Raw genomic sequence first — 72,089 nt, 5'->3', positions numbered from 1 at the left:
GGGTATGAGTATGAGGAGAGTATTGAACCAGGGAGTTTGTGTTGAAGGGTATTAAAGCAGTTGGATTGCCACGTGGTTTTGGCAGTTGCTAAGACTTTTCTGGGAGTAGAAGATGTGACTGTGGAATATTTGAAAACTTTGACTAAAACTCAGCTGAGAGAGTTAGCAGATGAAATGCAGGAAGAAATAAAAGAATTTCTTAAGGCTGATACGGTTAAAGTACTTACTCAGCATTTAAAGTTAGAGTAGGAGACACCTGAAACTAGTGTGTCACAGCTGGAGGGAGTAAGACTTCAATTGGAGATGGATATAGAAAGAGATAGGGAAAGGCAGAAACTTGAATTGGAAGAAGGAGAAAGGGAAATGAAAGAACTTGAGAAAGGAAAGGACAGATTAAAGGAAATAGAAATAAAAAAGCTTCAATACAAAAAATTGGAGCAATAAAAGGAAAAGAGAAGATTGCAGGAAATAGAAATGCGGAAGCTTGAACTTCAGCTTCAGAGAGATAGGTTAGCAAGCAAGGAAAGAGAGAACGAAAGAGATAGAGAGCCTCAGAGAGAGAAAGAAGCCAGACAGTATGAATTGTCTAAAGTGAAGCTTTGAATAAAGGAGGAAAGGAGAGATACTGATTCAGATGATGGCTTTGATTCCTTTGAGGAATTTGATTTAACTAAAAATCTTTGGTTAGCGCCTAAACATATGGAAGATGGAGTTGAAAGATATTTCATCTCATTTGAAAAGATAGCTATGAATTTGAATTGGCCAAGAGATGCTTGGACTACAATGTTACAGAGTGTTTTGTCAGGTACAACAATGAACGTGTATGCTAGCTTTTCAGAGGAGCATTCTGCAGACTACGAGGTCGTTAAAAGAGCAATATTAAATGTTTATGAGCTTGTCCCTGAAGCTTATCAGTTGAAGTTTAGGATTGTAAGAAAGAGGCCTAATCAGACATTTGTAGAGTTTGCAAGAGAAAAAGAAACTCTCTGGAATTAATGGTTTTGGCATTAAAGTTAGACAAGACATTTGAAAATGTAAGAGAAGTTATGATTATGGAAGAATTTAGAAATAGTATTCCAGTAACTATCAAGGCATATTTAGATGAAAGACAAAGTAAAAAGATCAGGCGAGCTGCTGTTTTAGCTGATACTTATGATATTTCACACTGGTAAAGGGTCATGCGGGAGTCAAGGGTATTAGAGGTATAGAAAACTTAGTGATGGTAAAAGTGATAGTAACAAGGAGCCAGTTGAAGGACACCAGTCTATTAAACATTGAAAAGTAAAAGGCAAAGATGAAGGAAGAAAAGTAGCATGTTACCATTGTAACAAGGCTGGACAAACAAAATCAAATTGTTGGAGGCTAAACAGAAGACCAATTGCAGTGATAGGAATTCAGAAGAATTCTGTAAGTTGAAGTGTGTGAACTAGAATTCTGTAATAGAAGTGAAGCTGTGCGTTCTGAGACCCAAGTGCAAAACAGACCAGTAGCCTTTGTACAGGTGAAAAAGGAAGAGTCAGTATTAGTCAGAGAGGTGAGAATGTGTTCATAACCTATCCAAGGAAGTTCTGAAGGGCAAGTTACAGAGATGTTTAAAGATTTTACATGCGAAGGGAAAGTATATCCATGTGTTCCAGGAACAGCAAGAAAGACTGTTAAGGTCTTAAGACATACACAGGAAAGCCAGCCATTAATGTTATGGGATAGTGCCATCTGCTGTCCAGAAGGGTTATTGCAGGAGGAAGTGTTAGTTAGTGGAATTCATGGAGGGTTCAAACCTATTTCCTTATGTAAAGTAAATTTAAAGAATAATTTGAAAACAGGACAAGTGATTGTTGGAGTGGTGGAGAAATTGCCTATTGCAGGGGTTCTATTTATTTTAGGGAATGATATAGCTGGATCTCAAATATTGCCTGTGCGTACCGTAGTAGAGGAACCTGTTGAGATGCATCAGAATCACTATCTCTCCTTTCCTCCTTTCACTTTAGACAATTCATACTGTCTGGCTTATTTCTCCCTCTGAAGCTCTCTCTTTCCTTCTCTTTCCTCACTTGCTACCTTCTCTCTCTGAAGTTGAAGTTCAAGCTTTCACATTTCTATTTCTTGCAATCTTTTCTTTTCCTTTTCTTGTCCACCTTTTCCTATTGAAGCTTTTTAAAATTTCTATTTCCTTTAATCTGTCCTTTTCTTTTTCAAGTTATTTCATTTCTCTTTCTCTTTCTTCCAATTCAAGTTTCTGCCTTTCTCAACTCTTTCTATATCAAATTGCTTCATCTGCAACTGAAGTCTTACTCCCTCCAGCTGTGACACACTAGTTTCAGAGGTTTTACAGAAAGAGCATGCTGGATTATTTCCTGATTGTGTGGTGAAGAAGTCACAGACACACAAACTTAAACAGGAAGGGAAATAACCTAAATAGAAGGGGGAGGATACCAAACCTCTGTTGGCTAGATAAATCTTTGAAAAGATTACTCAGGAAGAGAAGAACAGAGAGGATGAGGTTGAGGTGTTTAGTTCATTGAAGTAAGTGGAGTTTTTAAAATTCATTCAAGGGATGTGGGCTTCACTGGCTAGGCCAGCATTTATTTCCATCCCTAATTGCCCTTGAGAGGGTGATGGTGAACTGCGATGGCAGCTCACTACCAAGTTAGGAGCATTATGGAATATTCTCCACTTGCCTAGATGAGTGCAGCCCCAACAACCCTCAAGAAGCTTAACACTATCCAGGACAAAGCTGCCCGCTTGATTGGCACCCCATCCACAAACATTCACTCCCTCCACCACCGAGGCACAGTAGCAGCAGTGTGTACCATCTACATGACACACTGCAGAAACTCACCAAGGCTCCTTAGGCAGCACATTCCAAACCCACGACCACTACCATTTAAAAGGATAAGGGTAGCAGATAGATGGGAACACCACCACCTGGAAGTTCCCCTCCAAGTCACTCACCATCCTGACTTGGAAATATATCACCATTCCTTCACTGTCGCTGGCTCAAAATCCGGGAACTCTCTCCCTAACAGCACTGTGGGTGTAGCTACACCACATGGACTGCAGCAGCTCAAGAAGGGGTTAAAGCAAACTTAAAGAAGTTATGCCAGACAGTTTATTCAGAACAGAGGCAGAATACATTCCAGAGCGTTATTACCTTAAAGACAATGTGTTAATGAGGAAGTGGTGGCCACCTCATTTTCCAGAAGATGAATAGACCATAAGGCCATAAGATATAGGAGCAGAAATTAGGCCATTCGGCCCATCGAGTCTGCTCCGCCATTCAATCATGGCTGATAAGTTTCTCAACCCCATTCTCCCGCCTTCTCCCCGTAACCTTTGATCCCCTTACCAATCAAGAACCTATCTATCTCGGTCTTAAATACACTCAATGACCTGGTCTCCACAGCCTTCAGTGGCAATGAATTTCATAGATTCACCACTCTTTGGCTAAAGAAGTTTCTCCTCATCTCTGTTCTAAAAGGTCTTCCCTTTACTCTGAGGCTGTGCCCTCGGGTCCTAGTCTCTCCTACTAATGGAAATATCTTCCCCAAGTCCACTCTATCCAGGCCTTTCAGTATTCTGTAAGTTTCAATCAGATCCCCCCTCATCCTTCTAAACTCCATCGAGTATAGACCCAGAGTCCTCAAACGTTCCTCATATGTTAAGCCTTTCATTCCTGGGATTGTTCTCGTGAACCTCCTCCGGACCATCTCCAGGGCCAGAACTTCCTCCTGAGATACGGGGCCCAAAATTGCTCACAATATTCTAAATGTGGTCTGACCAGAGCCTTATAAAGCCTCAGCAGCACATCCCTGCTTTTATATTCTAGTCCTCTCAAAATAAATGCCAACATTGCATTTGCCTTCCTAACGACCGACTCAACCTGCAAGTTAACCTTAAGAGAATCCTGGACTAGGACTCCCAAGTCCCTTTGCACTCCAGATTTCTGAATTCTCTCCCCATTTAGAAAATAGTCTATGCCTCTATTCTTCCTACCAAAGTGCATGACCTCACACTTCTCCACGTTGTATTCCATCTGCCACTTCTTTGCCCATTCTCCTAATCTGTCCAAATCCTTTTGCAGCCTCCCCACCTCCTCAATACTACCTGTCCCTCCACCTATCTTTATATCATCTGCAAACTTAGCCAGGATGACCTCAGTTCCTTCATCTAGATCATTAATGTATAAAGTGAAAAGTTGTGATCCCAACACTGACCCCTGCAGAACTCCACTAGTCACCGGCCGCCGTCCTGAGAAGGACCCCCTTATCCCCACTCTCTGCCTCCTGCCAGACAGCTAATCTTCTATCCATGCTAGTACCTTGCCTCCAACACCATGGGCTCTTATCTTACTGAGCAGCCTCCTGTGCGGCACCTTGTCAAAGGCCTTCTGGAAGTCCAAGTAGATAACATCCATTGGCTCTCCTTTGTCTAACCTACTCGTTACCTTCTCAAAGAATTCTAACAGATTTGTCAGGCATGACCTCCCCTTGATGAAACCATGCTGACTTTGCCCGATTTTACCATGCACTTCCAAGTATTCTGAAATCTCATCCTTAATAATGGACTCTAAAATCTTACCAACGACTGAGGTCAGGCTAATCGGCCTGTAATTTCCCGTCTTTTTCCTCACACCCTTCTTAAACAGGGGGGTTACATTAGCAATTTTCCAGTCCTCTGGGACCCTCCCTGACTCCAGTGATTCCTGAAAGATCACCACTAACGCCTCCACTATCTCTTCAGCTATCTCCTTCAGAACTCTGGGGTGTAATCCTGAAAGTGCTCCAAATAGTGATGCCATCTGGGTACTGGAAAGAAATTTTAAGAGTGGCTCATGAAATCCCAATTGCTGGACATTTAAGAATGAGGAAAACTTAAGCTAAGATACAACAACGTTTCAATTGGCCTGGACTACATAAAGATGTAGTTAAATTCTGTCAAATATGTCAAGTGATAGGAAAACCTCAAGCAGTATTTAAACCTGCATCTTTAATTCCAATTCCAGCAATTGAAGGACCTTTTAGAAGAGTCCTGATTGATTGTTTAGGATCCCTCCCCTCCCTAGGACTAAAAGTGTGAATCATTATTTACCGACAATCATGATTTCCAGAAACAAAACCTTTAAGGAAAATCACAGCAAAAGTGATTGTAGATGAGTTGACCAAATTATTTACAAGATATGGGACACCAAAAGAAATAGTCAGATCAGGGTTCAAATCTCATGTCACAGCTTTTTAACAGCCTAGGAATAAAGAAACTTAGGTCTTCAGCTTATCACCCTGAATCACAAGGTGCTTTAGAAAGGTGGCATCAAACTTTAAAGAGTTTGAATAGAGCATATAGTCAAGATTACCCACATGGGTGGGTTCAAGGGATTCCATTCTTCTTGTTTGCTAATATGGACACCCCTAATGAGTCGACAGGGTTCCGTCCTTTCGAGTTAATTTATGGTCATGAAATAAGGGGACCACTCAAACTGATTCAAGAGAAACTAGTTCAGTCAAAGTTATGAAACAACTCCTGGATTATGTGATGAAAGTCTGTGATGAAATTATGTGATGAAAGATTAAGTAGATATGAGCTAGCTAGGGAACATTTAAATATATCTCAGCAAATAATGAAGACAAATGCAGATGAAAGAGCAAAGGCTCGTAGTCTTGTGGCTGGGGATAAAGTGTTAGTATTATTGCCAATGTCAGGTGAACTGTTAAAGGCAAGGTTTTGAGACTGAGGTAAACTATGTAGTGAATTCCCCAGAGAGAAGAAAGAGTCAGTGAGTGTGCCATGTAAACATGCTAAAACTGTGCTGACGGAGGATACACAGAAGGAGATACTGGTAGTGGTAGGTAAGTAGGGGGAAACAGAAATTAAAGATCCTGAAATTGACCTTCCTCTGATTAAATTGGACAACGAGGAAGTACTTAAGAATCTAAATATGATATTAAGTTACCTTCCAGAAAACCATCAAAGTGATTTACCAAGAGCTGTTGCAGTCACACAAAGCAATTTGTGAAAATAAACCAGGGAAGACAAATTTGGCTTTGCATGATGTTGATGTGGGGGATTCAGTTCCAATAAGGCAACATCCATCCCAGTAACAGTAATTGGAGTTCACCCATTGTAATGGTGCCAGACCTGGATGGATCACAAAGAGTATGTTTTGATTATCACGAAGTAAATGCAGTAATAAAGGTGGATTCATATCTTATTCCACGATTGGAGAATTGTATCGAGAGAGTGGGACAGTCAGCATTTATCACAAAAATTGACTTATTGTGAGGATACTAGCAAGTACCCTTATTGGAAAGGGTAAAAGAGATATCAGCTTTTGTGACACTGGATGGTTTATGCCCTTTGTACGAAAAATACACTCGTAACATTTCAGAGGCTAACAAACAAAATGATTGAAGGATTAAGCAATTGTGTTGTCTATATTGAGGACTTAGTGGTACTCAGCTAAACCTGGGAGGAACATCTATGACATTTAAAGGAACTGCTTGACCAACTATGGGAAGCCAATTGGTTGTAAGTTTGGCTAAAAGTGAATTTGTGAAAGCAAAAGTTACATATCACACTGTTGGACATGGTCATGTGGCCCCACAAGATGTGAAAGTAACAAGTATTATAGAGTTCTCAGTGCCTACAATGAAATGGAAAGTTTAGAGATTTCTGGGCACGTGAATTTTATCGGAAACTCATGCCAAATTTCAGCAGTGTAGTTGCTCCACTGACAGGACTATTGAAAAAGAACAGGAGATTCCAATGGACACAGGAGTGTCAGACTGCATTTGACAGCTTGAAAGCTGTACTAACCTCTACACCTGTTCTAGCAGCACCTGATTATACAAAGCAGTTTAAAATGGCTATTGATGCCAGTGATGTGGGTGTTGGTGCTGTGTTGCTGCAGGAAGATGAACAGGGACTTGAGAAACCAGTAGGATATTTCTCACATAAGTTGCACATGCATCAAAAAAAATATTTATCTATAGAGAAAGAGATTTTAAGTTTAATTTTAGCTTTGCAGCATTTTGAAGCGTATGTTGCAAACAACTCTTCAGTGACAGTTATATATATGGACCACAATCCTTTGAAGGTTCTGGAAAACTTTTGAAATAAAAATGCCAGACTGTTCCGGTGGAGTTTGTTATTGCAACCACTCAATTTAAAACTTATACATGTGGCTGGATGAGAGGATTTAATTGCAGAAGTGTTATCAAGAGCTTAAATTCAAAACGACTTGGATGTTGGGAAATTGACAATGGACTGTAATGATCTTTATTCTTACAAAAGAATTGTATATATTTTCATAGTTCCATAGTGTATTCCATAGTATACTACATTTTTGTGAATAGCTAATATAGTAAGTAATACAAAGTGGGTTGAGAAAATGAAAACGTCTTTTTAAAATATGATGTTTCACTTTTTTTCTGTTGAGGGAGGTGTGAAGATGGATTTTTTGGAGGAATATGGTGGTATTCTGTAAAGAACACTGTGCATATGTGTGTGTCCATGGGTAATTAAATGGGGGAAGGTTCATAGAGACAGCTTGTCTGTGGGAACTGAGAGATGAAAGGTAAAGGAGCTAGGTGCATGAATTTGTAATGAGAGGCTATGGTGAAGCTGAATGTTTGAGTAAATAGGTTGGGTTTTAAAATTTGCATTAGGTGATAAGTAGGGATTTAACTTTTCAGCTGTTAAATTTCAAATTTACAACGGTTTCATAAGTAAACCAGGGAGGGTTATTAAATTTTATTTGACCCGAAAGTGGAGGCAATAGGAAAACATGAAAGATTTTTATATTTTGGAAATGTAGGGTTCAAAGAGGTGCTGAGGACAATGGAATCTAGATAAAAGGAAAAAATATATTTAAGGAAAAATGTTTAGCTGAGTTATGGTGGCTGCATGAGGGAGATGTCCTGAAACCAACTCTGTGCTGAGAAAAGTTGTGATAGCGCAGAGGAATTATACTCTGTTAAAGAACCAACTTTCACTTGCAAAAGGTGAGTTTGATAATTATAAATGAGAACTGATGAAAATACTGGAATGTCACTCACAGGAAGTAGAACACCTGAAAGAGGACTTGAAACACCTCAATGATTTCCAGCATCCGCAGTAGTTTTTTGTTTTTATCAATGGTCAACTGGTTGAACCAAATTCAACAGCCTTCTTGATGAACTAAAACTTAATGAACTTCAAGCATTAAATGTCTCTGCTAAGCATTGTGTAACGTACCTGGAACAAGACAAAAAATTGCTGATGGATCAGAACAGTTGTTTGAAAGCAGAGTTAATAATCAAAACTGATGAAATTCTTGAATCTTGATCCAATCTGAACAACATGAAGGTTGAAATGTACAGTATGGAAGAGCAAATCCAGACTTTAAAGACATAAGGAAAGTTCTAAGAACAGATTGAAGATTGACTTAATGAATTGAAAGAATTTAAGAAGCAGCCAGTGACCATGGAAGAAAGATTCTGAAAGGAACTGAATGCCCAGGTGAAGTTATTAAACTTGTATAAGAAATCATAGATAACTCTGAAACAAAGACAACTGAACTTACCAGAATAGTTGTGGAGCTGAATGAAAAAGTTCGTAAACTCGAAAAACAACTGGAAAATAAGAGACTCAACCAACATTTAGGTAAAGTTGTGAAACAAGAAGGAACAAGTGGAAATCTTTGAAATTTAAACTTCCACATGCATCTCGGTGAGCCACACGTAGGAAGAAAAAGAAAACACACTGTATAGATGAGTTGAGAGTTCATTCTCCCTGTAAAGAACAGGATAAACCAACCAACCTTCATTAAAAAAATGGAGAATCGACAAAGCTCTATTCAGTGCCAAGGAATGAAAAAAGATGAAAAGACAGCCAGATTCCAGAGCAACTTCTGACTCAACAAACTTTTCCTGCAGCAACAGAGCCTATCACTCCTCTGGTGGTAGTAGTGAGAACAAGACAAAATAAGGCCTCCAGACCACTTGAACTATGAACTGAGACATGGGAAGGGGGAGATGGGGTAGTAGTAATGATGGAAATACATGGGGTAAACTTGGATAACTTGTAAATACGTTGGATAAAGACGTGGGGGGAGGTGTAGTATAAGGATCTGGTACATAAAGTGTTAATGTGGAACTGAGCACAGTACCACCCACACAGTGAGGTAAGAGAACACATGAGCCGCACCTAAGGGTCAGTGTAACGTTGGTCAGAACTGTGTGTAGAAGCAAGCATGGAGACAGCTCCTAGCTTGGGGCCTTTACTATACCTATGTACATAGTTTCTAGTAGTTACTGAATACTTACTGTTAAAATACCTAAGACCATGAATACCTTAATAAGACCTACCAAATTATGCCCAATGCCTTACAACACTCTCGACAAAAGCTAATCTCATCCTCGTGATGTTCTCAGCATTACTGAGAGTTTGTGGGAGTGTCCAGGTGGATAACACAATCATTCCAAACTGAGTAAATGCATTGAATAATCGGACTAGACTGGGAACGTTTAATCTCTTTTATGGGATAATGAGTTTTTAGTTTATTGAACAGTAGGATTCCTCCAGAGCTCATGAAATAGTAATATTATGGGATACCTGACTTGTTTGTGTATGAGGAAGTGAGTGAGTGAGATAGAAACCAGCACCGATTGGGGTCTACAATCAGTGTCTCAGGTGATCATGGAAGGTCATGGCACATTTTGTAACAAGCAGAACCAAAGGGTCAGGGCAAAGATGTGTGACTGCACCAGTTGTTTAGGCCCCAAGCTTTGGATTTCCTTCTTTACACCTCTCCACCTCATGACCTCACTTTCCTCCTTTAAGACACTTGTTAAAACCTACCTTTTTGACCAAGCCTTTGGTCATCTGACCTATATGGCTTGGTGTCATATTTTGTTTTATAATGCTCCTTGGGACATTTCATTACATTAATTGTGCTATAGAAATATAAGTTGTGGCTGTTATTGTTGTTGTGAGAAACAAAGATTCCCTGAGAACAACCCCAAAGGCCATCAATCAGGAATCAATGTTAAATCCAGTGAAACTCAGGAAAGAATAGTTAAGAACAGTTCATTGAAATCTTTCTTTTGGAGTTGTTTATTTCTACTGAGCTATGAGAAGTATATTTTATAAACTGGCCACTAGCCAAGACATCGGGACCATGCAAAGAGGTGAAAGCAAAGACCTTGAGACACATCTTGATGTGTTTTTAAGATAACCTGAAACACTGCTGTTGTACGTGAGGTCACTCATATGTGGAAACATAATGTAAATGCACTGAAGGACAGGATTTCACACACGTTCAGTCACTGACAGCATCACTACATGAGATGGTTGAGGTGGCTCAGGAGAATGAGGATGAATCATGTATGAACACTGATTTGAACTCTGTAATTGTTCCAGACAGAACCCGACTGGTTAATAAAAAAGTCAAATCAAGTTAAACACACTGGGTGGAATCGTCCCAGATTTGCACTAATCGTGGTAGTGGGGGAGAAAGGATGTTTTACCCGCTGGCCGCAATGTATCATCCCAAACCCACCTCATTAATCATGCATTCCCAGGAAACGAGCTGCTTTGATGGCAGGTGGGGATGATTCATGCCATCACCTCGCTGCTTCATTACGCCGGGCGCCATATTTAAAGAGCAGCCATGTGCACACCTCTCAGTGCTTCCAGCCCATGGCTGCTGCACAGAGGACATGGCCCCGAAAGGCAAGAAGACTGCAGTCCCCCCCCCCCCCACCCCCCCAGTTTAATGACGCATCCCTCTAACGCCTTTTGGACACCGTGGAGGCCCGCCACGATGTTCTCTACCCCCGCTCTGGCCGCAGGAGGGGCAGCACCAATCCGGCTTGGGAGGCGGTGCCAGCAGTGGTCAGTCCCAACATCCTGCAAAAGAGGAATGCTACCCAGTGCCGCAAGAGGGTGAATGATCTCCGTTCCGCCAGGATAAGTCACTCTTCTCATCACTTTCAGCTTCAGAAAACCCTTCATACATCCACAGGGATCTCACTCACTGTCAGTTCAAGGGACATCATTCACTCTCTCACACTCACCGTCATTGTCCTCATTCTGTCCATGGGACCACTCACACATGGCAGGCATACTTATCATCTGGCCTGGCAGGTGTCCCACTTACACTCTCCCCATCTGTTTTCATGTAGGACAACCCCACTGGAAACAGCCTTCCAGTTGCTAAGTCATCCATCAACAATTACCCTTTGTTTCCCGTCACTGAGCCAATTTTGTATCCAACTTGCTATATTCCCCTGGATCCCATGAGTTTTTATTTTTTAACCAATCTCCCATGTGACACCTTGTCAAAAGCCTTGCTGAAATCCATGTGGACTACATCAACTGAATTACCCTCATCAATCCTCCTTGTTACTTCGCAAAAAATTCAAATCAGTCAGTTGTGACCTTCCCTTAACAAATCCATGCTGACTGTCCATACCTTTCTAAGTGACAGTTTATCCTGCCCCTCAGAATTTATTCCAATAATTTGCCCACTACTGAGGTCAGATAGACTGGCCTGTAATTATTTGATCTAGCCCTTGCCCCCTTTTTAAATAAAGGCACACCATTAGAAGTCCTCCAATTCTCCAGCACCTCACCTGTATCCAGTGAGGATTGGAAAATGATGGTCAGATCATCCGCAATTTCCTCCCTGGCTTCTTTTAACAGCCTGGGATACATTTCATCTGGTCCTGGTGATTTATCCACTTTCAAGGATGCTAATCCCCTTGACAATTCCTCTCATGTTTATCACATCCAGTACTTCACATTCCTCCTAAACTACAATGTCTGCATTGTTCCCCTCTTTTGTGAAGACAGGCGCAAAGTATTCATTAAGAACCGTATCCACACTCTCCACCTCCACACCTAGGTTACATTTTTCATCTTTTATGGGCCTTACTTATTCCTTAGTTATCCTCTTTTAGTTAGTCATCTTTGGGTTCTCCTTGATTTTGCTTGCCAATATTCTTTCATGCCCTCTCTTTGCTTTTGCTGTTGAAATCCTTTTGAATGGAATTTAATACCCCCCTCCACCGAGAGGGGAGTTTAGAGGTAGGGGTGCATATGATTGGACGGGAAGGTGTGGGATGGAGACCCCATCGCCTTCCTGACTTCCCCCGATCATGCAGCAGGCGGGAAAGGTGGAGCAAGGCCTTCCCACCTGGAAGCCAATTGAGGCCCATAGGTAGTCACTTAAAGGCCTTATCCCATTCGGAAACTCACCATTCGGGAAGACTACAAAACAAACTCTGTCGGGTTTGCCTGCACGGGTGAGGAAGGGAGTGACCCTCATTTTCAGGTATTCTGTGATAATCCAAAGATCCAGCATTGGGAAGAGGGTGCTGGCAGTCACTCTGTCCCTAACAACAGATTCTTGTAACGTCCCCACAGCAGAGATGAGATTAATAAAGTAACTTTCTGTTAGAAAGAGTGAAGTCTGTTACTGAGAGTCTGCCCGGTTTCACCATTCCTTTCACAAGCACTTGTGGAACAATTATTGCAGCCACAGTGTACTTTCCCTTTAAGAGATACTGGCTGACTTTAAGTGGGATCCTGGACTCCCACTATTGGACCCTCCCATTCAGATGTCCAGATGAACAGCGTCACAGACAGATTTTACATGTTGCTGCATGAGTCTGAACCACAGTGGTTAGTCACCCTGTTCCAACCCCACCCCACACCCAACTCAACCCCCACCCTTCCCCATCCCCACATCGCAACCACCCCAACACCTACCCTGTCCCACACCCACCACATACCCACCCCTACTCCAACCCTGCCCCACCCCCTCCCACACCCCAAACCTGCCCCACACCCACCTCCAACCATAACCCTGATCCGCTCCCTTCCCCTCTCCCCCATGACCCATCCCCATCCTGCCTCACCCTTTTCCCTGCCCCAATTCAACACCTCTCCACGCCAATCCTGCCCCACCCGACTGTTAGGTAATGGAAGATGTTACACAAATTAATATGTTATTCCACAGGAGAATAGGGTTTAAAGACGTTTATTGGCTTTCCAAGGAATGAAACATAAAATTAAAAATATCACCAGTAATCACACATACAGTAACTGTCGTTAGTAATCATAAATAAAATGTCCAATCACATGATAAAATTAATAATCAAACAGATATAATGATAACTACTATGAAGAATCAGAAATACAATATCTGTTTATTATTAATAATTAAATATGCACAATGATAATTGGGCGTGTGGTAGGAGTGGGACAGTTTTTGGGGAGATTGCAATGTGGGGGTGGGGCAAGTTTAGAGTGGGGCTGGGACAGGTTGATTAACCACTGCAGTTCAGACCTGGCAGATTGGAGGGTGGCAGATGTAACCCCTCCATTTAAAAAAGGAGGGAGAAAACAGCAAATTACAGTCCAGTTATCCTAACCTCAGTCGTAGGGAAAATGCTGGAGTCTATTATAAAAGATATAATAACAGGACACTTAGAAAATAGCAATGAGATTACACAAAGTCAACATGGATTTATGGAGGGCAAATGACGTCCTGAATATTTTGCTTGTGGGGTGTGCATGACCGGCGGGCCCAGGAGTGGACAGGAAATGAGCGCCACTGACCGTGATCGGCCCCCGACCGTGATTTCACGCTGGCTGGCCAATTAATGGCCAGTGTGAAACATGCACTGAGAAAGGCTCAGCACTGCCAGTGGTGGGGGGGGGGTGGGAAGACGAGCACCTCAAGTGAGCTCCCTGAAGACAGATTGCTGCCACAGAATAAACGAAACAACAAAAATGCTGCAAAATAAGTCCATGCAGCACATTGAAGCACTTGAAAGCATACATCATAAAAAAACAGTCCTCAGGTATCTCTTTTTATATTTCCCCAAGGAGATTTCATCCCACCCTGGATCGAGGTTTGAGCAAAAATGTAAAGACCGCTCGATTGACTGGCCCGTCCGCCAACTGTAAAAGTGGACGGGGCACGAAAAATCACTTTCAATTGCCTCCTTAATGGGCTTAAATGCCCGCTTAATTGTCGGGGGGAGCATGTGTACACCCGTTGAGTGAGATATCGCAATGAGTGTGCGATGATGTCGGACTCCCGCCTGACGTCATCTCGCACTATTTTGCGGCCAGATGGGTTGGGTGTGCATCCGCCCGCAGGACCTAAAATTCTGGCCCATGTTTGACAAACCTTCTGGAGTCCTTTGAGACGTAACTAACAGAATAGATAAGGGAGAAGCAGTGGATATGGTGCATTTGGATTTTCAGAAAGCTTTTGATAAAGTCCCATTGAAGAAGTTAGTGTGTAAAATTAAAGCACATGGGATTGGGGGTAATATATTGGCTTGGATTGAGAATTGGTTAGCGGACAGGAAACAGAGAGTAGGAATGAATGGGTCTTTTTAGGAGTGACAAGTGGTGACTAGTGAGGTACCGCAGAGAGCAGTGCTTGGGCCCCAGCTATTCACAATATATCTCAATGATTTGGTTGAGGGAACCAAATGTAATATTTCTAAGTTTGCTGATGACATGAAACTTGGTGGGAATGTGAGAGAAGAGGGGGGTGTTAAGAGGCTTCAAGGAGATTTAGACAGGTTGAGTGAGTGGGCAAGTACATGGCAGATGCATACAACGTGGATAAGTATGAAGTTAAACACTTTGGAAGGCAAAACAAAATGGCAGAGTATTACTTAAATGGTGATAATTTGGGAAATGTTGATGTACAAAAGGACTTGGGTGTCCTTGTACACCAATCACTGAAACCAAACATGCAGGTACAGCAAGCAGTTAAGAAGGCAAATGATATATTCATTGTGAGAGGACTCAAGTACAGGAGCAAGGATGTCTTACTGCAGCTGTACAGGGCCTTGGTGAGACCATACCTGGAGTATTGTGTGCAGTTTTGGTCTCCTTACCTAAGAAAGGATGTACTGGCCATAGAAGGAGTGCAGGGAAGGTTCACCAGACTGATTCCTGGGGTGGCAGGATTGTCGTATGAGGAGAGATTGGGCCGGCTAGGCCTGTATTCACTGGAGTTGAGAAGAATGAGAGGAGATCTCATTGAAATATATAAAATTCTGACAGGGATGGGCAGACTGGATGCAAGAATGATGTTTCTTCTGGCTGGGGGGTTCTAGAACAAGGAGTCACAGTCTCAGGATACAGGGTAGACTATTTAGGACTGAGATGAAGAGAAACTTCTACCCCAAAAGACTGTGGAGGCCAAGTCACTGAATATATTTAAGATGACAAGAGATAGATTTCCGGAATCTAAAGGCATCACGGGGTATAGGGAGAGCGGGAGAATGGCGTTGAGATGAAGAATCAGCCATGATCATATTGAATGACGGAGCAGACTCTAAGGGCCAAATTACCTACTCCTGTTCCTATTTTCTATGTTTCTAATAATCACCCATATGTTTGAGACCCTGACAGTACAAGACTGGGGAATTCACTGGGTCACAGGTTTTGAGTTCAAGGGGATCAGCTGGCCAAGCCTTGTTGAATTCCGAAGTATCTATTCTAACAGCCTCTTTTTGTACCTTTCTTTCACTCTCACTACGTGAGGGTCCACATGATTCAAAGGGTTACCTCATCCAATTAGCTCAAATAACTGCATTTTAAACAAGAATAACTCTCCATAACTGACTCACTCCCTAATTTTCCAGACCTATGGCAGGTGTCTTTTCAAGGCTGGAGCTAATGGATACAGTTTTGTAGCTTCTGCTTATCAGTGAAAACATTGTCTGACTGGAATCCCTTTTACTAACTGAACATTGTTAACAGAAACTCACTGGAAATCTAAACTGAATATGGAGAATTTAACCATGATTAATATAGGCGTCAAAGACCCTCCATCCGACCCAGAGGTGACATCATCAGAGACCACCAAGCCTACCTGGAAGTGATATCATCAGGGACCCCCAAACTGACATCATCAGGGACCCCCAAACTGACATGGAGGTCCACATACCCAAACAGGAAGTGAAATCCAAATCCCAAAACAGGAAGTGCTGTCTATGAGGCTCTGATATCAGGATTAATTTAATAGTTTTAAGGCTTTGTCCCAACAAGAAAATGCTGGAAACACGGGTTCAATGAATCTGATATCAAATTTGTGTAAATATCTCTGTGAGTCAGTGACCTGGTAAAATAACAAAGTCCCTGCCTCGTAATTCAACTTGATTCGAATCCTGATGATGGGCTGGATTGATGTGATGTGATGGGACTAGAAATTGTGTCGGGCTGTGAGAAATTTAGAAAATCTATATAAACACCAGGATTTACTGCTCCTCCCCAGTAAAGACTTTCCCCCTTCCCTCTCAATACTCTCACTCACAATCCCGATTACCCAGCGATTCCCACTAGCCTCCACATTCCAGGAATGGGATCCTGAGGAGAAGCTCTGGGAGCAGAGAACTTGGAAACGATCTTTAAACCTCTCTGGATGAGGTGGGTAGGGCTGTTTTTGTTTTGTCCACGATACTGATCTCAAATCATCAGACAGAACCAAGTTGTAGTTTACTGTCTTTGGATCCAGGCTCAATAGTGTTTTCCCTAGAGAGGGGAGAAGAGATTGGTCAGACAAGGTTATTCCACTCTGATCAATGAGTGACAGCTACAGGTAGGAGTGTCAGTATTTCCCAGACACTGTGAACCTCCTCTCACTTCCTCCAAATAAAAGGTGTGGCTATGGGTACCCGCATGGGCCCCAGCTTTGCCTGTCTCTTTATGGGGTATTTGGAACATTCCTTGTTCCAGTCCTACTCCAGCCCCCTCCCACAACTCTTTCTCTGGTACATCGATGATTACTTCGTGCGGCTTCATGCTCTGATCTGGACCTGGAAAAATTTATTAATTTTGCTTCCAATCTCCATCCCTCCATCATTTTCACATGGTCCATCTCTGACACTTCCCTTCCCTTCCTTGACCTCTCTGTCTCAATTTCCGATGATAGACTGTCCACCAATATCCATTACAAGCCTACCGACTCCCACAGCTACCTCGACTACAGCTCCTCACACCCCACTTCCTGTAAGGACTCCATCCCATTCTCTCAGTTCCTTCGCCTCCGTCGCATCTGTTCTGATGACGCTACCTTCAAAAACAGTTCCTCTGACATGTCCTCCTTCTTCCTTAACCGAGGTTTTCCACCCACGGTCGTTGACAGGGCCCTCAACCGTGTCCGGCCCATCTCCCGCGCATCCGCCCTCACGCCTTCTCCTCCCTCCCAGAAACATGATAGGGTCCTCCTTGTCCTCACTTATCACCCCACCAGCCTCCGCATTCAAAGGATCATCCTCCGCCATTTCCGCCAACTCCAGCATGATGCCACCACCAAACACATCTTCCCTTCACCCCCCCTGGCGGCATTCCGTAGGGAACGTGCCCTCCGGGACACCCTGGTCCACTCCTCCATCACCCCCTACTCCTCAACTCCCACCTATGGCACCTCCCCATGCCCACGCAGAAGATGCAACACCTGCCCCTTCACTTCCCCTCTCCTCACCGTCCAAGGGCCCAAACACTCCTTTCAAGTGAAGCAGCATTTCACTTGCATTTCTCCTAACTTAGTCTACTGCATTCGTTGCTCCCAATGCGGTCTCCTCTACATTGGAGAGACCAAACGTAAACTGGGCGACCGCTTTGCAGAACACCTGCGGTCTGTCCGCAAGAAAAACCCAAACCTTCCTGTCGCTTGCCATTTTAACACCCCACCCTGCTCTCTTGCCCACGTCTGTCCTTGGCTTGCTGCATTGTTCCAGTGAAGCCCAAAGCAAACTGGAGGAACAGCACCTCATCTTCCGACTAGGCACTTTACAGCCTTCCAGGCTGTATATTGAATTCAACAACTTTAGATCTTAAACTCCCTCCCCTCATCCCCACCCCGTTTCTTCCCCCTCCCTTTTGTTTTTTTCAATAATTTATATAGATTTTTCTTTTCCCACCTATTTCCATTATTTTTAAATCTACAACTAATACCTTGTCAGTCTTTCCACCCCACCACCACTAGAACTGTACCTTGAGTGTCCTGCCAACCATTCTTAATTAGCACATTTTCTTAGATAATATCACCACTTTCAACACCTCTTTGATCCTTTTGTCTGTGACATCTTTTGATTATCTGCTCCTATCACTGCTTGCTTGTCCCTACAACCACTCCCCCCCCTCAACTTCTCTCCCCCACACCCCCCCCCACCCCCCTTAAACCAGCTTATATTTCACCCCTCTCCTAACTATACTCAGTTCTGCTGAAGGGTCATGAGGACTCGAAACGTCGACTCTTTTCTTCTCCGCCGATGCTGCCAGACCTGCTGAGTTTTTCCAGGTAATTCTGTTTTTGTTTTGGATTTCCAGCATCCGCAGTAGTTTTTTGTTCTTATCCCCATATTACCTGTTAGATTGTATTCTTCCCATGTTAAATAAATGGCCTTCAATCAGAATCCCTGTTCAATAGCAGTGTATGAGTCCCAGTGCTGTACACATTGTGCAAACATTGCAGTGGGACACACAGTAACAGTCAATTTAATCACACAAAAATGGTTTAAATCAGATGTTATTACAGCTGAAGAGTACAGTTAAGAAATTTACTTTTAAAATATTTAGCATCCAAATTAATTAATTAAATAGAATAGAGATGGCTGGGCAGGCGATGTGTTGTAGCTGTAGTATGTGGGAGCCGGTGGACGCCGGTGCAATCCACGGTGACCACATCTGCAGCAAGTGTTGGCTGCTCGAGGAATTTCAGCTCAGAGTTCATGAGCTGGAGTCCGAGCTGCAGACACTGCGACACATCAGAGAGGGGGAGAGTTACCTGGACACTGTGTTTCAGGAGGCAGTCAAACCCCTTAGGTTAATTAAATCAACTTTGGACCATAGTCAATGACAGGAGGGTGTGACTGTGAGAGAGGAAGGTATGGGGATCCAAACTTTAGCTTTGGAGGAGCATCAGCCAGTGCCCTTGTCCAAAAGATACGAGGTTCACAGTGCAGATAAGGGCACAGACTGCAGGGAGGGTGAGTGAACTGACCACGGCACCATGGTACAGAGTGCCATTCAAGTGGGGGGAGAAAAGAGAAATGTAGTAGTAATAGGGGATAGCATAGTTAGGGGAATAGATACAGTTCTCTGCAGCAAAGAGAGAGAGCCCCGAAGGCTGTGTTGCCTACCTGGTGCCAATGTTAAGGACATCTCTTCTGGGCTGGAGAGGAACTTAGAGTGGGAGGGGAAGGATCCAGTTGTTGTGGTCCACTTAGGTACCAACAATATAGGTAGGACTAGGAAAGAGGCTCTGCTGAGGGACTACAAGCATCTCGGGGCTAAATTAAAAAGTAGAACCATAAAGCTAATAATCTCCGGATTACTGCCTGAGTCATGTGCAAATTGGCATAGGGTAAATAAAATTAGAGAGTTAAATGCGTGGCTCAAAGATTGGTGTGGGAGAAATAGGTTCCAATTCATGGGGCACTGGCACCAACACTGGTGAAGGAGAGAGCTGTTTCATTGGGATGGGCTTCATTTGAACCATGCTGGGACCAGTGTCCTGGCGAAACGTATAACTAGGGTTGGGGATAGGGCTTTAAACTAATTAGTGGTGGGGATGGTGGGGGGGGATCAATTGAAGGGAAGTTTAAAAAATCAAAAAGAACTGAAAGAGCAGAGGTGTAGGGTAGTGAAGAGGCGAACGATAATCAAAGTGTGACAAGAAGAGGCAGTAAATATAAGCAGAAGAGTGCTGCAGAAATCAGAACCAGAATGAGTATTAATGGTAAAAAGTCAAAGCTTAAGACTCTTTATCTGAACGCATGCAGCATTTGTAACAAGATGGGTGAGCTGACGGCACAAATAGAAATAAATGAATACAACTTGATAGCTATTACAGAGACGTGGTTGCAGGGAGAGGAGAGTGCGAGAGAAGGACTCTGGGACAGGCAGTCAGCAGCACCTAGAGGAGAGAGCGAGAGGACTCTGGGACAGGCAGTCAGCAGCACCTAGGGGAGAGAGCGAGAGGTGGACTCTGGGACAGCAGTCAGCAGCACCTAGAGGAGAGTGCGAGATGAGGACTCTGGGACAGGCAGTCAGCAGCACCTAGAGGAGTCAGGAGTTGAAGAGAAGTACGAGAGGAGTCGGGAGTTGAAGAGAAGCTGGGAGAGCAGGGGTCACTGAGGGAGTTCGGTGAAGAGGGAATGAGGTGATCCTTTGAGTATCATGAGTACGGCTGGGTAAGCATTTAGGACTTTAATTGCTTATAGTTATTAACGCCTTATTTTGTGGTTCATCGTTTGTAGGGGCTATATTTTGTAACAACGAGGAGCAGAGAAGAAGGGCCCGAAGTAATTGATATTAAGTATCTTTCAAAAGGTTTAATTTAATTTAAAGGGGTAAGTCATGGCAGGAGAGCTCAAAGCCATGGTGTGCTCCTCCTATGTGCCCGGCTATGTGGGAAGCCGGGCACATTTCCAGTGCTCGGGGCCAGCATGTGTGCAGGAAGTGTTTCCAGCTGCAGCTCCTGGAATCCCGGGTTTTGGAGCTGGATCAGCAGCTGGGGACACTGTGGAGCATCCGCGAGGCAGAGAGTATCCTGGATAGGACGTATATAGAGGTGGTCACACCACAGGCTAGGAGTCCACAGGCAGGAAGGAAATGGGTGACCACCAGGCAAAGCAAGAGGACTAGGCAGGCAGTGCAGGAATCTCCTGTGGCTATTCCCCTGCAAAACAGATATACCGCTTTGGATATTGTTGGGGGGGAATGGCCTCTCAGGAGAAAGCAGCCAAATTTGTTGCACCACGGTTGGCTCTACTGCACAGGGGAGGAGTAAAAAGTGTGGGGATGCAATAGTTATAGGGGATTCAATTGTAAGGGGAATAGATAGGGCATTTCTGTGGCCGCAAATGAGACTCCAGGATGGTACCTTGCCTCCCTGGTGCTAGGGTCAAGGATGTCTTAGAGCGGCCACAGGACATTCTGAAGGGGGCGGATGAAAAGCCAGTGTGCATAGTACACATTGGTACAAACGACATAGGTAAAAAAAGGGATGAGGTCCTAAAAGCAGAATATAGGGAGTTAGGAAGTAAGTTGAAAAGTAGGACCTTAAAGGTAGTGATCTCAGGATTACGTCCAGTGCCACGTGACAGTCAGAGTAGAGATAGCAGTATATATCGGATGAATACACGGCTGAAGAGATGGTGTGAAGGGGAGGGTTTCAGATTCCTGGAGCATTGGGACTAGTTCTGGGGGAGGTGGGACCAGTACAAACTGGACGGGTTACACCTGGGCAGGACCGGGACTGATGTCTTAGGGGGAACATTTGCTAGACTGGTTGAGGAGGATTTAAACTAAAATGGCAGGGGGATGGGAATCTATGCAAGGAGTCAGAGGAAGGAGAATCAAAGACAAGAACAAAAGACAGAAAGCGGAATAAGAAAAGTGACAGTCAGAGAAATCAAGGACAAGAATCAAACAAGGCCTCAGTGAAAAATAGTGGGAATGGGACAAGTAATGTTAAAAAGACAAGCCTTAAGGCTTTGTGCCTTAACGCGAGGAGCATTCGCAATAAAGTGGATGAATTAACCGCGCAAATAGATGTAAACAGGTATGATATAGTCGGGATTACGGAGACATGGCTGCAGGGTGACCAGGGATGGGAACTGAACAACTAGGGCTATTCAGTATTTAGGAAGGAGAGACAAAAAGGAAAAGGCGATGGAGTTGCATTGCTGGTTAAAGAGGAAATTAACACAATAGTGCAGAAAGATATTAGCTCTGATGATGTGAAATCTGTATGGGTAGAGCTGAGAAACACTAAGGGGCAAAAAACGTTAGTGGGGGTTGTATATAGACCCCCAAACTGTAGTGGTGATGTTGGGAATGGCATTAAACAGGAAATTGGAGACGCATGTAATAAAGGAACAGCTAAAGGGTGACTTTAATCTGCATATAGATGGGCAAATCAAATTAGTAACAATGCCATAGAGGAGGAATTCCTGGAGAGTATACGGGATGGTTTTCTGGACGTTAAGGAACCAACGAGATAACAGGTCATCCTCGACTGGGTATTGTGGAATGAGAAAGGAATAATTGGCAATCTAGTTGTGCGAGGCCCCTTGGGGATGAGCGACCATAATATGATAGAATTCTTCATCAAGATGGAGAGTGATGTAGTTGATTCTGAGACTAGGGTCCTGAATCTTAATGAAGGAAACTACAATGGTATGAGGCGCGAGTTGGCTATAATGGATTGGGAAACATTACTTAAAGGGGTGACGGTGGATAGGCAATGGCAAACATTCAAAGAGCGCATGGGTGAACTGCAACAATTGTTTATTCCTGTCTGGCGCAAAAGTAAAACAGGAAAGGGGGCCAAACCATGGCTTACAAGGGAAATTAGAGATAGTATTAGATGCAAAGAAGAGGCCTACGAATTGGTCAGAAGAAACAACAGACCAGCGGATTGGCAGCAGTTTAGAATTCAGCAAAGGAGGGCCAAGGAATTGATTAAGAAGGAGAAAATAGAGTACGAGTGTAAGCTTGCAGGGAACATAAAAACTGACTGTATAAGTTTCTATAGGTATGTGAAGAGAAAAAGATTGGTGAAGACAAATGTAGGTCCCTTTAGGTCAGAAACAGGGGAATTTATAATGGGGAACAAAGAAATGGCTGACCAACTAAATACATACTTTGGTTCTGTCTTCAGAAAGGAGGACACTAATAACATACCAGAAATGTTAGGGAACACAGGGTTTAGTGAGAGGGAGGATCTGAAAGAAATCAGTATTAGTAGGGAAATGGCATTGGGGAAATTGATGGGATTGAAGGCCGATAAATCCCCAGGGCCTGATAATCTACATCCCAGAGTACTTAAGGAAGTGGCCCTAGAAATAGTGGATGCATTGGTGGTCATCTTCCGAGATTCTACAGACTCTGGAACAGTTCCTACAGATTGGAGGGTACCTAATGTAACCCCACTATTTAAAAAGGGAGGCAGAGAGAAAACAGGGAATTATAGACCAGTCAGCCTGACATCGGTAGTGGGGATAATTCTAGAGTCTATTAGAAAAGATTTAATAGCTGAGCAAGTGGAAAACAGTGGCAGAATCAGAGTCAGAATGGATTTATGAAAGGGAAAATCATGCTTGACAAATCTACTGGAATTTTTCGAGGATGTAACTAGTAGAGTTGATGAGGGGGAGCCAGTGGATGTGGTTTATTTGGACTTTCAGGAGGCTTTTGACAAAGTCCCACATAAGAGATTAGCGTGTAAAATTAAAGCGCATGGGATTGGGGGTAGTGTATTGAGATGGATAGAAAACTGGTTGGCAGACAGGAAACAAAGAGTAGGAATAAACGGGTCTTTTTCCTAATGGCAGGCAGTGACTAGTAGGGTACCGCAGGGATCAGTGCTGGGATCCTAGTTATTTACAATATATATATTAATGATTTAGATGAGGGAATTAAATGTAATATCTCCAGATTTGCAGATGACACAAAGCTGGGTGGAAGGCTGAGCTGTGAGGAGGATGCAGAGATGCTTCAGTGTGATTTGGACAAGCTGAGTGAGTGGGCAAATGCATGGCAGATGCAGTATAATGTGGATAAATGTGAGATTATCCATTTTGGTAGCAAAAACAGGAAGGCAGATTATTATCTGAATGGCTATAAATTGAGAGAGGGGAATGTGCAATGAGACCTGGGTGTCCTTGTACACCAGTTGCTGAAGGTAAGCATGCAGGTGCAGCAGGCGGTAAAGAAGGCAAATGGTATGTTGGCCTTCACAGCGAGAGGATTCGAGTACAGGAACAGGGTTGCAATTGTACAGGGCCTTGGTGAGACCACACCTGGAATAGTGAGTGCAGTTTTGGTCTCCTTATCTGAGGAAGGATGTACTTGCTATCGAGGGAGTGCAGCGAAGGTTTACCCGACTGATTCCTGGGATGGTGGGACTGACATATGAGGAGCGATTGAGCCGATTAGGATTATATTCGCTGGAGTTCAGAAGAATGAGGGGCGATCTCATAGAAACCTATACAATGCTAACAGGACTAGACAGGGTAGATGTAGGAAGGATGTTCCCGATGTTGGGGGAGTCCAGAACCAAGGGTCACACTCTGAAAATACGGGGTAGACCATTTAGGACTGAGATGAGAAGAAAGTCATTCGCCCAGAGAGTGGTGAGCCTGTGGAATTTGTTACCACAGAAAGTAGTTTAGACCAAAACATTGTATGTTTTCAAGAAGGAGTTAGATATAGCTCTTGGGGCGAAAGGGATCAAAGGGTATGGGGAGAAAGCGGGAGCAGGCTATTGAGTTGGATGATCAGCCATGATCATAATGAATGGCGGAGCAGGCTCGAAGGGCCGACTGGCCTACTCCTGCTCCTAGTTTCTATGTTTCTAGGTTTCTATGTGACCAATATTGAGAACTCAATATTCAAGGGTATTCAACATTCTGGAAAAATAGGCAAAAAGGAAAAGGAGGTGGGGTAGTTTTGTTAATAAAAGAAGATATCAGTGCGGTGGTGAGTAATGATATAGGTCCAATAGCTTGTGATGTGGAATCAGTTTGGGTGGAAATAAGGAACAGCAAAGGGAAGAAGTCATGGATGGGAGTCATCTATCGGCCCCTGAAGAGTTGCCTCACTGTCGGACAAAGTATAAATCCGGATATAATGGAGGCGTGTAAGAAGGGCACCACAATTGTCATGGGTGATTTTGATCTGCATATTGACTGGACAAATCAGATTGGCAGGGGTAACATGGAAGACAAATTTGTAGAGTGCATCAGGGATTGTTTCTTAGAGCAATACATTGAAGAACCTACCTAGGAACATATTATTTTAGATCTAGTAATGTGTAATGAGGTGGGATTAATAAGAGATCTCGTAGTTAAGGATCCTCTAGGGGGTAGCGATCACAACATGGTAGAATTTCAAATTCAGTTTGAGGACGAGCAACTCAGGTCTCACACCAGTGTCCTCAACTTAAATAAGGACAATTGCAGAGGTATGAGAAAGATTTGTCTGAAGCGGGCTTGGAAAATAGACTAAGGGGAAGGTCAGTGAATGAGCAGAGGCAGACATTTAAGCAGATATTTCATAACGCTCAGCAAAAATTTATCCCAGTCAAAAAGAAGGACTCGATGAGAAGGATGAACCACCCGTGGTTAACAAAGGTAGTCAAGGAGAGTATCCAATCAAAAGCTAAGGCATACAAAGCGGCGAAAACTAGTAGTAGGCCAGAGGATTGGGAATTTTTTTTAGGAACCAGCAGCAGATGACTAAAAAGCTAATAAAGAGGGAGAAAATTGATTACTAAAGTAAATTGGCAAGAAATATAAAAACTAACAGCAAGAGCTTCTACGGGTATATGAAAAGAAAGAGAGTGGCTAAAGTGAGCGTGGGACCCTTGAAGGATGTGACTGGGGAATTGATAATGGGGAACAGAGAAATGACAGATAATTTAAACCAATATTGTACATCGGTTTTCATTATGAAGGACACTATAAACATCCCAAAGATATCAGATAAGGAAGGAGCAAATGGGAGGAAAGATCTTGACAGTCTCTATCATGAGGGACAAAGTATTTGACAAATTTAATGGAACTAAAGGCAGACAAGTCGCCAGGACCTGATGGCCTGCATCCAAGGGTTTTAAAGGAAGTGGCTGCAGAGATAGTGGAGGCATTGGTCGAACTATTCCAGAACTCACTGTATTCCGGGAGGGTCCCAGCGGATTGGAAAACCGCTCAAGTGACACCCCTAGTAGAAAAAATCAGGAGGCAGGCTATTATTTAAATAGAGATAGACTCCAAAAAAAAAAGAACAGTGCAGAGGGATCTGAGTGTTCTTGTGCATGAAACACAAAAAGTTAGCATGCAGGTGCAGCAAGTAATGAAGAAGGCAAATGGAATTTTGGTCTGTATTACTAGGGAGTTGGAGTTTAAAAATAGGGAAGCCTTTTGCAACTGTACAGGGTGTTGGTGAGGCCACACCTGGAGCACTGTGTACAGTTTTCATCCCTGTATTTAAGAAAGTATATCTTGGCATTGGGGGCAGTTCAAATGAGATTCACTAGGCTGATTCCCACATGGGAGACTAATAAAGAAGGCAAATGCACATGGGGTACAGAGTAATTTGATAAGGTGGATTCAAAATTGGCTTAGTTGTAGGAGACCCAGAGGGTGATGACAGAAGGATGCTTTAGTGACTGGAAGCCAGTGTCCAGTGGCGTGTCACAGAGATCTGTGCTGGGTCCCCTATTATTCGTCATTTATATAAACAACATTGATGATTATGGATTAGTAAGTTTGCGGATGACACAAAGATTGGCCAGGTGGTTAACAGTGAGGTTGAGTGTCTTGGGCTGCAGGAAGATATAGACGGGATGGTCAAATGGGCAGATAAGCGGCAAATGGTATTTAACCCTGAAAAGTGTGAAGTGATACACTTTGGTAGGAGTAATTTGACAAGGAACGATTCAATGAACGGCACGACACTAGGAAGTTCTGAGGAACAAAGGGACCTTGGCATGTTTGTCCATAGATCTCTGAAGGCAGAGGGGCATGTTAGTGGGGTGGTGGAAAAGGCATATGGAACACTTGCCTTTATCAACCGAGGCATAGATTACAAAAGTAGGGAGGTCATGTTGGAGTTGTATAGAACCTTGGTGAGGCCACAGCTGGAGTACTGTATGCAGTTCTGGTCGCCACATTATAGGAAGGATGTGATTGCATTGGAGGGGGTGCAGAGGAGATTCACCAGGATGTTGCCTGGGATGAAACATTTAAGTTATGAAGAGAGGTCGGATAGACTTGGGTTGTTTTCGTTGGAGCAGAGAAGACTGAGGGGCAACCTGATCGAGGTGTACGAGATTATGAGGGGCATGGGCAGGGTGGATAGGGAGCAGCTGTTCCCCTTAGTTGAAGGGTCAGTCACGAGGAGATACAAGTTCAAGGTGAGGGGCAGGAGGTTTAGGGGGGATGTGAGGAAAAACATTTTTACCCAGAGGGTGGTGACGGTCTGGAATGCGTTGCCTGGGAGGGTGGTGGAGGCGGGTTGCCTCACATCCTTTAAAAAGTACCTGGATGAGCACTTGGCACGTCATAACGTTCGGCTTTGGCCCAAGTGCTGGTAAATGGGATTAGGTAGGTAGGTCAGGTGTTTCTCACGTGTTGGTGCAGACTCGATGGGCCTAAGGGCCTCTTCTGCACTGTGTGATTCTGTGATTCCTGGGATGAAGGGGTTGACTTACCAAGAACGGTAAACAGGCTAGGCATTATTTATTCGTTATAGAGTTTAGAAGAATGAGGGGTGATCTTATTGAAACATACAAGATTCCGAGGGGCATTGACAGGGTAGATGTTGAGAAGATGTTTCCGCTAGTGGGGGATTCTCGAACTAGGGGACATAGTTACAGAATAAGAGGACACTCATTTAAAACTGAGATGCAAAGGAATTTCTGGAATTCTCTACCCCAGAGAGTTGTGGAGGCTAGATCACTGAAAGTATTCAAAGAGGAGGTAGGTAGATTTTTGAAATATCAGGGAGTTGAGGGCTCTGAGGAGCTGGCACAATAGAGGAGTTGAGGCCTGGGGCAGGTCAGCTATGATCTTATTGAATGGAGGAGCAGGCTCAAGGGGCTGAATAGTCTACTCCTGCTCCTATTTCTTATGTTTTTAAATGTATGGTTGCTAAATTTGCACAAAGATAGGTAGGAAAGTTAGTTGTGAAGAGGACATAAGGAGGCTACTAAGGTACATAGATAGGTTAAGTGAATGAGCAAAGATCTGGCAAATGGAGTATAATGTGGGCAAATGGGAAATTGTCCATTTTGGCAGGAAGAATAAAAAAGAAGCTTATTATTAAAAAATAAATTCCGATGGGGGAATCAGAATGTACCAACGGGAGACGGTGGAGGGAAACTGGCTGGTAAACCACCTCATGGTGCCCGTCAGGCAAGACCCCATTGGCTGTGAGTCTGAAAGCAGCTCAAGTTTACTGATTTTTATTAAACAAAGATATTAATTGATGTGGGGAAAAGATATGGAATAAGGTCACAGATCTGCCAAGATCTCATTAAGTGGTGGGACAGACTCTCAAGGGCAATTAGGGATGGTCAATAAATGCTGGCCTAGCCAGCGATGCTCACATTCCGTAAATGAATTTTTAAAAAATGGCCTCCTCCTTTTCCTGTGTCCCTTCTGCACCTTAAACTGTTGCTCCCTGTTCACTCTGAATTCACCAACACCCACTCAGGCCCCAGATCTGACACTTAAACCAATAGAGAGCCGTGAGGAGGGAACAGGAGCAGGAACTCGAAACCCCAACGGAAGAAATATCACTGAGAAAGGAAGGATTAAATATAAATTGTAGTCAGTATGATCCCTGTTTAACATTGTAAACACACCTTGGGATATTCCCGCTTTCCTGCTGATTTCAGTCAACATCTGGAGGACATTCCCTGGGACAGTAGCTGCCCCAGAGGAGCTGTGTGGGGGAGGGCTTACGTTCAATGGGTCCCTGTATTCAGTGAAAGCTGGCACTGTAAAAAAAGCACACAGTGATTGGGAATTATGACACAGCGAGGTCCAGATTCCTTCATATTACTCAGTGGTGGGTTATATATTCCATCCTTATATATTCTACATTACAACAGTGACTGCACTTCAAAAATAGAACTTTGTTGGCTGTAAAGACATTTGGGATGTCCTGAGGTTGTGAAAGTTGCTCTAAAAATACAGGTCTTCCTTTATTTTTAAACATTCTGACGGCCCTGTGAGGGACGGTGTCTCTTTCAGAGACACTCTGATTGACAGCATGTAACCCCGTTCCTACCTGGGTGAAGTTCTGGCCCATTACAGTGGGGAATATTTAAAGCTAGTGTCACTGGGGACTGAGGATTAATCTCCGGCTCCTGATCCACACACACAGGGAGCTGATATTGAAGTTCAGAGATATTCCCAGCTGTCTGAACACAACTAACCCAACCTGCTCTCAGTCCCTTATATTGGAGAAAAGCTGCATGTTCTTACTGATGATTCCCAATATGTGTCAGCGGTACTTTTCCCATCCATTCAGCCTCTTCTGGATAAGTTGAGATATATTGGACAGGTTCAGGGTGAGCTCTCGAACATCTGGCTCTGTGACTCTCTGAGTCTCAGTCGCTCTGCAATGAAAGAGGAATGTTTTATCAGTGGGGACATTTCAGATCAAGAACCGAAAGGGGAACTAGTGATCAGTGTAACACCCTGCATGCCTTCTACTACTCGTGCTGACACCCTGCAGTAACCCATCCTGAAAATGGCAGATTATGGGAGAATACAGTCTCCTTGCATTCACACTGATCTCCACATGTGCAGTTGGATCCTGGTTTGCTGCCACTTCAGCTCAGTTTGTGATTTTCAAATCTGTCTATGTTCAGTTCAGTTTCTCTGTACTGGAGCCTCATCTTTCCATTATTAAAAACAAAAACAGAAATACCTGGAAAAACTCAGCAGGTCTGGCAGGTTTTTCCAGGTATTTCTGTTTTTGTTTTGGATTTCCAGCATCCGCAGTTTTTTGTTTTTATTTCCATTATTAACAATGATTATGATCCCGAGGGTCTCCAGTCTGTGCTCCCTCCCTCTTTCAGCAGCTGTTCCCCCCTCCATAACATCCTGATGGGGCCTCTGGAGTTTCTGTTTCCCTCTCTAAGTGAAGGGGACACCCCCAAGGGTCCCTGGTTGGTTGTGTCCTCCTATCCCTTGTTTTTCTCCCTTCCACCGGTCATGCTGTCAATCGCTAGCTGTTGGGCGGGAATCAGAAGACTATTTAAATGGGATCTGGCCATGAAGATCGACAGGACCTCCACATTGCCAGCCTTGCTGGGATCTTCCCACAGCCTCAGACAGCCATGGTGTCAGGATATTTAGAAAATCATATTGGGATCAGGCAGAGTCAACATTGTTTTGTGAAAGGGAAATTGTGCTCCCATCCGCGTGTCCCCCCCACCACGCTCCCATGACCACCCCAACTAACCTCTGGCTCCATCCATGCCCTCCACCCCAATTCCATCTGCAGCCCCTACTCTGGCTCCATTTCCAGCCCCCCACTGCGGCTCCATCCGCGTATCTCCGGTTCCATCCACACCCTCCATCCTGGACCCATTGCAGTACCAAGCCCAGCTCCATTCCCGGCCCCCCACCACAGCTCCATACGCACACCCCTGTCTCCATCCATCCCATCCACCCCAGCTCCTTCCGCAGCCCCCATGCCAGCTCCATCCATGGCCTCCACCACGGTTCCATCTGTGGTCCTCACCACGGCTCCATCCACGTCCCCACCATTGACTCCATGCATGCCCTCCACCCCAGCTCCATCTGTGACCCCACCACAGCTCCATCCACACCTCCATCTCCATCCACGCCCTCCACCCCCTTGGTCCATCTGTGCCCCCCACACCACCCCAGCTCCACCCACGGCCCCCTCACCTGCTGGCTCCATCCACTGCCCTTCCTTCCCCGTCCCCGGGATAGGGCATCAGGTTCTGCAGACCATTAGGTTTGGAGACAGTGAAGAAGGAGAAAGAGAAGCAGAGGCAGAGACAGAGTGGGAAAGGAGACAGAGAGAGAGAGAGAGACAAAGCGAGAATGGAAAGCAAAAAGTTGAGCTGAGTTTCAGGAGTGTTGTGGGTGAGACACAGAAACTGTGCTACTCAGGGCTTGTTGGGTGATTTACTGTAATCTAATTTAAATTTCTGTAGTATTTCTGGTATATTCTGTAATTTATTTTACTTTGCAAGTTATTCCAGTTAGGAATGCACATTGCTGCACACGTACGATATAGTATTTCAACTTATACTTTGGTTTTTCCGGGCAAGAAATGGCTGAAGGAACCTAACATTGATTCCTAAGGGAACCCAAGATTCGCTTAAAGTGGTTTCACTTAAAGTCACGATTTTCAGGAATGCAACCATAACTTTAAGTCAGGACTTATTGTACTGTAAGAGTTTGTTGTGAGTGGTGGCTGAGTTGGTACTATTGATAGAGTTGATCAGCAGACACTTCTTAGGTGGAAACTTTAAGTTTATTTAGAAAGGTACTCAGCAGCAACTACGTGTGTTTTCAACTCAAACTCTATCTCCACACGACTAACCACTAACTACTGACTATTGAGGTAGCCCGCGCTACTCTCCTATTGGGTATTAAAGATCATGTGATCTTCCTTAACAAGTATTATTCTTAAAGGTATATTACACACTAAATTAAACCATAATTACCACAGAGTGAGAGGAACTTACCTGGAAAGGAGCTGCTTCGAGTTCTGTGAATAAAGAGAGGAGATCAGATCAGTCAATGAACAAACCAACTCCCAATGGAATCAAACAGCGAATTTGGGATTGATAGAAAAGAGTTCAGTGTGTAACAGCAGGTGTGGCCAGTCACAGGAATGAGGAACAATCCCACATTTCGCTGCACTCCATCCTGGAACAGCACCAACACTCCGAGGGCAGGGCTGAGGGGGCAGCACCAACACTCTGAGGGCAGGGTTGAGGGGGCAGCACCAACACTCTGAGGGCAGGGCTGAGGGGGCAGCACCAACACTCCGAGGGCAGGGTTGAGGGGGCAGCACCAACACTCCAAGGGCAGGACTGAGGGGGCAGCACCAACACTCAGAGGGCAGGGTTGAGGGGGCAGCACCAACACTCCGTGGGCAGGACTGAGGGGGCAGCACGAACACTCCGAGGGCAGGACTGGGGGCAGCACCAACACTCCAAGGGCAGGGCTGAGGGGACAGATCAAATTCTGGGCCCCACCAACAATCTTGAAACGATTCAGCCCTCACAAAAAGACCCCATTCCCCAGCCATGATCTTGTTTATATTGAAGATGTACCTGAATAAAGGAGAGAGGGTCCCTTTGTACCAGAGTTTGGGTTTCTCCATCTATTAATGTAATCTGTTCCATCCTCTTGTTTAATGCTTCAGAACAGCTTCTAATCTGAGAGAGAGCTCGGAGCCCCTTCTCATCGATCAGTTTCAATGTGGATTCTTCATCTTCTTCCAGCTTTCCCTCCAATCAGAAAAGCTCTTCGATAACTTTCCTTTCAGCTCATTGATTCGTGTCTGAAACCCAAACCAACTCCCATTACAAATGAAAGGCATTGGAAAAACTCAGCAGGTCTGGTTGCATCTGTGGAGCGGGAAAGTTAACTTTTTGAGTTCAATATGGGTCTTCTTCAGAACTGGACTGGGGCATAAATGTAATGGGTTTTATGCTGTTGGAAAAGCGGGGAGGGTGAGGAAGAGCAAAGGAAAGGTCAGGGTTAGGTCAGAGGGCGGGGGAGTTGAAATGACAATGATGTCATGGAATAAAAGGCAAATACAGTGCTAATGGTCATAGTAAAGAGACAAAGCATTGATCCAGAGTAGCACAGATTTAAAGTAATTAGGAAAAGAAGAAAAAGTGATATGAGAAAAATTTTAATGCAGTGAATGATTAAGTTTTGGAATGCACTGCCTGAGAGTGTGGTGGAAACATGTTCAATTGCAGCATTCACCAGAGAATTAGACTGTTATCTGAAAAGGAAGAGTGTGCAGGCTTACGGGGAGAAAGCAGGAGAATGGCACTAGGTGAGCTGCTTATTTGAAGAGCCGGTGCAGACAAGATGGGCCAAATGGTCTCCTTCTATGTTGTAACAATTTTGTGAACCAGTAAAATAAAAGCAAAATATTGGGTGCTGGAGATCTGAAATTAAAGCAAAAAGTGCCGCAAAGCTTAGCAGTCTGGCAGCATCTGTGGAAACATGGTATGTGGAGCATTCCTTGTTCCAGGCTGAATCGGGCCCCCTCCCACAACTCTTTTTCAGGTACATTGATGACTGTATTGGTGCCACTTCCTGCTCTCATACGGAACTGGAAAAATTAATCAATTTTGCTTCCAATTTCTACACTTCTCTCACCTTCACATGATCCATCTCCGATACTTTCCTTCCCTTTCTTGATTTTCCTGTCTCCATATCTGGGGATAGACTGTCTACTAATATTCATTACAAGCCCACCGACTCCCACAGTTACCTCGACTATATTTCTTCACACTCTAGTTCCTGCAAGGACTCCATTCCACTGGAGTGCTGCTTTGGCCTGCAGAAGAGTGCTTAAGATGGAGTTTGGTGACTGAGAGAATTTAAGGGTAATTTCTATCTAAAGTCTAGTCTTTCTTTAATTTAGTAATTAACTAAAAGTTGCTGTTTGGGTTGGAAGAAGGTGAGTTCTAGGCCAGCTTTAAAACAGGATTTATACAGGCTCTGCATGCAGCTACAACTAGTTAACTACATAACTGGCTTAAACAGGTTTTCAGAGGCTAGATTCAGAGAGTATCAAAACAGGCCATCTTACAGTGCTGACTTTGTCTGCACTGGAGTGCTGCTGTGAGCTGCAGTAGAGTGCTTAATTTGGGGTTTGGTGATTGAGGGAGTTCGGTGAGGAGGGCATGAGGTGATCCTTTGGGTACCGTGAGTATGGTCAGGTAAGTATTTACTACTTTTATCGCTTGTGGTTTTTAAGGTCTTATTTTGTGGTTCATCGTTTGTAAGGGCGATATTCTGTAACAATGAGGAACACGGAAGAAGGGCCCTAGGGTAATTGATATTATTTGAAATTAAGTATCTTCCAAAAGGTTTAATTTAGTTTAAAGGGGTAAGTCATGGCAGGAGAGCTCAAAGCCGTGGTGTGCTCCTCCTGCTCTATGTGGCAAGCCAGGAACATTTCCAGTGCCTGAAGCTAGCATGTGTGCAGGAAGTGTCTCCAGCTGCAGCTCCTGGAAGCCCGGGTTTCGGAGCTGGAGCGGCGGCTGGGGACACTGGAGCATCCACGGGGCGGAGAGTATTGTAGATAGCATGTATAGAGAGGTGGTCACACCACAGGCTAAGAGCCCACAAGCAGGAAGGGAATGGGTGATCACCAGGCAGAGCAAGAGGCAGGAATCTCCTGTGGCTATTCCCCTGCAAAACATATATACTGCTTTGGATACTGTTGGGGGAAAAGCCTCTCAGGGGAAAGCAGCAACAGCCAAATTCGTTGCACCACGGTTGGCTCTGCTGCACAGGAGAGGAGTAAAAAGTGTGGGAATGCAATAGTTATAGGGGATTCAATTGTAAGGGGAATAGATAGGGCATTTCTGTGGCCGCAAATGAGACTCCAGGATGGTATGTTGCCTCCCTGGTGCTAGGGTCAAGGATGTCAGAGCGGCCACAGGACATTCTGAAGGGGGAGGGTGAACAGCCAGTGGTTGTGGTACACATTGGTACAAACGACATAGGTAAAAAAAGGATGAGGTCCTAAAAGCAGAATATAGGGAGTTAGGAAGTAAGTTGAAAAGTAGGACCTCAAAGGTAGTGATCTCAGGATTACGACCAGTGCCACGTGACAGTCAGAGTAGAAATAGCAGGATATATCGGATGAATACATGGCTGAAGAGATGGTGTGAGGGGGAGTGTTACAGATTCCTGGGACATTGGGACCGGTTCTGAGGGAGGTGGGACCAGTACAAACTGGATGGATTACACCTGGGCAGGACCGGGACTGATGTCTTAGGGGGAATATTTGCTAGAGTGGTTGGGCAGGGTTTAAACTAAAATGGCAGGGGGATGGGAACGTGTGCAAGGAGAGAGAGGAGCAGGAATCAAGGACAAGAACAAAAGACAGAAAGCGGAATAAGAAAGGTGATAGTCAGAGAAATCAAGGGCAAGAATCAAACAGGGCCTCAGTGAAAAATAGTGGGAACGGGACAAGTAATGTTAAAAAGACAAGCCTTAAGGCTTTGTGCCTTAATGTGAGCAGCATTCGCAATAAAGTGGATGAATTAACCGTGCAAATAGATGTAAACAGGTATGATATAGTCAGGATTACGGAGACATGGCTGCAGGGTGACCAGGGATGGGAACTGAACATCCAGGGCTATTCAGTATTTAGGAAGAACAGACAAAAAGGAAAAGGCGGTGGAGTTGCATTGCTGGTTAAAGAGGAACTTAATGCAATAGTGAGGAAAGATATTAGCTCTGACTATGTGGAATCTGTATGGGTAGAGCTGAGAAACACTAAGTAGCAAAAAACGTTAGTGGGGGTTGTATATAGACCCCCAAACTGTAGTGGTGATGTTGGGAATGGCATTAAACAGGAAATTAGAGATGCATGCAATAAAGGAACATCTGTAATTATGGGTGACTTTAATCTTCATACAGATCGGGCAAATCAAATTAGTAACAATACCACAGAGGAGGAATTCCTGGAGTGTATATGGGATGGGTTTCTGGACCAATACGTTGAGGAACCAACTGGAGAACAGGCCCTCCTAGACTGAGTATTGTGTAATGAGAAAGGAATAATTGGCAATCTAGTTGTGCGAGGCCCTTGGGGATGAGCGACCATAATATGATAGAATTCTTCATCAAGATGGAGAGCGATGTAGTTGATTCTGAGACTAGGGTCCTGAATCTTAATAAAAGAAACTACGATGGTATGAGGTGCGAGTTGGCTATGATGGATTAGGAAATGTTACTTAAAGGGAGGATGGTGGATAGGCAACGGCAAACATTCAAAGAGCGCATGGGTAAACTGCAACAATTGTTTATTCCTGTCTGGCGCCGAAGTAAAACAGGAAAGGTGGCCATGGCTTACAAGGGAAATTAGAGATAGCATTAGATGCAAGGATGAGGCATACAAATTGGCCAGAAGAAACAACAGACCTGAGGATTGGGAGCAGTTTAGAATTCAGCAAAGGAGGACCAAGGGATTGATTAAGAAAAGGAAAATAGAGTATGAGAGTAAGCTTGCGGGGAACATAAAAACTGACTGTAAAAATTTCTATAGGTATGTGAAGAGACAAAGATCAGTGAAGCTAAATGTAGGTCCCTTACAGTCAGAAACAGGGGAATTTATAATGGGGAACAAAGGAATGGCTGACCAACTAAATACAAACATTAGTTTTGTCTTCACAAAGGAGGACACAAATAACATACCAGAAATGTTGGGGAACACAGGGTTTAATGAGAGGGAGGAACTGAAAGAAATCAGTATTAGTAGGAAATGGTGTTGCAGAAATTGATGGGATTGAAGGCCAATAAATCCCCAGGGCGTGATAATCTAGGGCCTGATAATCTACATCTCAGAGTACTTAAGGAAATGGCCCTAGAAATAGTGGATGCATTGGTGGTCATCTTCCGACATTCCATAGACTTTAGAACAGTTCCTACAAATTGGAGGGTAGTTAATGTAACCCCACTATTTAAAAAGGGAGGTAGAGAGAAAACAGGGAATCATAGACGAGTCAGCCTGACGTCGGTAGTGGGGAAAATTCTAGAGTCCATTATATAAGATTTAATAGCTGAGCACGTGGAAAATAGTGGCAGAATTGGACAGTGTCAGCGTGGATTTTCGAAAATGAAATCAGGCTTGACAAATCTACTGGAATTTTTCGAGGGTGTAACTAGTAGGGTTGATCAGGGGCCCTCGAGCCAGTGGATGTGGTTTGTTTGGACTTTCAGAAGGCTTTCGTCAAAATCCCACGTAAGAGATTAGCGTGTAAAAATTAAAGTGCATGGGATTGGGGGTAGTGTATTGAGATGGATAGAAAACTGGTGCGCAGACAGAAAACAAAGAGTAGGAATAAATGGGTCTTTTTCCGAATGGCAGGCAGTGACTAGTGGGGTACCACAGGGATCGGAGCTGGGACCCCAGCTATTCACAATATATATTAATGATTTAGATGAGGGAACTAAGTGTAATATCTCCAGATTTGCAGATGACACAAAGCTGGGTGGGAGGGTGAGCTGTGAGGAGGATGCAGAGATGCTTCAGTGTGATTTGGACAAGCTGAGTGAGTGGACAAATGCATGGCAGATGCTGTATAATGTGGATAAATGTGAGGTTATCCATTTTGGTAGCAAAAACAGGAAGGCAGATTATTATCTGAATGGCTATAAATTGAGAGAGGGGAATGTGCAACGAGAACTGGGTGTCCTCGTATACCAGTCGCTGAAGGTAAGCATGTAGGTGCAGCAGGTGGTAAAGAAGGCAAATGGTGTTCATAGCGAAAGGATTCGAATACAGGAGCAGGGATGTCTTGCTGCAATCATACAGGGCCTTGGTGAGACCACACCTGGAATATTGTGTGCAGTTTTGGTCTCCTTATCTGAGGAAGGATGTTCTTGCTATAGAGGGAATGCAGTGAAGGTTTACCAGACTGATTCCTGGGATGGCGGGACTGACATATGAGGAGAGGTTGAGCCGATTTGGATTATATTCGCTGAAGTTCAGAAGAATGAGGGGGGATCTCATCGAAACCTATACAATTCTAACAGGACTAGACAGAGTGGATGCAAGAAGGAGGTTCCCAATGTTGGGGGAATCCAGAACCAGGGTTCACAGTCTGACGATACGGGGTAGACCATTTAGGACTGAGATGAGGAAATATTTCTTCACCCAGAGAGTGGTGAGCCTGTGGAATTCGCTACCACAGAAAGTAGTTGAGGCCAAAACATTGTATGCTTTCAAGAAGGAGTTAGATATAGATCTTGGGGCGAAAGTGATCAAAGGATATGGGGAGAAAGCAGGAGCAGGCTATTGAGTTGGATGATCAGCCATGATCATAATGAATGGCGGAGAAGGCTCGAAGGGCCGAATGGCCTACTCCTGCTCCTATTTTCTATTCCATTCTCCCAGTTTCCCTATTGCATTTGTTGTGATGATGCTAACTTCCACAACGGCACTTCCGAGATGTGCCTTCCTTTTTTTTCAACCGAGGATTCCTCCTCAATGTGGTTGACAGTGCTCTCAAGCATGTCCAATCCATTTCCCATGCTTCCCCCTCACTCCTTCCCACCCCTCCTAGAACCATGATAGGTTCCCTTGTCCTTTCTTTCCACCTCACCAATCTCCACATTCAAAGGATTATCCTCTGCCATTTCCACCAACTCTAGCTTGATACCACCACCAAACACATCTTCCCCTCCCGTCAGCAAACGTTCCCTCCACGACACCCTCGTCCATTCCTCATCACCCCCAACACCTCATTCCCTTCCAAAGGCACCTTCCCATGCAATTGTTGGAGATATAACATCTGCCCCTTTACCTCTTCTCTCCTCATTGTCCATGGCCAGAAATACATCTTCCAGGTGAAGCAGCGATTTACTTGCACTTTTTTCAACTACTATATTTGCTACTCACAATGTGATCTCTTCTACATTGGGGAGACCAAATGCATACTAGGTGTCTGCTTTGTAGGACACCTTCATTCAGTCCGCAAGCATGACCCCAAACTTCTGGTTGCTTGCCATTTCAATTCACCACCTTGCTCTCACGCTAACATTTCTGTCTGTGGTCTGCTGCAATGTTCCAGTGAAGTCCATGTCAAGCTTGGGAACAGCACATCATCTTCCAGTTAGGCACTTTACAGCCTTCTAGACTCAACATTGAGTTCAACAACTTCAGACCATGAACTCTGTCCTCCATTTTGTATTTTTTCCCCCCGAGTCCCAATCTGTATCTTGTTGTCATGCTTTGTTTTTTCAGACAACACTGACCCTTATTCTGTTATCAACACCTACTCTGGGTCAATGCTTTGTTCCTTTACTACTGCCATTACCACTCTCTTTGCCTTTTGTTTCATGACATTTTTGTAATTTAACCTCCTCCACCCTCCGACCTATCCCTGACCCCCCCTTTTCTCCACCTGCCCCTCCCTAGTTTTTCAACAGCATAAACCCATCACATTTCTGCCTCTTCTCAGTTCCAAAAAAAAAGCCAGATTGGACTTGAGAAGTTAACTCTGTCTCTCTCTCTCTCTTAATAGATACAGCCAGACCTGCTGAGTTTTTCCAGCACTTTTAGTTTTTATTTCAGATCTCCAGCAGCCACAGTATTTTGCTTTTCTCTCATTACAAATGGGCCTTCCACACATCTGTTACCCTGAGCACACAGCACTTTCCAAGGACGGGACAGTTTGTTTAGATCACTACTCCATCACCCATTAAAGATAGACAAACAGTGGGGGGGTGTCTACTGGGAGAGAAAACAGAGTTTAACCAGTGTTGTCTTGAGTTTGAAAGAGAGAGCACTGTATTTAGACTGGGTATGGCACTGACACCTGGTCCATCCACGCTTGGAGTGATGGCTCCAGTTTTGGTGCCCACACCTGGTGAAGGAGATTGAGATTCTGGAGAGGACGGTGACCGGAATGGCACAGAGTCTGATGGATTTTAGTTCCGAGGATCAGCTCCAAGAGTTTGGGCGATTTAGAGAAAAGCAGGCTGAGAGGGACAAGATTGAGATTTTTAAAATGATGGACAGGTTATTGGATTCACTCATTGGGTGAGGTACGTGAGATGGATCGGGATGACAGGATTAGAGAGTCTGTGTATAAAATCCATAGACACAGAGTTATGTTAGACACTAGAGTCCTCGATCTCTGGAATAGGCTTCCTGAACATGTGGTGGGTATGGAGTCATTACCACCCTTTAAAAGGGAGCTGGAGAGGAATTTCCCCGAGTTTGTCCTGAATTAGCTGCAGGGATTTATTCTCTCTTCTGTTTGACTTTCCCAGTTGAGTACATGGTTCAGGGTGGATCAGTAGTGTGTGTGATTGAACCCTGTCTGCATGGAGCAGGCTCACTGGGACTAATGGGATTTTCTTCCTCTTCCTTTTGTTAGGAAGTAGAGATAGTTTTAAGTAAGTTATATTTATTTTTGTTGGTGTTAGGAATGAGTTTTAGCTTTAAGTTTAAGTTTAGTTTGTATTTCTGTATTTGTGTTTTAAGAAAGGGGAGAACTTACGTTTTAGTTTCACTTTCAAAAATGCCTGCAATTTATTGAAGGAAAGTTAAAACAAACACAAGGTAGAAAAAACTTGGCTGTTGCCTAGCAACGCCCACATGGGGACCCACCGAGACAGAGAAAAAGTAGTTTCAGTTCAGTTGCATTATGCTCTAAGGTTGGAAGCAGCTGCCAGCAGAAGCAGCATAGGAGAGGGACAGGTAGCAAGTCCCAAACTAAGGTTGGAAACAGGGACTAGGAGAAGCTGGATATAGGTGCAAATCAGGAGGTGGACGGGAATCACTTTGTGAAAGTGAATCACTTTGGTTAACGGTACTGAGAAAATTGATGGAGCTGCGGGCTGGCAAGTCTCCGGGTCCCGATTGATTACATCCTAGGGTCTTAAAAGAGGTGGCTAATGAAGTAGTCGATGCGCTGGTGTTAATTTTCCAAAATTCACTAGATTCTGGAAAGGCTCCATCAGATTGGAAAGTAGCAAATATAACCCCTCTATTCAAGAGGAGAGGGAGGCAGAAAACAGGAAACTATAGACTAGTTAGCTAGACGTCTGTCGTGGGGAAGTTATTAGAATCGATCATTAAGGAGGTTATAGCTGGGCACTTAGAAGAACTCAAGGCAATTGGTAAGAGTCAGCATGGCTTTGTGAAAGGAAAATCATGTTTAACCAATTTATTGGGGTTTTTTGAAGGCGTAACATGCGCAGTGGATACAGGGGAACCTGTAGATGTACTGTGCTTGGATTTCCAGAAGGTATTTGATAAGGTGCCACATCAAAGATTATTATGGAAAATAAAAACGCATGGCATAGTGAGTGGGTAACATATTAGCATGGATAAAAGATTGGCCGATTGGCCGGCTGGCAGAAAGCAGAGAGTATACATAAATGGGTCTTTTTCGGATTGGCAGAATGAGACGAGTAGCATCCCACAGGGATCTGTACTGGGGCCTCAACTTTTTATGTTTCACATCAATGACTTAAATGAGGGGAGTGAAGACATGGTAGCTAAATTTGCAGATGACACAAAGATAGGTAGGAAAGTATGTTGTGAAGAGGACATGAGAAGGTTGCAGATGGATATAGATAGGTTGAGTAAGTGGGCAAGGATCTGGTAAATGGAGTTTAATGTGGGAAAATGTGAAGTTGTTCACTTTGGCAGGAAGAATAAAAAAGCAGAGTATTACTTAAATGGAGAATGGCTGCATAATTCTGAGGTGCAGAGGGGTCTAGGTGTTCTAGTACATGAGTCACAAAAAGTTAGCATGCAGGTACAGCAAGTAATTAAGGAGGCTAATAGAATGCTATCCTTTATTACGAGAGGGATTGAACATAAAAGCAAGGATGTTAAGCTTTAGTTATACAGGGCATTGGTGAGACCACACCTCAAATACTGTGTGCAGTTTTGGTCTCCTTATTTAAGGAAGGATGTAAATGCATTGGAGGCGGTTCAGAGGAGGTTTACTAGATTGATACCTGGAATGAGTGGGTTGTCTTAGGAAAGGTTGGATAGAATGGGCTTGTTTCCACTGGAGTTTAGAAGAGCGATTTGATTAAAGTATACAAGATCCTGAATGGCTTGACAAGGTGGATGTCTAAAAGATGGTTCCTCTTGTGGGTGAGCACTGTTTTAAAATTAGGGGCTGCCCTTTTAGGACAGAGGTGAGGAGAAATTTTTTCTCTCAGAGGGCTGTTAGACTTTGGAATTCTCTGCTTCAGAAGGTGGTGAAGGCGGGGTAATTGAATATTTTTAAGGCAGAGTTAGATAGATTCTTGTTAGGCAAGGGAATCAAAGGTCATCGGGGTTAGATGGAAATGTAGAAATCGAAACACAAGAAGATCAGCCATGATCTTATTGAGTGGCGGAGCAGGCTTGAGGGGCCAACTGGTCTACTCCTGTTCCTATTTCTTATGTTCTTTTGGACAGGAGGAAGCTGTAGGAGGCAGGTTTCCCCAAAGAACAGAAGGTAGGGGATACTGGGAAGGCCTTCTAGTCAAAGGGAAAGAACAGGAATCTGGAAAAGGTCCTTTTAAGTGAAGTTAATAGCAAGGAGCAGAGAGAAAGGCTTGAAGCTTAAAGGGAGAAAGAGGCAGGATGCAGACTTAAAGCAAAATGGACTTGCGAGAAACCAGAAGATCCAAGGAGGTTGGACAGGCAGGTCTGAAGGTCTGTAACTCTTTACTTTGGGCATGTAAAACAGTGGTATTCTGTTGGCAGAGCTGAATGAGAGAGAGAGAGAGTGCATTGAAGAAAGCTTGAAGGCACATGGCGAACCAGGGGAGATGAATATCAGAAAGATAGTTCAAAACCTGGGAGGTGGACCCTTGTGGAAGGCATCCGATAGAAAGCATTATTTGGGAGAAGATTTCAAAGCAGGTTCTTTGAGAATGGAGATCGGAAACCCTCATGTGAAAGACAGAGTTCAGTGAGACTGGTTGGCTCATGCTGTGACAAGTGTCTGGGGGGAGTTGATGAGGGGTCTATAGCATCTGTTTGGGGGGGCCTTTTGTCTCTTGGGGCAGGATTTTCCTGTCGGAGAGCTGGGGCGGGGCCCGCTCGCTGACGCTTAAAATGACGTGCGGTGATGTCAGACGGAATCCCGATGTCACCGCGCCCCATTTAAATTTTCAGGTAGGCGGGGGCTCAGCAAAATCAGCTGTACGCTCGCCGACCTGTCAATGGCCAATTGAGGCCATTGACAGAGTCACTTAAGTAATTTATGGACCTGCCTGTCCAACCTTGAGGTTGGTGGGCAGGCCAGTAGCCCTGGCGGGCATTAGAAAAAGTATGAAACCTCATCCATGGGCAGGATGAGGTTTCATGTAGGTTTTTAAAAATTTAATTAAAGTTATGGGCATGTCCCAGCTCATGTGACAGTGTCACATGAGGGGACATGTCAGGTATTTTTTTTTCTATTTTTAATAAATTGTACAGTAGAGATGATCTCCCTGAGGCAGCACTTAGCCTCAGGGAGATGAGTGCGCTCTTTCGTGCGCATGCGCGAAAGAGCGCACTCTCAGGTTTAGGGATTCCCTCCACCCACACAGGGAGCGCACAGCGCTTCCTGGCGGACAGGGGGGGTGGTGAGGTGGAATCCTACCCTTGGTTTCAGAGTGTGGTGTGCCTTACCACAGGTAATGGCTTACATGTACTGTGTACTTACTGTGAACATTGGAGTATAAGATAGCATTTATATCTTGTGTTATCCTTACGAATCTGCATTTATCTGTAAAAATATAGTCGTGGGTGAAGGAGTAATGTAATGTAGTTCATTTTTCATGTTTAATAAATGTTGTATTTTTTTGTTAAAAGTTCATTAGCTGACTCCTGTGACTCTGTTCAGTAGCCACTCTCCACATTTCCAAACCAAAAATAAAAGTTAGGATCTTTCAAACCAGGTTCCACCCTGGGATCTACTGCACCTGTCCAGTAGTAACATCAGCTGGGATCATAACACTTCCTACGTTCGTACGATACACGCTTCAGAACAGGTCTTCAAATGCCAGCCTCTGGCTGTGTCTGTTTCATAAAATCCAGTGTCCAAGTACTGGAATAATATTCCCTGGGAGATGCAGGTAGAGTTAAGCAGCTCCCACTCATATCAAACACATGGGAACTCAGTGTAATCAGTGACTCGGCCCCAACAGAACCAGCCTGGTTTGGAAGGCCTGTTTCTGATGTGCTCATTGACTCAGTGAAGAGAGAAACCCTTTCAAAATCCAGTTCCACTTTTTCCTACCTTTATTTCAGCTTCTATTCTCTCCAAGTCTCGCTGTTTGATGGAACAATTCTGCTGGACTCCCCAAAGCTTCTTGATTTCTCTCCCCAGTTCTTCCTGTAAAGACATTTAGAAAGTGTTTAAATAACAACCTGCTTTATACCATGCTTTTAACACAGTAAAACATTCCTTCACAGGAGCGTTATCAGTCAAAAATTCATCCTGGGGCAAAGGAGGAGACACCTAGACAGGTGAGAAAATGCTTGGTTAAAGAGCTAGATTTTAAGAAGCCTCTTAAAGGAGGAGAGGGAGAGGTGGAGAGACAAGGAGGTTTGGGAATTTTAGAGCTGCAGGTCAAGACTGCTGAAGGCATGGCCATGGTGGGGTAAAGGAAGCTGGGGATGTACAAAAAGCCAGAATTAGGGAAAGGTGGATTTTTCGGAGGGTTTGAATCATAGAATGGTTACAGCACAGAAGGAGGCCATTCAGCCCATTGTGACTCTGCAAGAGCAACTCAGCTAGTTCCACTCCGTCCCGCTTTCCCTATAAACCTGCCAGTTCTCTCTTTGAGTTTTTATCCAATTCCCTTTTGAAAGCCACAATTTAATTTGCCTCCACCACTTTCTCCGGCAGTGCATTCCCGATCCTAACTTCCTTACTCTATGCCTCTGTTTATAAAACCCAGGATTCCGTTTGCCTTAGTAGCCTCTTTTTCAACCTGTCCTGCCATCTTCAATGATTTGTGCACATACACTCCAGCTCCCTATATTCTTGCACCCTCTTTAGAATTGTATCTTTTATTTTATATTCATTCTTCCCACCAAAATGTATCACTTGGCACTACTCTGCATTAAGTTGCATGCACCACTTGTCTGCCCATTCAACCAGTCTATCTATGTCTTTTTGAAGTCTATCACTATCCTCATCACAGTTCACAGAGCTTCAAGTTTTGTGTCATGTGTAAATTTTGAAATTGTGACCTTTATACTCAAGTCTAGGACATTAATATATTGTTGAAAAAAGAGACATACTGTTGAAGCTTTTCATTTTGCACTCATCAGGACAGAATCGCAAGAATACCAAATTTCAAATTTATGCTGCGTGAGAAGAGGGTGCTGCTTGGTTGGCAAGTGAACTCTGGTTGGTTGAGGTATTGCAATGGAGAGTGCACCAATGAACAGTTAACCCCAAGCTTTAGTTTGAACTCAACCCATGCCAGTTGATTCTGATTAGTTGGGGCATTGCCATGGGAACTGCACCAGGGAATGGCTGTCCACCAAGCTTTTGTTTAGTTGAAAAAGGCACAAGGCATGAACATGTTCTTTCTGTGTACCCTATTATGCTCCCACTCTACATCAGGATAATTAAAGTACTCATTTATCAGTACTCTACAATTCTTTCACCTCACTGTATTTTCCCTACAAATTTGCTTCTCTGTATCTTTCCCACTAGTTGGTGAACTATAGAACGCGCCCCGTCGTCTAATTTACCTCTATTGTTTCTTAGCTCTAATCAAATCAATTTTGTCCTTAGCATCCTCTCCAGCATTGTAATATTCACTGTATGGCTGGAGGAGATTACAGCGTTACAGAGGAGTATGCAAATAGAGGGAATTGAACACAAGGATGAGAATTTTAAAATCAAGGTGTTGCCAGATCGGGAGCCAATGTAGGTCAGCAAGCATAGGGGTGATAGAAGAAAGAGCCTTCAATATTTTTTATTCATTTATGGGATGTGGGCATCAGTGGCTAGGCCAGTATTTATTGCCCATCTCTAATTGCACTTGACAAGGTGGTGGTGAGCTGCCTTCTTGAACCTCTGTAGCCCATGGGCAGGATTTTCACCCCGTCGGGAGGGGTGGGTGGGGGGGGGGCGGTGTTGAAGTGTGGGTGCATGGAGGCGCACCTCCGATTGGGGGCGCATTGCCATTTGACGTGGGCGGGCTAATTAAGGCCCGCCCAGCGTGAGGTCCGCACGGAAGCGCGATGCAGCGGGTGAGGGGGAATCCCTAAACCCGAGAATGCGCTCTTTCACACACGCACACGAAAGAGTGCACTCATCTCCCTGAGGCTAAGTGCTGCCTCAGGGAGATTGTCTCTAATGTACAAATTATTAAAAATCGAAAAAAGAAAAATCCCTGCCATGTCCCCTCATGTGACACTGTCACATGAGTTGGGACATGTCCATAACTTATTAAAAACCTTTAATTAAATTTTTTAAAACCTACATGAAACCTCATCATTCTTTTTCTAATGACTGCCTGCCCACCAACCTTAAGGCCATTGACAGGTCAGCGGGTGCACAGCTGATTTTGCTGAGCCCCTGCCTACCTGAAAATTTAAATGGGGCACAGTGACGTCGGGAGTTCCACCCGACATCACCGCGCGTCATTTCACATGTCGGTGAGCGGGCCCCGCCCCCAGCTTGGAAAATCCTGACCCATGTGGTGTAGATATACCCGCATTGCTGTTAGGGAGGGCGTTCCAGGATTTTGACACAGTGCAAGTTAGGATATGGGCAGTAGAGTTTTAAATGAGCTCATATTTATGGAGGATGCAAGGTCTGATCAGAGGAGCATTGGAATATTCAACTCTGGCGTAACACAGAATTTATGATGATTTCAGTAGCTGAGACATGGGTGGAGACAGGTAATATTCTGGTGGTGGTATTCTGTGGTCCTAGTGATGCAATGGTTATGAGGTCAGAAGTTCAGCTCAGGGTCAAATATGCATCAGGATGGTAATAAGTCTGGTTCAGGCTCAGACTGTGACCAGGAAGGGGATTCAATCAGGGTTTCATTAGGCAACTCCTTCATCCCAGGAATCAGCCCCCAATGCAAATATATCCTTCATAAAATAAGGAAACCAAATCTGTACACAGTGCTTTCGGTGCGGGCTTACCAATGCCCTATCAACTTGTGGCAAGATTTTCCTACTTTTACATTCCTTTCACCTTGCAGAAAGGCAAACATTCCATCTGGCTTCCTAATTACTTACTGTACCTGCACACTAGCTTTGTCTTTCATGTGTGAGCACACCCAGATCTCTCTGTACTGTAGCATTCTGAAGTTTCAATTTAAATAATATTCTGCACTTCTATTCCTCCCAAAAAAGTGGACCAACTCATATTTTCCCACATTATATTCCATCTGAAAATTTTTTGCCCACTCACTTAACCGATTGATATTCCTTTGCAGCCTCTTTGGCTGGAATTTTCCACCTCTGTTGACAGCGGATTGCCGGGGGAGTGGGCAAGATGTGGGAAGGCCAAAAATCGGTTTCACATCGTTGTGAAACCAGTTAGCCATCCTCCGCTCTGCCCGTCAATGGCCATCCAATGTCAGGAATGTAATTTCAATGCGTTTGCATCTCAGCATCTTGTCTGCCTGCTGGAATCATCCCCCCACGCCGAATTTACCGTCCACGTTGGCGTGACTTCAAAACGGCTTAATTCACAACAGCATTTAGAAGATGTGCACCTGGCAAGCTGAACTTCGAGTGGAACTCGGACGTGAGTGCATACTAACATTGCGCAGCACTCACGAGGTCCCCCCATTTGACTTCAAGGAAGAGGCACTGTGCATTCAGGTGAGGGCATAGGCAAGTGGCTTTTTCTTGACTGGTTGACAGTGTGGTGGCAGGGCAAGGGCTGCACTGCGGTTGGGGTGGGGCGGGGGTGCGGCGGCAAGGGAGCACAGTCTGATGGTAGCACACAAGCACATGCGGGCGGGGAAGGGAAGTGGCCACACATTAGGGAAACCATGTATAAAGTGAGTATTCTTCCACAGCTGAGACAGTTCAGGCACAGCACATTGACATGCTTGGAGTTGGGCCTCTTTCTTATCTGGTCACTCAAGGAACGCATAGGCCTGAAAGTGCCACCAAATGCTCTTGAACTTTTTGACCCATGGGCGTCAACTGCGAATTAATGAGCGTTTTAGGGGGCTGCAGAACAATTGGACAATGGAGCAAGTTATACTACAATCTCCTTGCTAAAGCTGGCCATGGTGGAGGTGCTCGCAGCCCTTTACAATGTCATCATTGTCACAGGCAGGAAGGGGAATGGGTGACCACCAGGCAAAGCAAGAGGACTAAGCAGGCAGTGCAGGAATCTCCTGTGGCTATTCCCCTGCAAAACAGATATACCGCTTTGGATACTGGGGGAATGGCCTCTCAGGAGAAAGCAGCAACAGCCAAATTTGTTGCACCACTGTTGGATCTGCTGCACAAGGGAGGAGTAAAAAGTGTGGGGATGCAATAGTTATAGGGGATTCAATTGTAAGGGGAATAGATAGGCGTTTCTGTGGCCGCAAACGAGACTCCAGGATGGTATGTTGCCTCCCTGGTGCTAGGGTCAAGGATGTCTCAGAGCGGCCACAGGACATTCTGAAGGGGGAGGATGAAAAGCCAGTGTTCGTAGTACACATTGGTACAAACAACATAGGTAAAAAAAGGGATGAGGTCCTAAAAGCAGAATATAGGGAGTTAGGAAGTCAATTGAAAAGTGGGACCTAAAGATAGCGATCTCAGGATTACCACCAGTGCCACGTGACAGTCAGAGTAGAAATAGCAGGATATATCGGATGAATACGTGGTTGAAGAGATGGTGTGAAGGGGAGGGTTTCAGATTCCTGGGGAAGGTGGGACCAGTCCAAACTGGACGGGTTACACCTGGGCAGATCCAGGACTGATGTCTTAGGGGGAACATTTGCTGGAGTGGTTGGGGAGGGTTTAAACTAAAATGGTAGGGGGATGGGAATCTATGCAAGGAGTCAGAGGAAGGGGAATCAAAGACAAGAACAAAAGATAGAAAGTGGAATAAGAAAGGTGATAGTCAGAGAAATCAAGGGCAAGAATCAAACAGGGCCGCAGTGAAAAATAGTGGGAACGGGACAAGTAATGTTAAAAAGACAAGCCTTAAGGCTTTGTGCCTTAACGCGAGGAGCATTCGCAATCAAGTGGATGAATTAATCGCGCAAATAAATGTAAACAGGTATGATATAGTCGGGATTACGGAGACGTGGATGCAGGGTGACCAGGGATGGGAACTGAACATCCAGGGGTATTCAGTATTTAGGAAGGACAGACAAAAAGGAAAAGACGGTGGAGTTGCATTGCTGGTTAAAGAGGAAATTAACGCAATGGTGAGGAAAGATATTAGCTCCGACGATGTTGGATCTGTATGGGTAGAGCTGAGAAACACTAAGGGGCAAAAAACGTTAGTGGGGGTTGCATAAAGACCCTCCAAACTGTAGTGGTGATGTTGGCAATGGCATTAAACAGAAAATTAGAGATGCAAGTAATAAAGGAGCATCTGTAATAATGGGTGACTTTAATATGCATATAGATTGGGCAAATCAAATTAGTAACAATACCGAAGAGGAGGAATTCCTGGAGTGTATGTGGGATGTTTTTCTGGACCTATACATTGAGGAACCAATGAGAGAACAGGCCATCCTCGACTGGGTATTGTGTAATGAGAAAGGAATAATTGGCAATCTAGTTGTGCGAGGCCCCTTGGGGATGAGTGTCCATAATATGATAGAATTCTTCATCAAGACGGAGAGTGACGTAGTTGATTCTGAGACTTGGGGCCTGAATCTTAATAAAGGAAACTACGATGGTATGAGGTGCGAGTTGGCTATGATGGATTGGGAAACGTTACTTAAAGGGATGATGGTGGATAGGCAATGGCAAACATTCAAAGAGTGCATGGGTGAACTGCAACAATTGTTTATTCCTAAACAAAAACAGAATTACCTGGAAAAACTCAGCAGGTCTGGCAGCATCGGCGGAGAAGAAAAGAGTTGACGTTTCGAGTCCTCATGACCCTTCAGCAGAACTGAGTATAGTTAGGAGAGGGGTGAAATATAAGCTGGTTTAAGGTTGGGGGGGGGCGGGGTGGTGGGGGGAGAGAAGTTGAGGGGGGGAGTGGTTGTAGGGACAAGCAAGCAGTGATAGGAGCAGATAATCAAAAGATGTCACAGACAAAAGGATCAAAGAGGTGTTGAAGGTGGTGATATTATCTAAGAAAATGTGCTAATTAAGAATGGATGGCAGGACACTCAAGGTACAGCTCTAGTGGGGGTGGGGTGGAAAGACTGACAAGGTATTAGTTGTAGATTTAAAAATAATGGAAATAGGTGGGAAAAGAAAAATCTATATAAATTATTGAAAAAAACAAAAGGGGGGGGGAAGAAATGGGGTGGGGATGGGGGGAGGGAGTTTAAGATCTAAAGTTGTTGAATTCAATATTCAGCCCGGAAGGCTATAAAGTGCCTAGTCGGAAGATGAGGTGCTGTTCCTCCAGTTTGCGTTGGGCTTCACTGGAACAATGCAGCAAGCCAAGGACAGACATGTGGGCAAGAGAGAAGGGTGGAGTGTTAAAATGGCAAGCGACAGGGAGGTTCTTTTTTTTTCTTCTCCGCCGATGCTGCCAGACCTGCTGAGTTTTTCCAGGTAATTCTGTTTTTGTTTTGGATTTCCAGCATCCGCAGTAGTTTTTTGTTTTTATAATTGTTTAATCCTGTCTGGCGCAAAAATAAAACAGGAAAAGTGGCCAAACCATGGCTTACAAGGGAAATTAGAGATAGTATTACATGCAAGGAAGAGGCCTACGAATTGGCTCAAAAAAACAACAGACCTGAGGATTGGGAGCAGTTTAGAATTCAGCAAAGGAGGACCAAGGGATTGATTAAGAAGAGGAAAATAGAGTCCAAGAGTAAGCTTGCGGGGAACATAAAAACTGACTGTAAAAGTTTCTATAGGTATGTGAAGAGAAAAAGATTGGTGAAGACAAATGTAGGTCCCTTACAGTCAGAAACAGGGGAATTTATAATGGGGAACAAAGAAATGGCTGACCAACTAAATACATACTTTAGTTCTGTCTTCACAAAGGAGGACACAAATAACATACCAGAAATGTTGGGGAACACAGGGTTTAGTGAGAGGGAGGAACTGAAAGAAATCAGTATTAGTAAGGAAATGGTGTTGGAGAAAATGATGGGATTGAAGGCCGATAAATCCCCGGGCCAGATAATCTGCATCCCAGAGTACTTAAGGAAGTGGCCCTAGAAATAGTGGATGCATTGGTGGTCATCTTCCGAGATTCCATAGACTCTGGAACAGTTCCTACAGATTGGAGGGTACCTAATGTAACCCCACTATTTAAAAAGGGAGGCAGAGAGAAAACAGGGAATTATAGACCAGTCAGCCTGACATCGGTAGTGGGGAAAATTCTAGAGTCTATTAGAAAAGATTTAATAGCTGAGCAAGTGGAAAACAGTGGCAGAATCGGACAGAGTCAGCATGGATTTATGAAAGGGAAATCATGCTTGACAAATCTACTGGAATTTTTCGAGGATGTAACTAGGAGAGTTGATGAGGGAGAGCCAGTGGGTGTGATTTATTTGGACTTTCAGAAGGCTTTCGACAAAGTCCCACATAAGAGATTAGCGTGTAAAATTAAAGCGCATGGGATTGGGGGTAGTGTATTGAGATGGATAGAAAACTGGTTGGCAGACAGAAAACAAAGAGTAGGAATAAATGGGTCTTTTTCTGAATGGCAGGCAGTGACCAGTGGGGTACTGCAGGGATCGGTGCTGGGACCCCAGTTATTCACAATATATATTAATGATTTAGATGAGGGAATTAAATGTAATATCTCCAAATTTGCAGATGATACAAAGCTGGGTGGGAGGGTGAGCTGTGAGGAGGATGCAGAGATGCTTCAGTGTGATTTGGACAAGCTGAGTGAGTGGGCAAATGCTTGGCAGATGCAGTATAAAGTGGATAAATGTGAGGTTATCCATTTTGGTAGCAAAAACAGGAAGGCAGATTATTATCTGAATGGCTATAAATTGAGAGAAGGGAATGTGCAACGAGACCTGGGTGTCCTTGTACACCAGTTGCTGAAGGTAAGCATGCCGGTGCAGCAGGCGGTAAAGAAGGCAAATGGTATTTTGGCCTTCATAGCCAGAGGATTCGTGTACAGGAACAGGGATGTCTTGCTGCAATTGTACAGGGCCTTGGTGAGACCACACCTGGAATATTGTGTGCAGTTTTGGTCTCTTTACCTGAGGAAGGATGTACTTGCTATCGAGGGAGTGCAGCGAAGGTTTACCCGACTGCTTCCTGGGATGGCGGGACTGACATATGAGGATTGATTGAGTCGATTAGGATTATATTCGCTGGAGTTCAGAAGAATGAGGTGGGGGGGGGAATCTCATAGAAACCTATAAAATTCTAACAGGACTAGACAGGGTAGATGCGGGAAGGATGTTCCCGATGGTGGAGGAGTCCAGAACCAGGGGTCACAGTCTGAGGATACGGGGTGGACCATTTAGTACTGAGATGAGGAGAAATTTCTTCACCCAGAGAGTGTTGAGCCTATGGAATTCGTTATCACAGAAAGTAGTTGAGACCAAAACATTGTATGTTTTCAAGAAGGAATTTGATATAGCTATTGGGGCGAAAGGGATCAAAGGGTATGGGGAGAAAGCGGGAGCAGGCTATTGAGTTGGATGATCAGCCATGATCATAATGAATGGTGGAGCAGGCTCAAAGGGCCGAATGGCCTGCTCCTGTTCCTAGTTTCTCTCATTCAGCCTTTACCATTGGTGTGTCATAACACTTCCACCGCTTGCTGTGGATCAGGCAGTGCGAAGCGCTCACCAGATTGTGATCCCGAGACTACTCTAGAACTAGGTCCCACTGAGGTGTGTGTCTCTGCGCTGGTGGAGTGTGTGGGTGAGCGCTGTGATGGATCTTAAATTAGGGTGTCATCAGATTCTTCTTCCAAGATGTCTTCAAGGCTAGAGTCAAGGACCTGCTTTATGGGCCATCTAGGCTGCTTCCCAGATGTGCCTGTGAAAGCAAGGAGAGATGATTAGCGCACAGCAGGGGTCTGTGCAACAGGGGAATTGAGTCACAGCATGGTTGTCTGATGGATGTTACATTGCTGGATCCTCTCTTGGTTGAGCACTGCCGATCTCACCATCAGCACAGGGACGGTCCATATCATTGCTCGCCAGCTGGATGACTCTATTTTCAAAGTCTGTGAGGACCTTGATGTTAGGCATTCTTCTTCCTTTTGTTGTGTGCAAGCTTGTCCTGCATGAACACAGGTGGAAAGCATAAGCAGGACACCCGCCAGGCCAGATGATAAGGATGCCTGTGTGGCTGGTGAGTGGTGCCATGGACAGGATGAGGACACGATCCACAGGTCAGATGAAGGTGTATGTGAGAGGGTGAATGGTGATGTCCCTTGAACTGGCAGTGAGTGCGATCTCTATGGATGTGTGATGGGCTTGTGAGTGTGTGAGTCGAGAGTGATGCGAAGAGTGACTTACCCTGGCGGAACGGAAGAGATTATTCATCCACTTTCAGCACTGGATGACTGTCCTCTTTTGCAGGGTCTTGGTGCTGACCGCCGCTGCCACTGGCTCCCAAACTGGATTTATCACCTTGCTTGCTGGTCTTCGCCCAGAGTGAGGTAGAGAACTTCACTGCAGGCCTCCACAGAGTCCAGTAAGCACCTGAGGGAGGTGCTGCTAAATTTGGGGCAGCATGTTTCCTCCCTTTGGCAGCCATGACTTTCCAGCAACTTCCGATGACTTAGAGGGAGCTAGCTCTGTGAAGGGGCCCCCTTTAAATATGGCACCTGGATTACTGAAGGCCTGAGGTGTTGGTGGGGTGGGTGAATCAGAGGCCACCCCACCAGTGACCTGGCAAGTTTCCTGGGAATGCATTGTTAATGAGACAGGACGTGCTGGGAATGGGATGATACGGCACAAATATATGCTGAATATTTCCTGTATTTTCTATTTTTATCAACTAACATATTGTGTAATAACTGTACCAGTACAGGTTTGGTCTGTGAGCTATCTTGGAGTTTCTGATTTCTGTAGATGTGACTGACTAAAACATGGTGGAACTCACTCTATGGAGATGCCTCGTGGCAACAGCTTGAAAATAGATCATATGAATTGAAATTACAAAATTACAAAAAGTAATTTTGCTAAGGTGAACATTGAGGAAAAAGAGTGAGAAAAGTTATGATAAGTAGGAGTGAGTCTGTGGGCAGGAAATACACTCCCTGTTGAAGAAAGAAAAACTTGCATTTGGCCTGTGAGCTATCTTGGAATTTCTGATTTCTGTAGATGTGACTGACCAAAGCATGGTGCAATGCTGCGAGGATTAGTGATAGACCAGAAGATTGGGGACATTTTACAAACCAACAAAGGATGACCAAAAAATAGGGAGAAATTAGAATATGAAAGTAAACTGACAAGCAATATAAAAGATATAATGGGACTTGTCAGCCTTTAGTCCCATTAGTTTTCCTCGTACTTGTTCTCTAGTGATAATGATTGTTTTATGTTCCTCCCTCCCTTTTGCCCCTTGATTTTTTGACTATTGTTGGGATCATTTAGTGTCTTCTACTGGGAAGACAAATACAAAATACTTGTTCAAAGTCTCTTCCATTTCCTTGTTTCCCATTATTAATTGCCCAGTCTCATCCCCTGAGGGGCCATTGTTTACTTGAGCTGCTCTTTTCCTTTTTCTTTACTTGTAGAAGCTTTTACTGTTTGTTTTTGTGGCTGGGATTTTCCAGTCCCGCCTGCTGTGGGACTGGAAATTCCCACCCCAAGTCAACAGACCTTTGGTCAAATTTTCCGTGCCACCCCCAAAAATTCCTGCTGTGGGTGGGACAGTAAAGTCCCAACCTATATTTCTTGCTAGGCATCCAATGGATGACTATTTGATTGTATCTTTATGTTTTATTTGTTACCAAATGTTGAGCACTCATTACAAACTGCCAGTTTTTACATATTTATCTTACTCCCATTATGTAGCAATCCACACAATTCTGCATTACATAAGTTAAAATATAGCCAAGTGAAACTTTAATGATAAATCTTTGATTCAGCACCATTCAATACCTGTCTCCTGCATCTAAAAAGGATGATTTATTCTCAGATGTTTCCCTTTGTGGAACCAACTGTTTTCCCTGCACTTGTCCAGTAAAAACTGGAATCTCTGTTAATTAGCTTTACTGAAATGACTAAACTGATCATTGCTTTAAGGCCTGTCTTAATTCAACTGTTCAGTAGTCACCGCATCTAAATTGACGTAAACTTCCTCACGGAACAGGCAAAAGCTAAAGTTTACTATTACTACAATATAAAGAGAAATCAATTGCAGTGTAACATTAGCAGAGATCAGGACATTGTGATTAACCCTTCCCTGACAACCTCTGCAACATTAGAACACAATCTTTCTCTTTCCTTTGCTCCAGCTCAGTCTTTCTGTTGGTTTTTGCGACTCCCCTTGGTTTGATTTATCACTCCTGAGCTCAGGTGTGAGCTTTCTGCTCCCTCTTTGCCTCTTTTCTGATCACCAATTGTCTGATTTTCTCATCTGAGCTCCAGACATTATCGTGATGTTTCTGATACTGAATCAAAAGCAGCTGCTTGGTGCTTGCCCTGCAGCCTATTTTTACATTCCTCTAACATGTTTGAAGATCAATACTCACATTGACTCTCTCAGTCTCTTTGTTTATGCTTTCTGGATGTGTTTTTTTAGTCCTCAGGATCTCATTTTATATCTCATCCCCCTTCCTGACTCAGGCAGGTATGGTGACCCACAGGGTCAGGCTGTCGCCAGTAATTCCTCCCAGGCACCACTCTTGGTAAAAAAATGGCTCAGTGGTAGCTCTATCGCCCCTCAGTGAGAAGCTTGTGGGTTCAAGCACCACTCCAGAGATTTGAACACATAATCTTGGACACACTCCACTGCAGTCCAAGGGAGTGCTGCACTGACGGAGGTGCCACCTTCCAGATAAGATGTTACACCCAGGCTCCGTCTGCCCTCTCAGGTGACTGTAAAAGAACCCATGAAGAAAAGCAGGGGAGTTTTCCCAGGTATCCTGGTCAACACTTACCCCGCAATCAACATCACTAAAACACATTGTCTGGTCATTTATCAGATTAATGTTTGTGGAGCCTTGCTGTGCAGAAATAGTCTGCTGCATTTCCTACAATCTAAGAGTGATTACACTTCGAAAGTACTGCATTGGCTGTAAAGCACTTTGGGATGTCTTGAGGTTGTGTGCTACATAAATGCAAGTCTTTCTTTCTTCAATAGGGAGTGCACTTCCTGCCCACAGACTCACTTCCACTTGTCATAATTTGTCTCACTCTTTTTCCTCAATGTTCATCTTAGGAAAATTACTTTTTGTAATTTCAATTTGTATGAAGCATTTTCAGGCTGTTGCCACGAGGCATCTCCATAGAGTGATTTTCAGAAATCTCTCTCCCAACTCCATCACCATCAATGATTTCCAAGGAATTCTGCCGTCCTTTCTCAGTCTGCTCTGTATATGACTCCAGTCCCACAGCAATGTAATTGACTCTTAACTGCCCTATGAATTGGCCCAGTAAACCACTCAATTGTATTAAACCACTACAAAAATCGCAGCAGTTTAGGGAAGTTCATCACCACCTTCTCAGTGTAACGAAGTATGAACAATAAATGTCAACTGGATCCCCATCAGACTGTTCCCCCTTTACTCTAGATCATTCCACCCTCCCATATACCAATGGAGAAGTAGGAGAGATTTCAGCAGCACTGGGAGAGAAATTAGAAATTGAAAAATAAACTGAAATGAGAGAAAAAGACAGATTTATTTTGTTTTCAGTGAACTGTAACTTTAAAAAGATCTGTAATTGTTCAGTTTTTGAAGCTAGAGGCTGCAGCTGGCTCTACTCTCGGGTTTAGGGGAATCCCCCCAACCGCACAGGGAATGCACAGCGCTTCCATGCGGACGTCACGTAAAATGGCGGCACGCTCCTGATCGGGGGCGTCGATCAGAGGCGTGCCTCTTGCGCGCCCACACTTCAACTTCCCCTCTGACGGGGGGAAAATCCTGCCCTGTGTTGCAGCTGCAGTATTAAGCCCTTTTGTAAGACTTGGTTCAATTGACATTAAGAATGTTACAAATTTTAATCTTTGTTTTTCCTGTAAAAGCTCGTATGTCCTCAGTTATTTTCAGTCCATTTATGATGAGGCAAGCTGGAGAGCAAGAGAAGGTGGTGCAGGATTTTCCCCCCGTTGGGGGAGAAGTTGAAATGTGGGCGCGGAAGAGGCGTGCCTCCGATCGGCGCCCCCAATTGGGGGCGCGACACCATTTTGCGCTATATGCTCCCTGTGCACACGGGGGGGGGGGGGGGGGGGGAGGAGAATCCCTAAACCTGAGAGTGCGCTCTTTCACGCATGCGCAGGAAAGAGCGCACTCATCTCCCTGAAGCTAAGTGCTGCCTCAGGGAGATCGGTCCTACTGTCAAAAATATTAAAAATAGCCAAAAAAAAAAACCCTGACATGTCCTTTCAAGTGACACTGTTACATGAATTGGGACATGTGCATAACTTGGATGAGGTTTCATGCTTTTTCTGAAGCCCGCCAGGGCTCCTGGCCTGCCCGCCAACCTTAAGGTTGGATGGGCAGGTCCATTAATGAGTTCAATTGGTTTTTTAATGACCTTAATAGACCGTTGACAGGTCATAGAAACCAAGAAAATAAGAGGAGTAGGCCATTCAGCCCTTTGAGCCTGCTTTGCCATTCATTATGATCATGGCTGATCATCCAACTCAATAGCCTGCTCCCACTTTCTCCCCATACCCTTGATCCCCTTCACCCCAAGAGCTATATCTAAATCCTTCTTGAAAACATACAATGTTTTGGCCTCAACTACTTTCTGTGGTAGCGAATTCCACAGGCTCACCACTCTGTGGGTGAAGAAATTTCTCCTCGTGTCAGTCCTAAATGGTCTACCCCATATCCTCAGCCTGTGACCCCTGGTTCTGGACTCCCCCTCCATCGGGAACATCCTTCCTGCATCTACCCTGTCTAGTCCTGTTAGAATTTTATAGGTTTCTATGAGATCCCCCCATATTCTTCTGAACTCCAGCGAATATAATCCTAACCGATTCAATTTCTCCTCATATGTCAGTCCCGCCATCCCAGGAATCAGTCTGGTAAACATTTGCTGTACTCCCTCTATAGCAAGAACATCCTTCCTCAGATAAGGAGACCAAAACTGCACACAATATTCTAGGTGTGGTCTCACCAAGGCCCTGTACAATTGCATCCGAGTCGGAAGCGCGCCTGCCGAACTGACAATCTAAATGACGCGGGGTGACATCGAGGTCATCCTGCGCAATTTTACGTATCGGCGAGCGGGCCCTGCCTCCGCCCACAAGGTGCTGGCCCTGGAGTATTGTGTGCAGTTTTGATCTCCTTACCAAAGAGAGGATATACTTGCCGTAAGGGGAGTGCAGCAAAGGTTCACCAGACTGATTCCTGGGATAGCAGGATTGAGGAGAGATTGAGCCTGTATTCACTGGAGTTTAGAAGAATGAGAGGGGATCTCATTGAAACATAGAAAATTCTGACAGGGCTGGACAGGCTGGATGCAGGGTTGATGTTTCCTCTGACTGGGGGCAGGGGGGTGGGGTCTAGAACAAGGGGTCACAGTCTTAGGATATGGGTTAGGCCATTTAGGACTGAGATGAGGAGAAATGCTCTCTGAGCAGCAGGGAGAGGACTATCACCGCTCGGGGGAGTGAGGACACCCACAGGGGTGGGAGACTCAGGGACTAGGGGAAAACTATTCCTCACAATGCCCTCCATGGTAACTGAGAATCAGGACAAAGTGAAAGATGGTGGAGGGAGATGGTGGGGTGAGAGGAGGGAGATGGTGCTGCCCCTATTTTCTATGGCTCTATTTGTATTTCTGCTCTTTCTACAATATTCTTTGTTTTTCCCTCCTACTTATATATGAACTTTGTCACTCCTTTCTGCTGCTTGCTGGTGCAATTTCTCTCTTTCCCCAGCACCAACTTTCTCTACCCCTTCATCATCTCTTTTCCTCACCTTCACCATCTCCCTCCCCTCCTCCAGCTCCCCCTCCTCCCCCCAAAAATCTGCCTCTTCTCCCCCCCACAACATCTCCCGCCACTCCCCAACTCCCTCCCCCACTATCTTCCTCCAGTCCCCCATCACCATCTCCCTCCTCTCCCCATCACCACCTCCCTCCTCTGCCACCACCATCTCCCTCCTCTCTTCCCCACCATCTCTCTCCTCTCATCCTCCACCATCTTTCACTTTGTCCTGATTCTCAATTATCATGGAGGGCATTGTGAGGAATAGTTTTCCCCCAGTCCCTGAGTCTCCCACCCCTGTGGGTATCCTCACTCTCCTGAGCAGTGATAGTCCTCTCCCTGTTGCTCAGAGGACAGAATCTCTGAGTGTTACACAGAGCTGCAGCAGTATGTTGGTCTAAAAGTGCTCCAAAAGAGTAATCCCCTGAAGGATATCCCAGTGGGTAGTGCAACAGAGCAGGCAGGGACCCATTCTGCAGAAACATACCCATTGGAAGGCATGGCACTATGTGTGGCCGAGCCGGACAAACTCGCAGAGAGCTTCCGGAATTTTACCTTTTCCGTAACAGTGTCCCCGTGCCCATCCCAGGATGTGAGCAAGTCTGTGGTACTTCTCTGGAATACAGGGGCTACTCAGTCCTTAATGTGCGAGGGAAATATAAGCCTACCCTCCGAGTCCTCCCTGAAAGCCAAGGCACTGGTCAGTGGAATGGGAAGAGGATGCATGTCCTCCATTGTATCCACTTACAGAGTAACCTAGTCTCAGGCCCCATAATGGTAGGAATTGTCCCCAAACTACCAGTAGCAAGAATCAATTTCCTCCTTGGAAACGATTTAGCTGGCAGCAAAATGTTAGCTAGCAAAAGAAAAGAGGCCAACAACAGCCAGCAGGAATCTTCAGGAGTGCAGGGAGCTGGAGAATGTTCAGAGGCCATGAAGGATGAAATAGAATGTAATAATTGAGAGAGAGTTGCTTGCATGTAACAAGGCTGAAGTTAGGCCAGTTGAGTTTGAAGAGGTCCAGGAAGGACTAGTAGAATTCAAAACAGACACACAGAATATCCCAGAAATTGGGCTGGCAGATATATCCACCCCAGAGTTAAACAGGGACCAAAGAAGTCCCAGAGAAGTAAAAGAGATAGTGACGGAGATGCCCAACTTAGTAGAAGACCCTGAGTGAAGACAAATTACTAAATTGGAAAGATAAAGGTTAAAGGACTGCCTAAAACATGGCTGGTAAAAATCTTCTTTCCAGATTTAAATAGGGATGAAGGAAGTTCCCAAACGAACAAGCAGGTAGTAAGGGAGATGCCTCATTCAGTTGAAGAGCCACAAGGGAGTACAGTAGGAGCTGAACCTCCACTTGAGGACAGTAGTGTTCCAAAAGACATGGAACAAGTTATGGGAATGCCCATTCCCAAGCTAAAGGAACAAGCTATGAGTCAATGATTGGTCTAGCCGATAGCATTATAGCAGATTTAAAAGGGACCAGGGAAGTTCCTAAATTGACCCAGAAAGAGTGAGGGTGATGCCTCGCTTAGTTGAAGAGCAACAGGGGACTGCAGCAAGAACTGAACATCCACCTGAGGGCAGTAGTTTTCCAGAAGACATGGAAATGCTTCGGGGCAAACCCATTACCGAGACAAGTGAAGAACAGTAAGAATGAATTACAGGGAGACATAGGTGAAGCCCACATTAAACCCCCTACTATCTGGCTGACAGAGAAATTCCAACGAAATTGGGCCCCATCTTTGCCCACTTTAATGCAGAATCACAAGGCAACCTGACCGGGCTGCCCACAGACAAGCCAGGCTGCACCACCATAGCTCTACCTGAAATGGACATGGGAGAGACCCCTTCCAAGAGGCAACATCCCATCATTCGGGTCCAGAAAAGCTGGCCCAGGTTCAGGAGAAGACTAACCCCATGTTGCAGTACCAACCAATAGAGCCAGCAGCAATAACTGGAACACCCCAGTTGTGTTCGCACATAAGCTGGACGCTAAACCAGGATCCCTGAAGGAGGCCAAAATCACATTACAGCTCATCAATCTTCTGGCCGTCAGTTTGATGACAGTGCCTGGGTTTGAGCAGCTGAATTCACAGGTTACCAGGGTGGACAAGGATGAGTTAAGCTGGACAAGAGTGGCTCAGCCCTACAATCAAAAGACTTTGCACTCACAGAGTGAGAAACCAGAATACCTCTACAGATAGCCCAGAACAGCTTGACCATTATTAACCACCTGGATGCTAACTGTCATGTGTAACCTTTTAGACAATACATAGTCAGGATTTGGGTAGGCACAGAGTTCTGAAAGCAATGTCCTAGCATATGCCTGACCCCAAAAGAAAAAGAAAAATTCAGAACTCCTGAATAGTCTTTCCCCAATAAAGACAAATTTTGAACATCCCCAGGTCAACCTAAACATTACCACTTTGAAGGAAAGGACAATGTTATTGCTGACACTCTATCCTGAGTTTAAACTTCAGAAATGTAGCAGGGAGCTGATATTACCCCTGCTAGCTGTGTTTGACTTTCCAATGTAAATGAGAAAATGACTGCATACCTCTTGGCTTCTTGATTTTCTTTTGTAAGACCACATGAGAATAAAAAAACAAAGTAGATTTCCTTTTTTCCCCCCGAGGGTGAAAGGATTGTTGGGTGCATATGACATGAAAAGAAATCCAACACTATGTTCAAAACTTTATCCTTATTGCTATTTTTAAAAAATGGACTTTTCTGGTGAACAAAGAAAAGATGGATGCAACAAGTCACCTGACTACAGGGTTAGACTCTGACTTTGGACTCCAGAAATCACTTGAACTAATATTCATTTCTGTGGTTCTTGTACTATAAAATTCCTTGTCTCTATTTTCCTCCTTTACTTACTGTATGTGTGAGTGGAACAAGACGTTGCTAATGCTCCTCTCCTGGGTTTTTGAATGTGAAAATAAACTAACCTTCTGAGTTAATCCTAATCTGAGTTTGCTGTAGATTGTTAGAAATTTGGATCAGAAAAACCAAGCGATTGGGAAAACATGCCGCTGCATATTCTAAAAGAATTCGAAACACTTTCTGCTTACCGACAGGTGGTAAGAGGAAATCAGAGCAGTTTGCTATGTCTCTCCTGTCTGTAACAACATTCTCTGCTCTACAGTGCACACAGTGAATTACTGAGCTCTACAGTGCCCATCCCAGGAGGGGCTGAATGTGGGTGAATGGCAGTCACCCCGGGTCACTCTCACACCTCTCCTAGTGCTCACCCTGTTCTCTCAGACAGACTGTAAGAGAAAGGGGAGGGAGCAAATCTGACGGACCAAAAACAAACTCCTATAAACCCAGACTCAGGACAGAAAGCAAACACCGGGCCAAATCAGCACTGACTGCTATCAGTTCTAATTCATATTGGTCATTAATAGAAAATCTCTCCCTCATTGTATTTAATATCAGGAATTGTGTCACTCACCTTAATTGCAGCTTGTCCCTGGTGCAGGCTCAGCAAAGTGTGGGATATATGTTTCCCTGTTATTATACAGGAAACACACACACACCCTGCATCATCTTTACAGTAAAATTCTAGAGTTTTTTTATGGTCGATACACTGTCTATCTGTAAGGTTAGTCACAGCTCAATTAGGATGTGATCTTTATAGGCCTCTTTCAGTAAATGTGGTTTTAAATGAAGGGAGCAAAATGAAGCTAAACAACTAAGACAGGTCTTTGCAGCTGAGGTTGGATTCTCGATGCAGTATTCACACATGACATAGGCTGAATCAGCAGGAGGCTGTGAGCAGTTGAACTTTTCCACTATATGACACAGAGTGAAGTTTCTGTCCAGACTGGGCCTGAGGGTGAATTTCTCGTGACACTGAGGACACTCAAACACTCCTGGGCCTTCTGTCTGGGCCCAAACTCCCTCAATACATTTCAAACAGAAACTATGCCGACAGGGTAATGCCACTGGATCCTGGTACACCTGGAGACACACAGCACAGGTTAATTGACCTTTTAAATCTCCAGCCTGCATCCTTACAGATCGTGAAGTAGTTTCCACACAGCACCAGAGAGAATGAGAACCAGAGCAGGAAATGAAATTCTTATAACCACTGGGTGCAACGGATGACAATGTTAGTTTCACTTTCAGGACAAATTTTGACTGAAGATTAAACCTTTCAAGCCTGCAGTAGCAGTTCAGAACCAAAATCTGAAAAACAAGATGCAAATTTTGCAATGTGGAGCCAGAATACAGCAAGCTGGGTTCAGTAAACACAGACCCAAAACTAATCAGCTCAGATCAGACCCAAAATAGTTTACTAGGCAAATTAACACTGGTATAAAGAGGAAAAAACAATCTTTACAAATCCTGCAGAGGGAGTTGAAGGAGCTCCCTGGGAATAGAAGAAAATATACAAAAAAAGTAAAAGGTTTATCAGAGAGGCAGGATACCACAAGGATCATTGCAGGGGCCACAGCTGTTCACAATCTAAATGATTTGGATGTGGGGACCAAATGTAATATTTCCAAATTTGCTGATAACACATAGCTAGGTTGGAATGTAAATTGTGAGGAGTGGGCAAGGAGGCTTCAAGGGAATTTGGGCAGGATAAGTGAGTGGGCAAGAACATGGGAGATGGAATACACTGTGAATAAGTGTAAAGTTATTCACTTTGGTAGAAAAACAGAAAAAGCAGTGTATTTCTGAAATGATGCATGATTGGGACATGTTGATGTCCACAGGGACCTGGGTGTCCTTGTTCATGAGTCACTGAAAGCTAGCATGCAGCAATTAGAAAGGCAAGTGGTATGTTGGATTTCATCACATGGGGATTTGAGTAGAGAAGTAAAGTTGTCTTGCTGCAATTGTATAGAGCCTTGGTGAGACTGTACCTGAAGTATTGCGTACCGTTTTGGTCTCCTTATCTAAGGAAGGGTATAACTGTCATAGAGCAAATGCAACAGAGGTTACCAGACTAATCTCCTTATGAGGAGAGATTGAGGAAACTCGGCTTGCATTCTCTCATTTTGAAGAAAGAGACGTGATCTCATTGAAACTTATAAAATTCTTACAGGGCTTCATAGGGTAGATGTAGATAGGATGTTTCCCCCGACTGGGGGTCTAGAACCAATCTCAGAATAAGGGGCAGGCCATTTAAAACTGAGATGAGGCGGGATTTCTTCACTCAGAGGGTGGTGAATCTTAGCAATTCTCTACCCTAGAAGGCTGTGGAAGCTCAATCATTGAGCATGTTCAAGACAGAACGCAATAGATTTCTGGATACTAATGATATCAAGGGATATGGGGATAACAATGGAAAGTGGCACTGAGGTAAATGATCAACCATAATCTAACTGAATGGCGGAACAGGCTTGACAGTCCGAATGGTCTAATCCTGCTCCTATGTCTGAAATTAAAAGAGCTGTAACAGAAGCTGTGAGAATCCTGAACTATCCCGGGGATCCTTTTTATCAGGAACATATTGGCTTTGACTGGCTCAGTCTTTGTTTGGTTTTTATTCTGCAATGGGATGTGGGTGTCACTGGCTAGACCATCATTTATTGCCCATCCCTAATTCACCTTGAGAAGGTGGTGGTGAGCTGCTTTCTTGAACCGCTGCAGTCCATCTGGTGTAGGTCCACCCACAGTGCTATTAGGGAGGGAGTTCCAGGATTTTGACCCAGTGACAGTGAAGGAATGGCGATATATTTCCAAGTCAGGATGGAGAGGGACTTGGAGGGGAACTTGCAAGTGGTGGTGTTCCCATGCATTTGCTGCCCTTGTCTTTCTATGTGGGAGAGGTCGCTGGTTTGGAAGTGCTGCCTAAGGATCCTTGGTGAGTTGCTGCAGTGCGCCTTACAGATAGTATACACTGCTGCCACTGTGCGTCGGTAATGGATGGAGTGAATGTTGAAGGTGATTTATGGGGGTGTTGTTAGAGCTGCTGTCATCCAGCCAAGTGAAGAGTATTCCATTACACTCCTGACTTGTGCCTTATAGATGGTGGACAGGCTTTGGGGAGTCAGGAGGTAAGTTACTCGCCGCAGAATTCCCAGCCTCTGAACTGCTCTTGTAGCCACATTATTTATATGGCTGATCCAGTTCAGTTTCTGGTCAATGGTAACCCCCAGGATGTTGATCGTGGGTGATTCAGTGATGGTAACGCCATTGAATGTCATGGGGAGATAGTTGGATTCACTCTTGCTGGAGATGGTCATTGCCTGGTACTTGTGTGACATGAATGTTCCTGGCCACTAATCAACCCAAGCCTAAATGTTGTCCAGATCTTGTTGCTTTTGCGCACAGACTGCTTCAGTTTCTGAGGAGTCACAAATGGTGCTACCTATTGTGCAATCATCAGTAGCATCTCTAATTCTGATCTTATGGTGGAGGAAAGTTCATTGATGAAACAGCTGAAGATGGTTGAGCCTATAAGCTCCTTATTTAAGGCAATTAGGGATGGGCAATAAATGTTGATCTTTCCAGCAATTTCCTCATCCCATGAAAGGATTAAAAAAAGGCTACGATACCTCTCCACCATGAGCACATTCAGATAGTCCATGATATTTCTTGTTACGATCCCCGTAGACACGAATAACCTCTTAAAAAGAAAGGACTGCCCATGACGCCAATGGAAAGAAAACTGCTGGACAGAGTAATAGTCTGTGGACCCAGGTTTGAATCTCTCCACGGCAGATGGTGGAATTTGAATTCAATAAAAATCTGAAATTAAAAGTCTAATGATCACCATGAAACCAGTGTTGATTGATGTAAAAACCCATCTGGTTCAGTAACGCCTTTTAAGGGAGGAAACTGGCTGACTCTTACATGCCCTCTGAAATGGCCGAGCAAGCCACTCAGTTGCATCAAACCGCTACAAAGTCTCAAAAAAAGAATGAAACCAGACGGACCACCCAGCATCGAGCTATACAGCAGAAATGACAATGGTAAACTCAGTCCTGTTGACCCTGCAGAGTCCTCCTTACTAACATCTGGTGGCTATTACCAAAATTGGGAGAGCTGTCTCACAGACTAGTCAAACAAGAACCTGCCATAGTCATACTGATGGAATCATACCTTACAGATAATGTCCCAGACACCACCATCACCATCCCTGGGTATGTCCTGTCCCAGTGGCAGGACAGACCCAGCAGAGGTGGTGGCACAGTGGTATACAGTCAGGAGGGAGTTAACCTGGGAGTCCTCCACATTGACTCTGGATCCCATGAAGTCTAATGGCATCAGTCAAACGTGGGCAGGGAAGCCTCCTGCTGATTATCACTTACTGCCTTCCCTCAGCTGATGAATCAGTGCTCCTCCATGTTGAACGCCACTTGGAGGAAGCACTGAGGGTGGCAAGGGCGCAGAATGTACTCTGGATGGGGGACTTCAATGTCCATCACCAAGAGTGGCTCGGTTGCACCACTACTGACCGAGCTAGCCAAGTCCTAAAGGACAGCTGCTAAACTAAGTCTGCGGCAGGTGGTGAGGGAATCAACAAGAGGGAAAAACATACTTGACCTCATCCTCACCAACCTGCCTGCCGCAGATGCATCTGTCCATGACAGTATCGGTAGAAGTGACCACCGCACAGTCATTGTGGAGACGAAGTCCTGCCTTCACATTGAGGATACCCTCCATCGTGTTGTGTGGCATTGTCACCATACTAAATAGGATAGATTTTGAACAGATCTAGCAGACTAGGGACCCATGAGGCGCTGTGAGCCATCAGCAGCAGCAGAATTGTACTCAAACACAATCTGTAATCTCATGGCCTGGCATATCCCCCGCTCTGCCATTACCATCAAGCCAGGGGATCAACCCTGGTTCAATGAGGAGTGCAGGAGAGAATGCTGTGAGCAGCACCAGGCATATCTAAAAATGAGGTGTCAACCTGGTGAAGCTATAACACAGGACTACTTGATGGCCAGATAGAATAAGCAATCCCACAACCAGTGGATCGGATCTAAGCTATGCAGTCCTGCCACATCCAGTCATGAATGGTGGTGGATAATTAAACATCTCACTGGAGGAGGAGCCCAGCACATCAATGCAAAAGATAAAGTTGAAGCATTTGCTACAATCTTCAGCCAGAAGTGCCGAGTGGATCACTGAATCACAGTGCAGAAGAGGCCCTTCGGCCCATCAAGTCTGCACCGACATGTGAGAAACACCTGACCTACCTACTTAATCCTATTTACCAGCACTTGGCCCATAGCCTTGAATGTTATGACGTGCCATGTATCCATCTCGGCCTCTTCTGGAGGTCCCCAGCATCACAGATGCCAGTCTTCAGCCAATTCAGTTCCATGTGATATCAAGAAACGCCTGAAGGCACCGGATAGTGCAAAGGCTATGGGCCCTGACAATATTCTGGCAATAGTACTGAAGACTTGTGCTTCAGAACTTGCTGCACCCCTAGCCAAGCTGTTCCAGTGCAGCTAAAACACTGGCATCTACCCGGCTATGTAGAAAATTGCCCAGGTATGTCCTGTACACAAAAAGCAGGACAAACCCAACCTGGCCAATTACTGCCCCATATACTCTCGATCATCAGTAAAGTAATGGATGGGGTCTCCGCTGGTTGGAGTCATACCTAGCACAAAGGAAGATGGTTGTGGAATTGGAGGTCAGTCATCTCAGCTCTAGGACTTCACTGCAGGAGTTCCTCAGGGTAGTGTCCTAGGCCCAACCATCTTCAGCTGCTTCATTGATGACCTTCCTTCCATCATGTTCGCTGATGATTGCACAATGTTCTACACCATTCGCGACTCCTCAGATACTGAAGCAGTCCATGTCCAATGGACAATATCCAGGCTTGGGCTGACAAGTGGTAAGTAACATTCACACCACACAAGTGCCAGGCAACGATCTTCTCCAACGAGAGAGAATCTAACCTTCGCCCCTTGACGTTCAATGGCATTATCATCACTGAATCCCCCACTATCAACATCCTAGGGGTTACCATTGACCAGAAACTGAACTGGACTAGCCATATAAATACTATGACTACAAGAGCAGGACAGAGCCTGGAAATGCTGTGACGAGTAACTCACCTCCTGACTCTCCAAAGCCTGTTCACCATCTACAAGGCACAAGTTAGGAGTGTAATGGAATACTCCCCACTTACCTGGATGAGTGCAGCTCCCACAACACTCAAGAAGCTTGACACTGTCCAGGACAAAGCAGCCCTCTTGATTGGCACCACATTCACAAACAAACATTCACAAACAAACATTCACTCCCTCCACCACCGACGCACAATAGCAGCAGCGTGTACCATCTACAAGATACACTGTAGGAATTCACCAAGGCTCCTTAGACAACACCTTGGAAATATATTGCCATTCCTTCTCTGTCGTTGAGTCAAAATCCTGGAATCCCTTCCTAACAGCACTGTGGGTGTACCTACACCACATGGGATGCAGCAGTTCAAGAAGGCAGATCCCCACCACCTTCTCAAGGACAACTAGGGATGGGCAATAAATACTGGCCCAGTCAGCGAAGCCCACATCCCGTGAATGAATTAAAAAAAAGAAAAACTGGGGTGTTGCCTAGCAACAGGGGGCCAACAGACACAGGGAGAAACAGAACAGCACTTCTTCTTAATTCAGTTGAAATCAGAAGCCAGCAGAAACCGGACAAAGCAGAGGGAACTGCAGAGAGCAGATTTCCCAAAAAAACTGAAAGGTCCTAAAGCCAAGGAGTGAGACAGAAAGGAGGGGCCCCAAGAAGACCTTCTGGTTAAAACACGAATCTGAAAAGGGTCCTGTTAAGTAAAGTTAAGAGTGAGGAGCAGAGGAAGGCTTCAAGTTTAAAGACAGAAAGCTGCAAGATGCAGAGCTAAAGCAAAATATGCTTACGAGAAGCCAGTAGATTCGAGGAGAGAGTCAAAGGTTGGTGACCCCTTACTATGGGCATGTGAAGCAGTGGTGCTCTGTTGGCATGGCTGAGCATCTGAGAGAGAGTGCAGGGAAGGCAAAGCTTGAATGCACATGGCGGTCCAGGGGAGAGAAACATTGGAAAGAGAGTTTGAAACCTTGGAGAAAGCTTGTGGTAAGTGTCGTTTGGGAGACGAGTCCAAAGTGTGTGCTTTGAGAGTAGAGATTGGGAACCCTCATGTGAAAGGTAAGTTCAGTGAGACTGGTTGGCTCACGGTGTGACAAGCCTCTGGGGGGAGTTGATGAGAGATCCACAGCATCTGTTTGGGAGGGCAACTGTCACTTGGATTCAGAGTGTGATGTGTCTGACCACAGGTCACCTATCGGTTTACATGGACTGTGTACTTACTGTGAACATTAAATTATAAAATAGCTTTTGTAACTTGTTAAAACCTTATGGATCTGAATATCTATAAAGGTATAGGTGTGGGTGAAGGAGTATTGTAATATGGTTAATCTTTTCTTGTGTAATAAGTGTTTTATTCTCTTGTTAAAAGTTCTTCAGCTGCCTCCTGTGACTCTGTTCAGTAGTCACTCCCCACATTTCTAAACATAAAATAAAAGTTAGGACCTAACAAGCCAGCTTCCACCCTGGGATCTGACTTGTTCAGTAGTAACATCAGCTGGGATCATAACATAATAAACTCTGAAAATTACATATGACTAAATGACTGCCTATTTAGGTATCAGTGGGCCCGAATCCAAGAATCTTACAACTGGTGTCAGAAGTGGGATCCACAGTAGCTGAGTTATCATTTGAGAAGCAACAGTCTTAGAATGCAGTTAAGCTACAGTAGTTATTAAATGAAGTCAGGAGTCACAATAGCATATGCTGGGGAATGAATGATAAAGAGTTTGACTGAGAAAACATTGAACCCGGAGCGAGAGATTACAAGTGCATTTTTGATAAGCTTTCTGCAAAGGTTCAGAAAGGAAAGGTGAGTTGAAAAAGGCTCCAATTAAGTTGGTCAACGGTGTACGTGTATTTGCCTTACAGCTGAATAAGAAGTATAAGGAGTTAAGGAAACAGGTCAGTAAGTTAAGAACATAAGAACTAGGAGCAGGAGTAGGCAATTCAGCCCCTTGAGCCTGCCCCGCCATTCATTACAATCATGGCTGATCTCATTTCAGCCTCAACTCCAATTTCCCGCCCTCTCCCCGTAACCTTTCAACCCATTACTAATTAAAAATCTGTCTATCTCCTCCTTAAATTTATTCAGCGTCCCAGCATCCACTGCACTCTGAGGTAGTGAATTCCACAGATTCACAACCCTTTGAGAAAAGTAATTCCTCCTCATCTCCGATTTAAATCTACCACCCCTAGCCTAAAACTATGGCCTCTCGTTCTTGAATGCCCCACAAGGGGAAACATCTGCTCCACGTCAACTTTGTCTATCCCCTTTAGCATCTTATATATACCTCAATTAGATCTCCTCTCATGCTTCTAAACTCTAGCGAGAATAGGCCTAAACTGCTCAATCTCTCCTAATAAGACAAGCCCCGCATCTCTGGAGTCAATCTAGTGAACCTCCTCTGAACCGCCTCCAGTGCAACTACATCCTTCCTCAAGTAAGGGGACCAAAACTGTGCACAGTACTCCAGGTGCAGTCTCTCACTAATGCCTTGTACAGCTGCAACAACACTTCCCTATTTTTATGCTCTATTCCTTTAGCAATAAATGCCAAAATTCCATTTGCCTTTCTTATTACCTGCTGTACCTGCATACTAGCCTTCAGCGATTCATGCACGAGGACACCCAGATCCCTCTGCACTGAAGCATTCTGAAGTTTCTCTCCATTTAAATAATAAGTCGCCTTTTTATTCTTCCGACCAAAATGGATAACCTCACACTTATCCACATTAAACTCCATCTGCCAAATTTTGGCCCATTCACCTAACCTGTCCATATCCATTTGTAAATTTCTTATTTCTTCATTGCAACTTACTTTCCCACCTATTTTGATGTCATCTGCAAATTTAGCTATAGTGCCTTCTATCTCTGAATCCAAGTCATTAATATAGGTTGTAAATAGTTGGGGCCCAAGGACTGAACCCTGTGGCACCTCACGAGTTACAGCTTGCCATCCAGAAAAAGACCTATTTATCCCGACTCTCTGCTTTCTGTTGGTTAGCCAATCCTCTATCCAAGCTAATATATTACCCCTAACTCCGTGTGATCTTAAAAAAGGGACTGAACCATTCGATCATTTTTACTCAGGGGCCCCAATGGTGACTTTTCCACCATTTTCTGAAATTGTAATTGAAAAATGACGAGTTACTATTTCAAGCATTCAAAGGAGAATTTACCTGACATTTAAAGGGATAAATAAATCCTAATATTCCCCCCAAAAATCAAATGGAAAAACAGTCTAAGTGTTTTCTCAGTATCAAAAAAATATATATATTTGTCTTTGGAAGAAATAAATTGATCACTAACAAAACCTGCCAGCCCAACAACATTGCTATTTGAATTTGGGATCGTTTTAAAATATTAAAGGTCAGGCACAATCTAATGCAGACTTCTTCAACCTTTTTGCTTGTGGGGGTGGGGGCGGCACATTTCAAATTTTCTCTTGTTGGTGGGGGCGGGCGGGGTGGGCGGGAACATGGTGGCAATGGGCATTTTGGGAAGAACAAGAAACCGGCTCAGAGGAATGGAAATTCACAGCCTGACTGAGCACTGATTCAGTGAGACATCTGCCCTTGTTTTTGCCCGCCACAAAAAGTCAATGCCTGCCCATGTACTTGATGTAACACCGTGGTGCATCCCAGGCCTGATGCCCGTGATGCCTGTCAGCCCGTGAAGAGCCCTTCCCCCCAAAATACTGTATCAAGGCCCTGCCTGAGGCCCGATGTGGCAGGCTGGATCAAACCGCCTAGTGGGATAACCCTTGAACAAGCCTGGTCTCGTGGTTTAGTTTTAAGAAAGTAAGACACTGTTTAAGGAAAAGAGCAAATAAGCAAAATCTAAAAATTAATGCCTGGAATCAAGTGGGAATGTTTAATTTCTGTCTTAAAGATATTATGAAAACATGTTATTAGACTGTAAAGTTTCTCCAGAACTCCTAAAAGAGATGCAATGGTAATTAATGGGATGCCCCACTTAGAATAAAAGTTAGAGTTAGGGAAAAAGGACACAACACCAAATGGGAGTTGGAATAACTCACCTTGAGCGTAATTCAAATGGAATATATCAATCTGTATTGATGTACATTTTAATGAAAGAAAATATTCATGAGATGAATGAGGTAACAGCTTTCTCTTGGAGATATTTGTGTCCTTGCCTATGAACTTTTTAAGAGAACTGAATTTGATAATCTGGCCACCACCTGAGGCATTGGGACCGTACTGGGGGAGATAAGCAAAGACCTTGAGGCAAGAGACCCCCTTTGATTTTTTTAGAAGATTACTGGGAAATCAGGAACAATTATCGATTTCTTTTAAAGACAGTGAAATCCCGGATGATGACGTTGATTGGCAAAATACACAGCACGATCCCTATAGACTTGATAAACCTTCCACACATGCAAAACAAGGATTTGTGGAAGAAGGCAGAGAGATTACCACCAAGCACAATGAAGTGACGTGTAGCAGATAGAACACTGCCCGAAGAGAAAATTTGATAAAAAGAGAATCACAAGAGGGCACATGCAACAGATGGGGAAATGCGTAAAGATGACTTACGATTGTGAAATTCCAACAGAGGATTAA

General features: G+C 44.5%; 1 pseudogene across 1 annotated transcript; it reads right to left on the bottom strand.

Annotated features, from left to right (window-relative positions):
* Positions 1–15,922: 15,922 nt before the first annotated feature.
* Positions 15,923–62,488, bottom strand: LOC144685696 (E3 ubiquitin/ISG15 ligase TRIM25-like; annotated as a pseudogene). The gene is made up of 7 exons (XR_013577763.1): positions 61,910–62,488; positions 43,523–43,618; positions 31,853–32,082; positions 31,259–31,281; positions 29,013–29,146; positions 28,388–28,522; positions 15,923–16,542 (listed from the first exon to the last, which is right to left on the bottom strand). The product of XR_013577763.1 is annotated as an E3 ubiquitin/ISG15 ligase TRIM25-like (transcript).
* Between the last annotated feature and the right edge of the window lie 9,601 nt (positions 62,489–72,089).

Source organism: Cetorhinus maximus, chromosome 10 (genome assembly GCF_964194155.1).
Source record: "Cetorhinus maximus chromosome 10, sCetMax3.hap1.1, whole genome shotgun sequence".
Taxonomy (NCBI): domain Eukaryota; kingdom Metazoa; phylum Chordata; class Chondrichthyes; order Lamniformes; family Cetorhinidae; genus Cetorhinus; species Cetorhinus maximus.
The sequence above is the reverse complement of the archived record's forward strand: the minus strand, read 5'-3'. Positions and strand labels throughout refer to the sequence as shown.